Below are 72089 nucleotides of genomic sequence, written 5' to 3'. Positions count from 1 at the left end.
ATGTTGTTGAGTCTCCAAATGTGACACTGTTCTTGATGTGCTGCAACTATTAGATGTACTAGTCTTCACTTCCAATTTGAGTCTAGAGGCATATTTAGCTGTTGAGAATGCTATGCACAGAATTGGATTATTGACTCAGGTGCCAGTTTTCATGTTACTCCTCATAAGGAGTGGTTCTCTAGTTATGATTTTACACATGGTTTACTTAAGTTCGGTGATTCTCATCAACTTGAGATATGTGGCATTGGAGATGTGAAATTGTGTATGCAAAATGGTATCAAGTTCATGCTGTGAGGTGTTAGACATGTACCAATGTTAACTAAGAGCTTGGTTTCAAAACAAAAACTTGATGATGCTGGGTACATTTTAATGTTTGGCAATGGTTCTTGAATGATAAAAAAAGGTAACTTGGTCTTACTCAAAGACCAAAACTGGCTCATTGCACTCTTTGTATGTTTCTAGTGTGAAAGAGAACTCTATCTATGTAGACAAAATGCGTTCTATTAAGTTGTGGCATAGCCGCCTTGGTCATACGAGTCAGCAAGGAATGAAGTAGTTATAGTGTTTTGACTATATCCTTATGTTGAGCTATTCTAAGTTTGGTTTGTGTGAGCATTGCATATACAAGAAACAGACTAGGCTTACCACTTTGCCATTGGATAGAAAGTTAAGGAATCCTCTAGATTTGGTCAATTGTGATCTATGTGAGCCTATGCCGCATAAGTCTCTAGGGGGGCATTATATTTTTCCTGACCTTCATAGGTAACTCTATTTGAAAGGTACGAGTCTACCTCTTGAAGACGAAAGGTTTTTGCTACATTCTAGGAGCTCCTAGCTATGGTAAAAAACTAGCCAGGCAAGAATTTTAAGACACTGACAATTCGGGAGAGTACGTCTCTAGTGAGTTTAAGGACTTCTATAGAAAATGAGGCATTAGGACACAATTTACTACACCTTCACACGTGCTCAAAATGGAGTTGCTGAGTGCATGAATATAAATATTAAGAGAGTGTCACTTCCATGCTATCTATGGAAAATTTACCTCAAGAGATTTGGGAAGAAGCTATTATGACATCAGTGCATATAATCAATAGGTTACCTAGCACACCATTGTACTACAAGATTTTGTGGGAGATGTGGACATGCAAGAAGCCTAATTATGATAGATAATGTGTGTTTGGGTGTGAGACATTCTCATATGTGCCTAAAGAGATTAGAAAGAAACTAGATCCCAAGTCACATAAATGCATCTTCATTGGCTATGGTGTAGATTAGAGAGATGGGTTATTGCTTTAGAATCTCTCAAACATTGGACAAAAAATGCCTAATGTAGAGAAAATCACACAAGAAGTGGTAATAAGGATGAATTAAGTTTTTAAACAAATGTAGAATATTCAATACCCTTAGACAAGAAAGTGTGAAATTTGTGGAGGTGATCATCTTAAAACTCAATGCTACACCCAATCAAGACATGTAATACCAAATGTACTGCAACAAACAAAATGGTGTGCCATTGAAAAGAAGTGGATCAATCATGAAACCAATGAGTGCTACTACCATTAGAATTTTATGAGGGAATGATCTTACAATCCTCTACCCATCAACCAACCGCCTCCACCAACATATCTATTGAAACAAAACAATGTTGCACCAAAGGCTGAGAGAACACATCCCATTCTAAGATAACAACCACCCCTTCTTAATGAAAATACAATTACTATAAGACACACTAAACCAGCCAAACCTCAAGAGAGTCAACCACTAGTGTCTCATTTTGTATGAGGAAGTACCATATTCTCCATGAAAGAACAATGAGACCCTACACTAGCCCTCATACATACCACTACTAACATGGGATCACCATCTGACAAACAAAAGCACATTGATATTCATAGCCACCCAAATTGCAAGCTGATGGCATATCTAGCTAAGCAAAGCTAGCTAATTTGTAGCCACATCAACTCATGGGACCATGCTATGAGTGTGGAGGCAGTCACTAAGAGTGTGGAGGCAATTGCTAGGTTAGAAATTACCCACACAAAGGAGAAATGTTTGGACTTTTTTTTTCTAGATTGTGGAAAAACACACGTCATTCTGGATTTCCCCAAAATTCCTAACAAAGAAAAAAAACACCAATGAATTGCTAAACCTAAAGTATAGTAGGATCTTATCTTTAGTTTAGTGTTTGTAATCTTTTTAATAAGTGATCAAAATATTTAATCTAAAAAAACACACCTCCTCATATCAGATAACGGGGTATGAGCTTTGATACTTGTTACATTTTGGATATGCATCAGTGAAGGAGAATAAGGAGGTTTTGTGTCTTATCCAGTCTATAAACTATGTTCCTCAGTAATCAATTTTTAGTTATAATTCAAAAATACAGTCGCCTAAAGTTACCTATTTGCTGTTTGTTAATTGAATACTGAATAGTGAAGAATTGTATGGATTTAATGGAAGAAGTAGTTGTTTTATTCATTACAATCCTCTTGTTATGATCCCCCATAACACATGGTGATCGCTAATTGTTGCAAAATGTGTTTAGTAGTTCCATTTGGGAAGCAAGAAGAATTGAATTTGATGGACCCTTGCCTAGATGAATTCTTGCAAGAGTTTGCTAATTGGGTGACTGCAGAAGAAGAGCAAGAAGAATACAATACAATCTTCTTAAATACCTATTTTGATCTTCCATTTGATGATTTAAGGTTGAAGACAACTTTGGAGATACATCAATACATGGCTGGTCTTGTACCATTTGGAGTGTGCAATGCTCCACAATACTTGTCCTTTTAATGTAGAAGACAAGTGATCCAATACTTGAGGTTCCATAGGAGAAGAAAGTGTGTAAGCGTGATTCAAGGAGGGAACCACCAATGATTACTTATTGTCTTGAATACTAATTTCTAACCTTCTAAAAGTATTTTCCAACTTAAATTGGCCCCTTAAGTCTAGGGAAAATAAAAAGAGATCAAGTGAAATTGATTAAGTTCCCAGGCAAACTTCATCAAAGGTACAAGACAAAGGAGACGACCGAGAGAAATGATAAGAGTGTAAAAATAGCTCAAGTCATTAGAAACACTTTTTAGATGCTAAGTATGAAGTCTGGGAAGCCTTAGGGTAAAATTCTGACTTGACTATAAATATCTAAATTCAGAAGGTTTTTGGAGCAATTTGGCGGCACCTCCAAGCACTGCGCCAAGAATTTGCATAGGAGGTGAAAGCTATAAAGCCCAAAGCGTTGTTGGAATTAGGGTTGCAGAGAAACACACACAGCTTGGAGAAGACGAAGGAAGCTCAAGGCACACAATAGAGAGTGTATTACTTAGTGTGCTATGGAAAGATAGATAGCCCTAGAGTGATGGGCGTATATACAATGCACGGGGAAAAACCTCCTAAAGAGGGAGAAAATGCCTCGGCGGTCCTAGTGTGTTCACACACATCACTACCACATGTATATGGTAACAAATCCCCCCTGGAGTGATGCGGTGAACGAGAGCTGACACATGAGTAAAGGGAAGTGCCATGCCCTGAGGACAGGATTAGTCCACAAAGGGGAGTAATCCCAAAGCTTTGCAGAAAGCTTCAAGATTCTCACGAGACAATGCCTTTGTGAAAAGATATGCAAGGTTGTCCTGTGTTGGCACATAAGCCAAGCTGATCTCTCCTGCTGAGAGCCTCTCCCTGACATAGTGGTAATGCACCTCAATGTGCTTTGTGCGAGCATGAAAAATTGGGTTCCTCGCAACTGCCAATGCGCTCTGACTGTGAGTGTAGATAGTGTTGGCAGTGTCTTGTCCAACACCCAAATCAGCCATAAGGCGTCTGAGCCATACACACTCAACCGTAGCTATGAAGACTGCCCTGTACTCAGCCTCACAACTCGAAGTGGCCACAATAGGTTGCTTCTTGCTCAACCATGATATACATGAACTGCCAAGCATGAAACAAAAACCACTTGTGGACACTCTCGTGTCAAAATAACCAGCCCAATCTGAGTCCGAAAAAGCATGTAAGTCTGGCGGCAATGATCCCCCCTTGGGATAAAACAAGCCAAGATGTAAAGTGCCACTAAGGTAGCGGAAAATCCTCTTGATAGCCTGCCAATGCTTAGACCCTGGGCTATGCATAAATCTGCTGACCTGTGAGATTGCAAACTGAATATCCGGCCTCGTGCTGCATACATAAATGAGGCAGCCAACAGCAGTTTGGTAAAGAGTGACATCAGCAGGATCACCAGCATCATGTAGACTCAACTTCAAACCTGTTTCCATGGGAGTGGCAATAGGTTTGCAATCCTCAAGTCCAAACTTACATAGCAATGTCTCTATGTAACTTTTCTGACACAAGGCAATACCACCATCACATTGCTTAAACTGTATACCCAAGTAATGATGCAACAGCCCCAAATCTTTCATCTTGAAAGTAGCATTCAAATCAGCCTTAAATTCAGCAATATGTCTCTCATTTGGTCCAGTGATCAGCAAATCATCGACATAAAGAACCACAATGAGAAGTACATCAACCGCACGCTTTACATACAATGTGCTTTCTGTTGGACTGTTACGAAAGCCTTGTTTGACCAAATGAGTGTCAGCTTTCTCATACCAAGCACGAGGAGATTGCTTCAACCCATACAAAGCCTAGTTACATTTGCACACTTTGTCCTCTTGTCCTTTTATGACAAAACCGCGAGGCTGCGTTACATAAACTTCCTCAAATATGTCACCATTCAAGAAAGCAGTAACAATGTCTGATTGATGTACATCCCAACCATAATGAGCTGCCAATGCACATAGAAAACGCATAGTAGTCATACGACAAGTGGGAGCAAAAGTCTCTTCGTAATCTATGCCTTTTTGCTGTGCATAACCCTTTGCAACAAGTTGAGCCTTATGGCGATCGATCTCACCATCCGGCTTGCGTTTCAACTTGTAAACCCACTTTGTACCAATGGCCTTTTTGCCAGGAGGCAAATCACATAAAGTCCATGTGTCATTTTCTATAAGTGCATCATATTCTGATTGCATGGAAGCCATCCAATTTTCTGAATTCTGTGCTTCATCAAAAGACAGAGGCTCCTCAACATCATGTAAACTAGACACAGCCAAAGCATAACAATCTGATGCATAAGATGCATGGCGAGAGCCTGAACAAGTACGACTAGACAAAGGTGCATCCAATTTACTGTCACGCAAAGTGTGCACCAACCATTTTGGCATACCTCTAGCTTGCTCATTTTCAGCCCTTTCCTCATCAAGTACATCATGTACATCTGCATCAGTAATAGGTTGATCTAAACATTTTCAAAAACTCCCATAGGCTGTACATTTGCCTCATTGGAACTTACATTCGTATTTCCACCACTGAAAAGAGGCAACAAAGTGTCATAAATGTCCTCTGAGCTTACATTACTGTCTCTAGAACATGACAGCAAGGGCTGAACAGAATCTTCCACAAACACTACATCCCGAGAAACCAGAATACGTTTTGTTTGCGGATGATACAACCTGTAACCTTTGCTTTCAGCACTATAACAAAAAAAAAAACATATGACAGCCTTATCATCCAATTTTTTGCGCTGCACTTGTGGCACCAAAGCATATGCTGATCCGAGCCTATCACAAATTTTTGTTTATTATATTTTGTTGGTTTTCCTTGCTTCTAGAGGTTTACAATAAAAGAAAGAGTGAGAACCACCTCTTGGAAAAATTAAAAAAAAATGATTTGATAGGAATTTTTTCTTGACTAGTTCACCGGAGGTGAAAGGTAGAGGGAGAACCTAGTGGTAAAGAGAAGGGAAAATATGTAAATGTGAAAAGAAAATATATGATGTGGTTGTAGAGCCATGCACCCATGATTCAAGGGTCATGAGTGGCTCATATCATCATGGCTTTGGAGCCATATGATGATTCAAACAAATGGGACCCAAGTGGAAGACTTGGTAAAGGAAGGAACCAGACACATGATTTTGCTGAATTTTAAAAAAATACTTCCACTCCGATCCAAGAAAAGTTGTCTCATCAAAGTTGTAGCTGATGAGCTGGAGATTCTGGCCATATTTGTTTTATAATTTTTGCATCTACGGTCTAGGAGATATGGCCAAAATGGAGGACGCCAATTTTTTCAACTGTGGTGGAGACCACCCCCTCTACCTTTACACACACACACCCTTCCTTTTCCACATTGAGACCTTCTCTAAAAATCAGCCATTAGTCTTCTCACCCTCCTCTCCTTCCTCCTCTCTCTCAAGCTCAAAAACCCATCAAAATTCCTCTTCTAATCACCTCTCAAGTCATGCTTAATCTTGTTGTAATTCATAAGTTCTCATTCAACCCCTTTCTATTATTACTAGATATGTATTGATTTTATGTAGATTCTTTACATTTTAAAATAAGGAAGCTCTTGGACTCAAGCTATGGAGGAAGGAGTGAAGACAACACAAGTGATGATGGAGCTAATTGGTCAACAAATCACTTGGAAGGAGCTTCTTCATTGGTTGAATGTCCCTAATCAAGCTTCATTTGTACAAATTACACTTGGATCTTAACCTCACTCCTAATCACTCTCTTTCCTATATAAAGAGGCCTTCCCCTTTGTAATTTCAAGCCTCCCTCAGCCCCATTGAGTCTTTGTATCACTCACCATGAGCCCATAAGCTCATTCATTCACTCTATTCTTGCACATTCTAGAGTGCAAATTGTTTCATGCTAGTAACCTCTCCTTCTCTTACTTATGTTAATTAAGAGAAATCTTTTATATATATGTGAGAGTGCTTGATGTGATCTTGGCTAATCCTTGAGTGGTTGTTTGGTAATCTACATGCTATTTGTGTTGGGAGTGTTTGAAGTCATCCATTCCTTGTACACACACTAAGGTTAATGCTTCATTCATAGTGATCACTCTCTCTCTCTCTCTCTCTCTCTCTCTCTCTCTCTCTCTCTCTCTCTCTCTCTCTCTCTCTCTCTTTGTGTAGCGGTCCTAGCCCATGCTTCCAAGACTAGGTGGTGCCCTTATCTCATTTCCCTTGTGGCGCAATGGAGTTTGTTTTGGTGTAGAGGCCGCCATTCCAAATTTCCTTCGTCATAAATTGGTGCCCCCACGGAGGAGTTCTCAAGCAGCGCTCTGTCAATCCTATGAAGGAAGATCCATCAAATTCTCCGAGACTTCCACTATGGTCTCCCCAAGAAGCTCGAGAAAAGAAGCGTCTTTATCGACAAACGGCACGTATGCGGGTAAAGAGAGTTAACTACACACACCCTTCTTTGCTTCAAGGAAAATCTTGTAGTCATCAAGTCCCTAGGTCAAAAAATTGTGTTGAGTGCTTTGTGGCTAGTGTGAAGACACTTCCTTTGAAGCCTCGACTTCAGGTGGTGAAAGCACTCTCAAACTCGGGTATTAACAAGTTTTTGGAGGGGGAGCTACACATCAATGGGGTGCGGTATTGGCAAGAGGCTACATATGGTGATGCACTCCAACTACTACTAGCAAGAAGGCTCAAGGTGGTTGAGAGGGTAGCCATCCAACCCTATGAACTCTACAAAGCTGAAGATGGTCACACCAAAGCTAGGCTAATCACTGGTGAGCAAATTCTTCGCATCTCTCAAATGGTGGGATCCAAGAGAGCTCAACTTCAATGAAGTGCTTCATGGAAGTTTGTCTTTAATGCACCAATGAATAATCCCATTTTCTACAACTTTCAATCAGTTCAGAATGTTAGGGTGAATGTGCGCATTGATAGAAAGATTTTTTTCCAACAAAGATTGGTCTTCTATTTTGGAGCTGAGAGGTTGAGAGAGATATTGTTGTCCCCTGACCCTATAATATTTCCTATTTTGGAGTATAATGTATCTTTTGATGTTCACATCTTCATCTTGCTTTAAGCATACTCCATGAATCATAGGGATTTATATGGACCTTTCCAACCTCTTGCTAGACAAACTGTGCATATAATAGCTAGCACAAAGCTTAGGTTCCAAAACATCATAAGGAACTTACTAGGCCCTCGTCGTCTAGCTGAGATTAATGCATCTATCAATCCATTTATTCTACCCTTAATAAGATATGATTTGGGCCTAGACGTTTTCATCTTTGTGCTGTATTGAGAGGAAGGCAACCCATTCTTATGATGGCTTTCCCAAATTTTTTTGGGCGTAGTGGGGAAAATGCTGGGGATTTTTTGGATAACTTGGAGATGGCTTTCCTTGTCTCTGGGAGGGATGATGAAGCATTGAAATTGATATCTTTTCCTTTGGTGCTCAAAGAAGAAGCTAGGGTATGGTTCCAGGCTCTAGATCCAACCCAAAGAATTGATTGGGAGGGATTGAAGGCGGCTTTCCTACGAAGATTTCAACGAGCCAATTCGGCAGAAGAACTATGGCAACGGCTTCTGGACCTTCATCAAGTTGACCCTCATGGTTATGCAACCTATGAGGAAGGTTTTCTGAAACTTTGGGGGCAATGGTCAGACTCACTAAACCCTGGTGAGCGAGCTCCCAATTGCCTCCAAAAGGATCGATTTATCTCAGGTTTGTACCCCTTGCTAAGGGAGAAGGTAAAGAGCAAATTTCCAAATGCTTTTGAAGATGCCTTAAGAATTGCTAGGGAAAAGAATAGAAAGATTCTCTATCAAGCCCAAGCTGGCCAGCTAGCTTTGGGAGGCAATATCGCAACTATGGAAGCTTCTCACATACCTCCAAATGTGCCTAATGCACCAGACCTCAATAGAGGTCAACAAGAAGATATGCTCCAACAAATAAACAATCTCACAAACCAGCTAGAGGGGTTGAGAGTAAATCTTGTGCAGGGTGCAAGAAGGCCTATTGAGGGAAATGGTGGGAATCGGCCACCAATGCGACGTCAAGCAAGGGAAATATTGTGTTACAATTGTGGGGAAAATGGCCACGGCATGTATAATTGCCCTCATCCCAGAAGATATGAGTACCCTGTCAGAGGTCCTCGACAACAAGTAAGTCCTCCCCGTGCTAGAGCTCAAGCACAAGAGCAACCGCAACCTCAAATTTTGCAGCCACCTCGTGCTCAAGCTCAAGCCCCTGCTACTCAACCAAATGTGAGCATCATAAGGATGGAGGAGGTCCTCAAGGGCAGAAGCAACCAGGAAGAAATAGCTAAAGGGAAGATGAAGATAGATGAAGTGGCTACATTGCCTATCAAACGTGTGCGTGTCCAAGATGAAGTAGGTAAAGAAACAAGCAAGGATGCAAACAATGAAGCAAGTACATCTCGGGCAACTAAAGATGAAGCCAAGAAGAGAAAGACCCGTACTAGGTCTCAAATTGACATCTCTGATTTCCCTATGGGATCTCGAACACAACCTTATGACTTGACAGCTGATGTGAGTTCTCAAGGACCAAAGATTACTTGGCCACAACTACTTCATATCTCCCCAAAGCTTCGACGACAATGGTCAAAAATGGTGAGCACGAGGGCAAAGCGAAGTAAGCTAGTAAGTGTAATCAAAGCATATGGTCTCAAGGATATAGTGCCTTTGGTGGAGGCTCAAATCAAGGGACAACGGATTCCAAAAACTTACATTGACAGTGGAGCAGAGGTTTGTGTCATGACAGAAAAGCTAATGCATCAATTGGGTTTAGAGGTAATGGAATCATCAAACTTTAGGGCAAAAATGGCCAATAATGTCTCTGTCACTTGTGTGGGTGTAGTGAAAGCTTTGAGAGTTTCTGTTTTTGGAATCACTACAGAGGTTGATGCTTATGTGATGACAGTAAAGGGAGAAGGATACCCCCTTATTTTAGGACAACCTTGGCTCATGGGTATAGGAGCTAGGCAAGATTGGGCAACAGGAGACTTGGAGTTGAGGCCTCGCATGGGTGGCCATAGTCGGAAGGTGGTTTATAACTTAAAGAATGGGCGACAAGAGAACCTTGAACTAGATACGTCAGCTGATGAGTGGAGCTCAAGTGGATGCTCCTCATCCATGGACGAGGAAGAGAGTGATAGCACTCTCGAAGTCATGGGCGTCACCATAAAGGAAACTACCTCATCAGAAGACAACCCAAGGATCCAAATGGAGAATGTGTGGGATGCCAGCCTAGAGGAGATGTTATCCAAGGATATAAAGGAAGAAGAAAAGGAGGGTTATGTAAATGTTCTCAAGAAGCATGCATCATTGTTTATTTCTGATTACACTCACATTACAGGTGTCACTGCAGTGAAGCATCATATCCATCTAAAAGAAGGGAGCAAGCCAGTAGTACAAAAACTAAGAAGATTAGGAGTTGTGCAACAAAATGCACTGTTGTCTGAGGTGAAGAGACTCTTAGAAGCAGGATTCATATACCCAGTAGAAGATTCAGAATGGGTCTCCCCAGTAGTGGTGAGGCCAAAGAAGAATGGTAAATGGCGAGTGTGCATGGATTACAAGCCACTAAATGCTGCAACAAAGAGGGACCACTTCCCTCTCCCATTTCAAGATGAGATTCTAAATGAAGTAGCAGGCCATGAGAGATACATAGTGTGTGATGGCTACTCTGGCTACTTTCAAATACGCATTGCAGAGGAGGACCAGAAAAAGACTACTTTCATCACACCATGAGGATGTTTTGCATTTTGAGTCATGCCTTTTGGTCTCACCAACGCTCCAGCCACCTTTCAACGATTCATGAACATGGTCTTCCAACCTTACTTTGGTAAGTCCATAAGGGTTTTCATAGATGACTTTTGTATTTACAGCTCCAAAAGTATGCATCTCGACAAGATTGATGAAGGATTTACTCATTTAGCTAAGCTGGGTGGACAACTAAACAAGGAAAAATGTCACATTGGGGAAAGCAAGGTTACACTATTAGGGCATGTAGTGTCCATTGATGGAATCGAGGTAGATCCTGAAAAGATAGAAACATTGCTAAATCTACCTTCCCCAACTTCCATCAAACAATTAATCTCTTTCTTGCAAAAGCTAAGATATTTGAGTAGATTCATACACTTACTCTCCCAAGTGATATTTCCTCTACAACAGCTGACTCGTCAAGAGACGCTTGTTTGGAGTGAAGAAAGTGATGGGCATTTTAGAGAGATTAAAAAAATGTTAGGGTCACTCCCTGTAATCCTCCAACCTTGTTGGGAAGAAACATTCTTTGTAAACCCTAGTGTGGGAGAAGAGGCCATTGGTGCTGCCCTCCTACAAAAAGATCCAAAAACATCCTTTATGAAGCCTGTGTATTTTGCTAGCCGCCTCATGGAAAACACAGAGAAGGCCTACACCCCGATGGAACAGCTAGTGTTAGCTCTCATGTTTGCGGTAACCAAATTTCGGCCATACTTGCTGCCGAAGAGGTTTGTAATTATCACTGTGGAGGATATGTTTCCCTATGCACTACAACATATGGAAATCTCTGACAAAATAGCAAAGTGGGTGGTGCGGCTTCAAGAGTTTGATTATACAATACAGGTTGAAAGAACAACTCGAGCATGCTTAGCCGACATTTTAACAAACAAGTGCTATGAAAAAGTTTTCCATTTGAAGAGAAAGGAACTTCCACCACCTCCAGCTCCAGAGGCTTTGGTCAATGCTTATAGCCTCTACTTTGATGGAGCATACAAGAGAACCAAGGATAAGGCAGCTGCAGGCATCGTGGTCTTATCTCCATTGGGAGAGAGGATCCATGGTGAAGGGACCACTCTAGAAGATGTCCACTCCAACAATGAAGCAGAATATCACGCTCTAATTCATGGCCTTTGTTGGTGCCTCGATAATTCAATTAAGAGATTAAACGCTTTTGGTGACTCCATGCTTTTGGTAAGGCAAATGCAAGGTACATGGGCTTGCAAAAATGCCCGTCTCTCTACTAAAATGAGAGAAGCCAAAGCTCTTATGAGGAGATTTAGGGAGGCACAAGTACATCAGGTGCCAAGAGACCAGAACAAGGATGCAGACCACCTAGCATCATCAAAGTTAAATGAGTCAATAGTGGGAGCAGTGGCCATCAAACTTCCACTTCAGCAAGGCAAGGAGGACTTGGAAGATATTATGCACATTCTGGAGCAAGGAGAGGCTCCTAAACACTTGAATGCAGGGGAAAGGCGATGGTTAGCTAGGAAGGCTACCAGGTATCGCATAGTAAATGATGACTTGTATTGTCTTGGTAAGGATGGTGTGCTTAGGAGAGTTCCTTTGAAGAGTGAAATTGAAGAGATTTTAAAAGCTTGTCACGATGATATGTGCGGAGGACACTTTGCACACGACGTCACTAGTAGAAAAGTTCTACAAGCTGGGTTTACTTGGCCAAGTCTTCATCGTGATGTCAAATACTAGTGTCAAACATGTGATGAATGTCAGAAAGCAGGACCACGACGGCTCATAGCTGAACCTCAGAACCCAATAAAGGTATATGGGCCCTTTGAGAAGTGGGGAATTGATGCCATAGGGCCTCTACCACGCACTCAGTCAGGTAAAGAGTACATCATCATGGGAGTAGACTACATGACTAGATGGGTTGAGGCTATGCCGACCAATAGAATTACTGCTAAGGATGTGAGTCAGTTCATCTTTGACCACATCTGTTGCCGGTTTGGCACCCCTCTTGAAATACTATCTGATAGAGGACCAGGGTTTAGAGCGGACTTGGTAGGAGAACTCATGAAGAAGCTAAATATTCAGCATCAACACTCTACTCCTTACTACCCTCAGTGCAATGGTTTGGTGGAAAAGGTAAATGGAATCATTTGCAAAATTCTCACCAAACAGGTACATGCCAGGCGCCAAGATTGGGACAAACACCTGAATGGAGCTCTATGGGCCTATAGAACGTCCTTCAAAACCACATTAGGGTACACACCCTTTCATTTGGTTTATGGAAAGGAGGCGCTTTTGCCCATTGAAGTGAAGTTAACAAGTCTTCAAATATTGGGTAGCCAGGTAGGCTCTCAAAAGGAGAAAGTACATCAAAGGATCATGGATCTAGAGAGGCTGCAATTGGATCGTGAAGAAGCCATCAACCACTATTCTCAAGAAGCAGAGAAGCGCGGAGAAAAGTTCAACAAAAAGCTAGCATCCAAAGACATCAAAAAGGGATCTCTAGTGCTTCGATATGACAATCGCTTCGACACTCGTAAGGATGGAAAGTTTCTTTTCCGATGGGAAGGCCTGTTCTTGGTCACCAAAAAGTTCAAAAATGGCTCTTACAGACTTCAAAACATTGATGGTAAAGTGCACAAGACCAGGACAAATGGATGGCGTCTAAAGCCTTATCACATCAGGATAAGGTCGGCTCAAGATCAAAGAAAGTAGGCTAGAGGCATAAATACCTCTAGCCAGGTTTGGGGGGGCTATGATCCGAGCCTATCACAAATTTTTGTTTATTATATTTTGTTGGTTTTCCTTGCTTCTAGAGGTTTACAATAAAAGAAAGAGTGAGAACCACCTCTTGGAAAAATTTAAAAAAAATGATTTGATAGGAATTTTTTCTTGACTAGTTCACCGGAGGTGAAAGGTAGAGGGAGAACCTAGTGGTAAAGAGAAGGGAAAATATGTAAATGTGAAAAGAAAAGATATGATGTGGTTGTGGAGCCATGCACCCATGATTCAAGGGTCATGAGTGGCTCATATCATCATGGCTTTGGAGCCATATGATGATTCAAACAAATGGGACCCAAGTGGAAGACTTGGTAAAGGAAGGAACCAGACACATGATTTTACTGAATTTTAAAAAAATACTTCCACTCCGATCCAAGAAAAGTTGTCTCATCAAAGTTGTAGCTGATGAGCTGGAGATTCTGGCCATATTTTTTTTATAATTTTTGCATCTACGGTCTAGGAGATATGGCCAAAATGGAGGACGCCAATTTTTTCAACTGTGGTGGAGACCACCCCCTCTACCTTTACACACACACACCCTTCCTTTTCCACATTGAGACCTTCTCTAAAAATCAGCCATTAGTCTTCTCACCCTCCTCTCCTTCCTCCTCTCTCTCAAGCTCAAAAACCCATCAAAATTCCTCTTCTAATCACCTCTCAAGTCATGCTTAATCTTGTTGTAATTCATAAGTTCTCATTCAACCCCTTTCTATTATTACTAGATATGTATTGATTTTATGTAGATTCTTTACATTTTAAAATAAGGAAGCTCTTGGACTCAAGCTATGGAGGAAGGAGTGAAGACAACACAAGTGATGATGGAGCTAATTGGTCAACAAATCACTTGGAAGGAGCTTCTTCATTGGTTGAATGTCCCTAATCAAGCTTCATTTGTACAAATTACACTTGGATCTTAACCTCACTCCTAATCACTCTCTTTCCTATATAAAGAGGCCTTCCCCTTTGTAATTTCAAGCCTCCCTCAGCCCCATTGAGTCTTTGTATCACTCACCATGAGCCCATAAGCTCATTCATTCACTCTATTCTTGCACATTCTAGAGTGCAAATTGTTTCATGCTAGTAACCTCTCCTTCTCTTACTTATGTTAATTAAGAGAAATCTTTTATATATATGTGAGAGTGCTTGATGTGATCTTGGCTAATCCTTGAGTGGTTGTTTGGTAATCTACATGCTATTTGTGTTGGGAGTGTTTGAAGTCATCCATTCCTTGTACACACACTAAGGTTAATGCTTCATTCATAGTGATCACTCTCTCTCTCTCTCTCTCTCTCTCTCTCTCTCTCTCTCTCTCTCTCTCTCTCTCTCTCTCTCTCTCTCTCTCTCTCTTTGTGTAGCGGTCCTAGCCCACGCTTCCAAGACTAGGTGGTGCCCTTATCTCATTTCCCTTGTGGCGCAATGGAGTTTGTTTTGGTGTAGAGGCCGCCATTCCAAATTTCCTTCGTCATAAATTGGTGCCCCCACGGAGGAGTTCTCAAGCAGCGCTCTGTCAATCCTATGAAGGAAGATCCATCAAATTCTCCGAGACTTCCACTATGGTCTCCCCAAGAAGCTCGAGAAAAGAAGCGTCTTTATCGACAAACGGCACGTATGCGGGTAAAGAGAGTTAACTACACACACCCTTCTTTGCTTCAAGGAAAATCTTGTAGTCATCAAGTCCCTAGTTCAAAAAATTGTGTTGAGTGCTTTGTGGCTAGTGTGAAGACACTTCCTTTGAAGCCTCGACTTCAGGTGGTGAAAGCACTCTCAAACTCGGGTATTAACAAGTTTTTGGAGGGGGAGCTACACATCAATGGGGTGCGGTATTGGCAAGAGGCTACATATGGTGATGCACTCCAACTACTATTAGCAAGAAGGCTCAAGGTGGTTGAGAGGGTAGCCATCCAACCCTATGAACTCTACAAAGCTGAAGATGGTCACACCAAAGCTAGGCTAATCACTGGTGAGCAAATTCTTCGCATCTCTCAAATGGTGGGATCCAAGAGAGCTCAACTTCAATGAAGTGCTTCATGGAAGTTTGTCTTTAATGCACCAATGAATAATCCCATTTTCTACAACTTTCAATCAGTTCAGAATGTTAGGGTGAATGTGCGCATTGATAGAAAGATTTTTTTCCAACAAAGATTGGTCTTCTATTTTGGAGCTGAGAGGTTGAGAGAGATATTGTTGTCCCCTGACCATATAATATTTCCTATTTTGGAGTATAATGTATCTTTTGATGTTCACATCTTCATCTTGCTTTAAGCATACTCCATGAATCATAGGGATTTATATGGACCTTTCCAACCTCTTGCTAGACAAACTGTGCATATAATAGCTAGCACAAAGCTTAGGTTCCAAAACATCATAAGGAACTTACTAGGCCCTCGTCGTCTAGCTGAGATTAATGCATCCATCAATCCATTTATTCTACCCTTAATAAGATATGATTTGGGCCTAGACGTTTTCATCTTTGTGCTGTATTGAGAGGAAGGCAACCCATTCTTATGATGGCTTTCCCAAATTTTTTTGGGCGTAGTGGGGAAAATGCTGAGGATTTTTTGGATAACTTGGAGATGGCTTTCCTTGTCTCTGGGAGGGATGATGAAGCATTGAAATTGATATCTTTTCCTTTGGTGCTCAAAGAAGAAGCTAAGGTATGGTTCCAGGCTCTAGATCCAACCCAAAGATTTGATTGGGAGGGATTGAAGGCGGCTTTCCTACGAAGATTTCAACGAGACAATTCGGCAGAAGAACTATGGCAATGGCTTCTGGACTTTCATCAAGTTGACCCTCATGGTTATGCAACCTATGAGGAAGGTTTTCTGAAACTTTGGGGGCAATGGTCAGACTCACTAAAGCCTGGTGAGCGAGCTCCCAATTGCCTTTGAGAAGCAATAAAAGCCTGTTCAACTGCACGCTGTCTAGTCCTGTTTTTTCTGGACAGTGACTCTTGCAACAGCAATGTGCATAATGCATCAAACTTGACAACTTCTGGATTTCCTTGGGTCATCAGTCTCCAAGTACGAGCAAAAGTCTGGTAGGAATCTGGTAAGGCATCAAGAACTGTCTGAAATGACTTCACCTGCAGAAATAAGCTGCTCATTGATATCCTTGACACTAGCAAGGAAAGTGTCCATATCATCCTCCTCATGCATAATCTTTGACTCCAGCTCTTTACGCAGCAAAGCAATTTTAGCCTCATTGCGGCTTGCATAAAGACCTGCTAGAATATCCCAAGCCTGTTTTGCAAATTTTGCTGAACGGATGTGAGGAACAATGGTGCGCTTCACAGACAACACAATCAATGCATGAGCCTGCGCATCCTTAACATCCCAACAAGCTTGTTCTGCCATAGGCAAAACAACTCTAACAGCTGCAATCCTTGCAGCAAGACCTATAACATCCTCAACATCGCCTACATCCTCAGAACCAGGACGTACATCAATTCCCTGCACAATGTTCCAGACACCTTTTGACACAAGAACATGTTGCATCATATAAGCCCACATAGGGTAGTTGTCCCCATCCAACGTGTCCTCAGCAGCAAACATCTTGAACACATCTGTGTTGTTGTTGTCAGCCATGGTAAATGTTGCACCTGATGTGAAAACTGCCCGAAAATAGGAGAAACGGAGCGGGAACAACCTATGCTATATAGCACAAATCGTAGAATACTATAAGGCACCTGTTATGCAAAAAACGGCACTGACAAAAATTCTGCACAAAATGACGAAATAGCCTATGCAGTACTGCCTGTAGTGGAAACGGAGGCCGAAATGATCCCAAATCAAAATTCTGAGCAGACCAAGCTCTTCGAGCTTATCCAAAATTTTTGTCGACCTGCGAACGCTCGCCAAAGCTCACTAAAATCGGAGAAAGTGAGCAGGCGTGTGTTGGAGCAGCTGGTGACTAACCCCCGGAGGGCGTGACCTGATCTGATACCAATTGTTGGAATTAGGGTTGCAGAGAAACACACACAACTTGGAGAAGACGAAGGAAGCTCAAGGCACACAATAGAGAGTGTATTACTTAGTGTGCTATGGAAAGATAGATAGCCCTAGAGTGATGGGCGTATATACAATGCACGGGGGAAAAAACCTCCTAAAGAGGGAAAAAATGCCCAGCGGTCCTAGTGTGTTCACACACATCACTACCACATGTATATGGTAACAAGCGTGAGTTTTATTTTTTCCAAATATTATCCTAACTTAGCAGGTAGACTATAGCCCTAGGTCAGCTTCATAAGCCTCCAAGGTTTGTGCAAAGTTCTTGCACCCAATTAAAGGGTAAGTTTTATGGTGCTTATTAAAATAAAAGGGAAAGCTCAAGACTAAGGTTATATCAATACTTCCTTATTTAGCAAGTTGACTCTAGTCTTTGTTTACGAATCTTGACTAAGCCACATGTCGAAAGTAGCCTACAATTGCTTTTAGTGAACTTAACAAGTGTGTGTGAGAGTGTGTGGTGTTTCCACTTGCCAAGATGAGTCCCAAGAAGGGGGGGGTGATCTAGAATGCAAGGCAAGAGTGGACAAGTGATGAGCATGCTTGAGCTTCATTAGGAGGAGTTCCCACCTCATTGGTAAAGTGTAAAGCATTCTAACTTAAGATTAGTTGCACTCTTACATAGCTATATAAGAGAGGGTGCGTTGCACTTTTGAGCCTCTTGATCCTCTCACTCTCTCTCTCTCTCAAGTGCCCAATATTGGCAAAGCAATCTCTCTCTCTCTCTCTCTCTCTCTCTCTCTCTCTCTCTCTCATGGGAGCTCTAGAGACGTAATCTATGCACAAGCTCTCGAGACGAACTCTATGCTCAAGCTCTAGAGATGGACCCTATGCTTAAGCTCTTGGTTATGGATTCAAATCCAAGCTGATGAAAGTTTCCTCTTCTCCATCTCTACTTTTCTATTACTAAGCTATGCTAGGAGCTTGCCCATGAGCAAGTGTACAAAGAATATCAATTCTCTTGTTTGAAAAATACTTCTCTTCACTTTCAACTTCCTCTTTCCCCACAATTCCTTTCTCCCCAGGGTTTGTTTAGGGTTTGGGAAGGAGGGTTATACCATGGAATCTTGAAGATACCATCTTCTTGATTTAATCAAGAGCACAAAACATGTATTGTAACAAATATATCTTTTGAGAGGATTATGATACAAGTCCTTTGAAGGGGGGACCACTTCAAGAAAATCCGGTCCTCATTGAGTAGTTAATCTTAATTGGTAATTATCTTTGAAATATGTGCATGATTGAAGTGTTTATAATGTGTCTTTGTGTAAAGAATTCAACTCCCCATAACCTATGTTCTCTTTTCTATCTCTCTCTTAAAGGAAAACTCTCTCCTTTCATCTGCTAAATCTAAAAGTAAGTATCAGACTCTTTGACATTGGTATCGAAGATGATGTTTCTCTTTCTTGCGTAAGAAGAGAGGCCCTTGAGTAATCTATGAAAGGTTGGAGTTTTTTCATTGCAATAGAGTAAGTGAGACTGGGATTTATTAACTTGGTTCGTATGCCTGTTTATAGGGTGCATGCGATATCATCGAGATCTATGGTCTTAATTATGGACTCTTTTGGGACTTGCCTATGGATTAACCATTATTGAGCTATTAGCAATCCCAAAAAGGACCAATTCCAACCTCTTAGTGTTACTCCACTACTCTTTGCAATTAACAATATCTTAAACCATGAGGGTAGTCACTTGAGTTCTAATTTGGGTGTAGTTACTCGAGTGCTAATTTTCAAGAGATAAGAGGAGTGGTAGCCAAAGTTTTGGAAGTGCCAAGGAAAGTTAGCATACACATATAGGAAATTTAATCATGTCCCAATATAATCAAGAGAATGTAATTAATATTGACAACTTAGATTTGGCTCACGATATAATATTTGATGATGGTTGTAGAGCGTTGAGATGTCAAGCTCACCATGTACAACTCCTGGATGACTACCATCGACAATCAACATCATTTGCGTGCCTTGGTGGATACACATATCTTTGCGAGTAATACTAGACCTGTACTATATCGAGTTGGTCTACCTACTGATAGCCGTTTTTCGGCTCTTTGTAATTGCCATAGTGAGTTATCTCACCCTACCAAAATCACCCAAACACTGTGGCTATCCCTACCATTTCACTGTACATAGGCGTGCGTGAGTCACGGGACTTTTCCCATATCTTCTTAAAAAACCCTCAATTAGCTAGTCATTGGGCTAGTTGAGCCAAAAAAATAATAAATAATAAAAAATATAAGTATATTATGGCCCATGCGTATGTAAATATTTCTTTGTATATAGGGCCTAAATAAAGGATTTTTTCATAATTATTTTGGTATTTATTTAAATATTTCTACCTAGGTGTGTGTTATTTATGCTCTGTACATTGCCTCACCATTACCACAATTTTTCTTACCATTTTTCATATTCTTTATTCCATATAGAAATATTTTCATGTAAGCTTCTCTTATATTTGGTGTAACTCCACCCCAACAAAAATCCAAAAAAACTAGTTTTATTTATGTGTATATTTTTTTTCACTATTGTGATTTTTCCCTTCCTACATCTATTTTGTTTTTTTTAGAACACCAAAAATATTTATCTTTTTATGGTAGCCTCATAATGAAAGAGATTTCTTTTCACCCCTTTATATTTTTTCCACTTATATTATTTATATTTGACATGTACATATTTTTTAGACCCCTCAATATTTGATTTTCTTAGTTGTACTATTCACTTATATCATAATCTCAACAATATCTTCAATTATAGACCTACCAAATAAGGTCAAGGGTAGGTGGCATGCATACATACACTATGGAGGGCTCACTCTTGGAGGTATTCAAAAGAATCATCCAAAGAAGGACCCCACAAGGACCTTGTGCAGTGGAAAAAAATGGTCGGTTTTGCTGAATTTTTAAAGTTCACTTGCTCTCCGAATTTGAAAAGGTGATACAAACAAAAGTTGTAGCTCGTGGGCTGAACTTTTGCCTCAATTTTTTTCATATTTTTTTTGAGCTACGAGCTGTGAGCTATGATTTTATTAGTAGACCCTAGTTTTCCCATGCTATGCAGCCACACTCTCTCTTCCACTTTATCATTTTCCTCTTTCACACACACTTCTCCACTCATCATCCCCACCTCTCTCACCACTCCTCTCTGCACCCTACTCACCTTCTCCTCAACCTTGAAGAATAAGAGAAACCATGGTGAACTCATACCTCCCACACACAATTCCCTTCAAAAATTGACCACCTAGTCTCATTTTTCCTCCTCCAATTTACCCATATCTATCAAAAAAACCACAAAATTTAGCCTCTTCTCTTAAAAGACAACATCATGGTGGTTGATTACTCAGCTTCAATTACCTTGTCTCTAAAGGAAGGTCAAGAGTGGAGAAAAAATGTACCGTCAAAGCTAGTGGACCGTCAACAAGCGTCAAAATTGGCCCTACTCAAGACACTTGGAGCATCAACCTTGTAAGAAATCCACTTTTTCTTACCTCTTAAGAGTTTTTATTCCTTATTTGTATCCTACATGGATACTCCCATTGTAAATATCCAATTCCATTTGTAAATTAATACTAACTCTACTAACACTAACCCACTATGAAAAGTCATATCACCTCCATTTCTCTCCTCTCTCTTTCCCCGCCAACTTCTTGATAATTCCAAGCAAAAGAAATTAGATAAATTGCTGAAAATCTAACCCAACCATGGTTAGAGGAGTAACCCTAGCCTTCAAAATTGCTATAAAAGGAGGGTGTAGCTAGCACAAAAGGGGGAGCCATAAGCAAGAGCACTATGCTATAGCTTGAGAAGCCAAGCTCAACCTCTCTAGAAGGAGCTCTTGAGTGGAAGCTCATTGTCTTATGCATGTGCATGTGTTGTAATAGGAGATTAGCAAGGGAACTCTATGCCATTGTAAGAGAGAGAGTGATCATTCAATTGAGAGTAGGAAATCTATCATTTCTCCTACTAGTGTAAGCCCAACATTTGCTGAATCAAGGAGGGTGGATTTGGACTAAGCTTGGATATTTTGTCTCCCTTCCAACGTGAAGTAATGGACAACAATGATGCGTAAGTGTCTTGGTGTTTTTTGTTAAGTTATTGATAGCTTGTCTCTGGTGTTGTCATCAATCTAGCCATAAATCCCACATACTGTAAGAGGGTGACAGGGTGGAGAGGACTCCCCTGGCTTTAAGACAGTGATTGGGGTGGCTTTTCTTGTGATGTGTTGTGGTGAAATTTACGCAAGCTATGTTGAACAAATACTAATTTCACTTTGATTTGTCATGACAGATTTGTAAGAAGGTATTAATGCAACAAGCACCCCCTCCCCCTTTCTCTCTCTTTCTTAAATATATAGTTGTGTTTGCTTGATCATTGCCGATACGTTTCAAAGCAGCCCGAGCACTATCTCTCTCTCTCTCTCTCTCTCTCTCTCTCTCTCTCTCGTGTTTTAGTGTGTGAGAGTGTTCCATTGGTGTTAGGGTTAGTGTAAATTCTTTGCTTGTTTGTGGGTTGCTCTAATGATTCTCCTCTTTTGCGTCCTAGTTCGCTCTTAAACTAGGTGGTGCCCCTTGTGTAGTTGGGATTTGGTTGTGGGTTTGCTGTTTTGGTTTGTGTTGTGTTGTGCCCGAGCCCCATTGAGCAGCACGGGAGCCTTGAAGGGTGTCTAGAGGTTGCTCTTCTTGTTGCCCGCCCCGGACCGCCTCACTACCAAAGTAATGACACACTTATCTACTCACCTCAATCATTAGTGGTCTACACTAGACCATTGTAAGAGTTCCCTTTTATGTTGTATTTCTCCCTTATGTTTTGTAGACCTCTTATCTTGAGTTAGTAAAGAAGAAGAACAATAGTTATTTTCCTCCATCTTTGTGTGTGTGTGTGTATGTGTACTTGCAAGGGCTCAAGCTCTCTCCTTCTCTATCTCTTGACATGGTATCAAAGCCTGGTTGTGTTTGAGGAGCTTGAAGCAGCAAGCATGAGTAGCCTAGAAAGTGACCTCGGTATTCCTGAGAGCTATTGTCAAATGCTCTCTAATTGAGGTGCTTCTTTTTGGAGATTGTGCATTTCAAGGTTCTTAATAGTCCATTGAATTAAAAATGTGGACCTAGATTTCCATTTTGGGTGCATTTTGACCCCTGTTTTGTAGTTAGAGTGCGTTCACATGCAAAAACCCTAAGGTTTGGGATTCTGCAGATCACTATTGGTGGTGTAGAAAGCTTCAGTTTGGTTGCAGTGTGGACATATACTGTTTAGTACAATGAAACATGTGTATGTAAGTAGATTGTGGTTATATGTAGAAATTGACTATTTTTAACAGGTTGCTCAAAGTCTTGGTGAAGGGTTGAAAACATGTCGTCCAACAATGATGGGCTTAATCAAATTATTAGTGAGAAGCTAGACAAGAACAACGTCCATGCTTGGAAGTTCAGAATGACCAATTTTCTTATGGTTAATGGTTATTGGGACTACATTGATGGAGAGAATGAGACAACACCACCGCTACTAGAGGAAGGTGCAAGTGGTGCACATATAAAGACGTTTAAAGATTGGAACCAAAGAGCTCAAAAGGTCATGTACTAGATTTTTTTGAGTGAGCAAGACACTATGGTTGGGCATATACAAGATGATCATACCCCTAAGGAGGCTTGGGACACTCTAATGTCATTGGATGTGACCAACACAAAGGAAAGGAATCTACAATTGAAGACTGAGCTAAATATTGTGCAGAAGAAAAACATGTCCATCAATGACTATTTGCTAAAGATAAAGAGCATACGTGAGTCACTTGCATTGATTGGTGTTATAGTCAATGATGATGATAAAGTAGAAGTCTTTCTGTGAGGTTTGGGTCCATAATACAAACAATTTGAAATTGGATCCATCTTTGAGAGAAGATTCCCTCATTTACAAATTTGGTGTCCTTATTGATTGTGGAAGAGAAGAAAATTGAGGTAGACTCCTCTACGTAGGGTGGAAAGAATTCTAGAATTTTCAACAACAGAGGAAGAGGAAGAGGACGTTGGAGAGGGGGAATGAGGAGCACGCCCAGCGCGTCGACACAGTTGCCTCCTATAGCCGAGGGCACACACTGCACCCCAATCCACTGAAAACCCAACTTCGATCGACGCACTGTCGACCAACCAATCCAAAATCACACCGCTACAACGCGCGCACACCCGCGTGGAGCACCACACGACATAGACGCTTCACTGCAGTCACTTTGCACTCTCCCATACGCTTAAATCATCGCACTCTCTCTCTCTCTCTCTCTCTCTCTCTGCAACAATTAATCGGAGCGGCACACACTTGCTGACACGCCCGCATGTACACACACGAGAGCAGAAGAGAAGGGGGGAAAGGGGGACGAGACGACGCAAAAGAAATCCATTGCAATGGGGGCTTTCTCTTTCATAGGCACACCAAAAAACTGTACAATCCTCATCATCGCAACCGGCGTGGACCAAATCACACGAAAGGGCAAGCCCCGCTCAAGCCCGGGCACAAAGTTTCCATAGTCTTCCTGCTCCTTGTGAGCTCTCCATGGCTCCAAACGAATGAGCAGACAAAAAGCTAAAAAAGACCCCTTTCTCATTGCAAAAAACTTTTTTATGAGGGCCTCCTCTTGATTTTAACATTTTTCTCTTCTCATCGACACTTGGCATTCCGAAGTCCCCCACTTTGACTATCCGAAGACCCTCTCTATATCATATGAGCCCCTAGGGAGCAACAACGACGCCGTCGTTGCTCCTTGCGGGAAACTCTCCCCTCAAAAGGGTTCTAGGGTTCGAGGACCACTTCAATGCAGAAACGCACCCCTTCATGGCCCTGCCACATCATCAACAGGACAGGCAGCGAGCACCGCCAACCTTGGGCAAAACCGCCACGGATTACCACCGGCCGCCTCGCGCAGCGCTAGCGACACCCGCTCCATAGCCGGAGCTCCAAGCTCCCCAACTCACTTCGACACCCACTATGGGCGCCTTCTTGCGGACTTGTACCTTAGACTGCTGCTCGCGGGCCATGCATGTGGGATCACCCTACCCGCCACGTGGCACACATCCATGAATGTGCCCTTTGAACCTCAAAAACCTTCACCCTCTCACAAAAAACTCCCACCTTTTGTGCTTGTTTGATCAACTGCCATCCCCTGCACAAACTTCCAATGCCTTGGCCGTCCGACTCGGCTAAAACCCGGCAAACGTGACTCCAAGCTCCAATCTCAGCTCCGCATTCCAACATCACGGTGACCTCGAACAGAGTACCCAAAAACGGGGAAAGAGCACCCGACCATCCACATTCGCTACGAGCTGTCAACTTCGGCTGGGCATATCCCCGCATTCCGGACCCCGATTCAAGTGCCGTCGACTCTGACTAGCTCCACAAGCTGTATGCCATCCACCAGACACCTGGCAAGCTAAAAAAAACACAAGCTGGCGCATTTCCCAATGCGGCCCATCCGCCTTGAAACTGACCCCTGTCAAATCTTCGATGGCCCCTAACTTTCCATCCACAGCTCTGATTTTCGATCCGATAAGACTGGCATGCTCCACAACTCGAGCACTTCATGCATATGCACTCACATAATCTTTAGCCAACCACTTGCACCTGCCCAATCCGGCGACGATTTGCAACGCACCCCGCTTCAAACGGCCACATCTCTCTCATCTGGGCTCCGTTTGATGAGCCGTGTGGACCTGCTCGGAAAGCACACCAAGGGCCACACTCTGGCATGCAAAACCACCACTTCGGGCATATAGATCCACCATCCAATTTAGCGCCTGGGAGCATACCATCGGCCTAAAAAGCCACATCAAACATACATTTCCACATCCACCTCGCTGCAGCCACACTTCATAGCCGCACTACCACCATACCATGCACTAGCTTGCATATATATCACTGCATGGGCCATCTTCTACCGTCGACAACATTTGGCTGTACCATCATTGCCCACCCACTTGTTGAGCATTTATGCTCAACCAAAAGCATACTCACTGCACACCAAAACGGCTTAACCATAGGCGGGTTGCCCAATCCCCTGCAGTATCTGCTATTATCCTCCAGGATCAAACACCTGGCATTGGTCATTTTCATCCACAAGCAGCAGATCCCTATAGAACTGCTCCCAAACGCCAATCCAATAGTGCATATAAAACGCACCCAACATCTCCTCACTGCTCCACGCAGCTACTGGCATCCAAGCATCCATAAGAGCACCACTGTGCTCACCACTTTGCCCAACGGCCACACTAACAGACGTACCAACATCGACGGACAAACCTAACAAACCTGACCCTCCCACCCAACCATGTAAAGTGGAGGCACCCTCCACAGACTCCTGTAACTGGCAAACTGCCCATTGTATTGCTGCACTGACAAGCATAGCCTTCAAGACCCAATGGCACATCTCCCTAGACGGATTCACAGCACCCATAGCCTGCTCTTCCTCTTCACCCATGGCCAAATGCACCTGTTCATCACCCAAAGGCCTCTCTAACGACATCATACCATCGCAGTCCATGCCTGTGGCATCTTCAAACACCGTATTCTCATGCTCATTCACACAAATAGAGCCACATGGCTCAACCAATGCCTCTTGTAGACCATCCTCCTCAACCTGCTCTCCTTCCATATCCATGGCAGCTTTTTCTTTGGCCAAGCTCCGTACCTGCCTCACTATCAAAGCACACTGCACGGTCACTTTAACCAACATCACCATAAGCATGGTGCTGCACAAAACCTTTGCATGCATATCCTCAGCCCCAAGCTTGGGCACTACCACCTGCTCTTCAGCCACATTGGCCACCATCACATCTTTATATACCAAACCAGGCAGCTCTACCTGTACCATCTCAGACTCACTAGAGTCTGTATCCATGCCATAGGACGCGGACTCGTCCTCTCTACCTGTATCCCACAAACTGGAGCTCAAACTCCCATCACCATCATTGCCATAGGCTGACTCGGCACCTGTATTCACTTCCTTTAGCATCTCCAAAAAAGATTGGCTACTGCCAACTTGGCTCTGCACACTCTCATCTTCCAAATCCAAGCTCTTGGTACCTACAACCTGGCCATAACCTACACTTGGCATCTGCCATCGTCTCAGTACACAGGCTCTCTTTAACACATGGCTCGCCCTCGTTGGCAAGCTCATCCACCACAGGCACTGGCACCCTGCAAACATGCATCTCCACACAAGCGCAATTGACCATCGGGCTTACCTCCACAGGCTCCACACTTTGCATCCCTGGCACCATCCTCGACCTATCGAAAGAACACCCTGCTGCTGCCACAATCGGCGCACAATCTACCGGCTTAAGCAAGCCAAGCTCCACTTTTCTTCTCACCTTGTGGCTCTTTAACCTGGCAACCTAGACCGCTTCACCATAGCACCTAGGCTCGTCATCATCCACCTTTTCTCTAACCACAGGATGCAAACACGCAAGAAACTTTTCCATCTTGAAGTAATCCCCATTGACCACATTGGTGATAGCCACCAATTGCTTCCAACAAGCTTCGAACTCGGCCATAAAAACCTCAAAATTAGCACTTACATCTTGTTTGATCTATGCTTCCACTTCATCAATCGATAACACCTTACGAAACCACAGCAGAAGCTGCTCTCTAAAACTCTGCCAAACCTGTTTGTCTGCCGCTCGCAGACCATCAAACCATAGCTTCGCTTTTCCTCGCAGCACCAAGGGCAACGTATGCATCTTGTCATCATCACCTGTTATCTGCAATGACAACAGGAATAATTCATAATCTGCCAGCCAGTCATCCGCATCCTCGCTTCCGCTGAAGATCGGGCCACTGCTTTGCCACATCTTTACTTCAAATCACATCACCGGGGAGCTATCAGCGCGTTCCTCAGTGGGGGCACTAGAAGATGGAGAGGGGGAATGGGGAGCACACCCAGCGTGCCAACACAGTTGCCTCCTATAGCCCAGGGCACACACTGCACCCCAATCCACTGAAAACCCAACTTCGATCAACGCACTGTCGACCAACCGATCCAAAATCACACCGCTACAACGCGCGCACACCCGCTCGGAGCACCACACGACATAGACGCTTCACTGCAGCCACTTTGCACTCTCCCATACACTTAAATCATCGCACTCTCTCTCTCTCTCTCTCTCTCTCTCTCTCTCTCTCTCTCTCTCTCTCTCTCTCTCTCTCTCTCTTTGCAACAATTCATCGGAGGGGCACACACTTGCCGACACGCCCGCACGCACACACACGAGAGCAGAAGAGAAGGGGGGAAAGGGGGGCGAAACGACGCAAAAGAAATCCATTGCAATGGGGGCTTTCTCTTTCATAGGCACACCAAAAAACTGTACAATCCTCATCGCCGCAACCAGTGTGGACCAAAAGACACGAAAGGGCGAGCCCCGCTCAAGCCCGGGCACAAAGTTTCCATAGTCTTCCTGCTCCTCGTGAGCTCTCCATGGCTCCAAAAGAACGAGCAAACAAAAAGCTAAAAAAGACCCATTTCTCATTGCAAAAAACGTTTTTATGAGGGCCTCCTCTTGATTTTAGCATTTTTCTCTTCTCATCGACACTTGGCATTCCGAAGTCCCCCACTTTGACTATCCGAAGACCCTCTCTATCTCATATGAGCCCCTAGGGAGCAACGACGGTGCCGTCGTTGCTCCTCGTGGGAAACTCTCCCCTCAAAAGGGTTCTGGGGTCCGAGGACCACTTCAATGCAGAAACGCACCCCTTCACCCTGCAACGTCATCAACAGGACAGGCAGCGAGCGCCGCCAACCTTGGCCAAAACCACCACGGATTACCACCGGCCGCCTCGCGCAGCGCCAGCGACACCCGCTTCATAGCCGGAGCTCCAAGCTCCCCAACACACTTCGACACCCACTATGGGCGCCCTCTTGCGGACTTGTACCTTGGACCGCTGCTCGCGGGCCATGCATGTGGGATCACCCTACCCGCCACGTGGCACACATCCATGAATGTGCCCTTTGAACCTCAAAAACCTTCACCCTCTCACAAAAAACTCCCACCTTTTGTGCTTGTTTTATCAATTGCCATCCCCTGCACAAACTTCCAATGCCTTGGCCGTCCGACTCGGCTAAAACCCGGCAAACCTAACTCCAAGCTTACATCTCAGCTCCGCATTCCAACATCACGGTGACCTCGAACAGAGCACCCAAAAATAGGGAAAAAGCACCCGACCATCCACATTCGCTACGAGCTGTCAACTTCGGCTGGGCATATCCCTGCATTCCGGACCTCGATTCAAGTGCCGTCGACTCCGACTAGCTCCACATGCTGTATTCCATCCACCAAACACTTGGCAAGCTCAAAAAAATACAAGTTAGCGCATTTCCAATTGTGGCCCATCCGCCTCGAAATTGATCCCTGTCAAATCTTCGATGGCCCCTAACTTTCCATCCACAGCTCCGATTCTCGATCCGATAAGACCGGTGAGGCGGTCCGGGGTGGGCAACAAGAAGAGCAACCTCTAGACACCCTTCAAGGCTCCCGTGCTGCTCAATGGGGCTGGGGCACAACACAACACAAACCAAAACAACAAACCCACAGCCAAATCCCAACTACACAAGGGGCACCACCTAGTTTAAGAGCGAACTAGGACGCAAAAGAGGAGAATCGTTAGAAAAACCCACAAACAAGCAAGGAATTTACACTAACCCTAACACCAATGGAACACTCTCACACACTAAAACACGAGAGAGAGAGAGAGAGAGAGAGAGAGAGAGAGAGAGAGAGAGAGAGAGAGAGAGAGAGAGAGAGAGAGAGAGAGAGAGAGAGAGCGAGAGCGAGATGGTGTACAACTTAGCTTCAACTTTATATTTTGCACAAAAAAGGAACTTAGAGCTTGCGGAATCAAGTGACAAGATTTGGTTATAGCATCACTAGCACATTGTCTTAGGGTTATGGGAGCCCTCTCACCATCCACCCTCTTACAATGGTAGCCAAACAATAGCCAATGAATCACAAGCAACAAAACAACAACCTTCAATGAAACAAGTCACCTTATGAAGCTGAATGAGTTTGCCAAGCCAAATTGGAGGAGAAGCGTGAGCCTTTGGACATGAATTGCACCCAAAACTACCAATTCATTGATGTTGGGGTAGATACAACAATGGTAGGAAGAATATCTTCTACTCGCACTCACTCAAACTAGCTCAAACTTTTCTATGCACCAAAGTGATGGTGTATAGAAAGCTTACTCTCTCCTTACAACCAAGATAGAACTGGTGTGTTCTATGCTCAATCTAGTGTGCAATGGTATAGTGATATCTTTTACAAGGAGGAATGGGTTCTATTTATAGGTTTTAGAAGCCTTGATTAGGATTAAGCCTAATCAATTTTATTAGGAAAGATCAAGGATTATGAATTTTTATGAATTTCAAATGAGAATGGGGTCTCTCTTTTCTCTTGAGTCACATGGATGTGGGCTCAAGTAAGAGAATTATTGATGTGGTGAAAGGAGAGAAACTTCCATGGGAGTGAGTGAAGTTGGTTTACTTGTGCGGTTGCCTACTCCATATGTTGATAGTGTGGGTGCATTTTTACAAGAGAAGTTAGTTGTTAGTGGTAATAATCACTAGAATTGTTAGTGATACATTTACAATGGGTAGGATGAGTTTATTTGATGAAGGAAGAGGGGTGAATTAAAAGAGAATCATTGAGATGGTGAAGCTTTGAAGAAGCTTGAACTCACCCTTGTGTAGATTGTGGAAAAAATGACCGCTGGTCTTCTTCTTCTTCTTCGCTTCTTTACGTCGCCGCCACGGTTGACCACCACGATGAAAAGAGGATTTGTTGATGAAAAATCCTCAATTTGCAGAAGTTATCATGGTTAAGATGCTGAATTTTAGATATTTTTAGGAGAGGTAAATGAAATTGTAACATCGAAGCAATAGAGAGAGACATGGAGAGGGTGTATGTATGTAGAGGTTCATAAAATAACTATAGAGATGAGAGAGAAGGGTAATGGTGAAGAGGGTGGGAGAATCCATGGAAATTGTAGGTTTGAGTGAGGGAAGGAGAGGGAGGGATGTGTAAGAGTGAGTAGGTGTGTGGAAGGGTGAGAGAAGACTAAAAGCTACTTGTGAGAAAAGTGGGCAGACTGGGGTCCACTCAAAAAATCATAGCTCACCGTTGGGAGCTCCAAAAATCATGAAAAAATTTGAGGTGATTATTCAGAGCGTGGGCTACATTTTCTTTTTTGACCACCGCTCCAAATTCAGAGTGGAGATAGGTGCAAAAATTCTCACCAAAAAGCCTGTTTTTTATGCCTGCAAAAGTCTTTTAGTGGCCCCCTCCTTTGTTGAATTTGTACAATGCATCCAAGAGTGAGCCCCTCCTTTGTCATATTATAATACAAAGCATCCAAGGTACCCTTGACCCATGCATGGAGGAGGATTATTGGTGAATAAAGAAATATATACATGGTGGGACTAGTGTATGGACTATTCATGGACTTTACTTTAGCTCAATGAGCACATGGTGTTAGAATAATGAGTAAAAATAATAATAGAAATATGGAGGAGTTAAGGATATGGAAAGATATTGGAATCATATGATATGGTCCCTCCTTGAATTATTTTGGGTGAAAGAGGAAAAGGTATGTAAGTAAATAATATAATAAAAGTAACCAATGAGTAGAAATCAATTTTTTGTTTTCACGAGGGTGAGGGTGAAAATGTGGGAGTAATTTGTATAAAGGAAAAATATGAGGTTAGAGTATGTACAATATTGGAAAAAAATATAATTATGGTGTAAGAGAATGAAAGAAGGTGTACATAGGTTTAATAAAACACACACCTAAGTAGAATATTTAAATAAAATACCAAAATAATTATAAAAAATCCCTATATTTAGGCCATATATACAATGAAATATTTACACACAAAGAGCCATAATATACTTTTATTTTTTTTATTTTTTTTATTTTTTTGGCGCAACTAGCCCAGTGACTAGCTAGCTAAGGGTTTTTAAGAAGATATGGGAAAAGCCCCGTAACTCACACACGCCTATGTATAGTGAAATGGTAGGGATAGCCATAGCGTTTGGGTGAATTTGGTAGGGTGGAGTAACTTACTATGGCAATTATGGAGAGCCAAAAAACGGCTATCATTAGCCCTCCCCCAGGATGATGGTATATTCATGTACCATCATAGAGCATCTTTTCCAAAGAGAGTGCTTCAGAGTCTTTGACAAGATCTTCATTGTTTGGCCCCTTGGAATTTTGGTTTGTGTTACACTCATGCTTCAGGGAACAATACTTACATGAGATAGTTGCCTTTTGCTCTGGTAGATCCTTTGGTAGAAGGCGACTCAAGTAAGGCTTCAAGCGATAGCCGTTTACCTTCCTGGAGTGCTCTTTACCATTCAAGTCCATAAGCTGATAGTAACTAGAATTGAAAGCCTTCTTGACTATGTATGGCCCTTGCCATCTAGTTTCAAACTTGGCATCAAAAAGATTGTCAAGTCGATTGTCATACCTTAGCACAAGCTCTCCTTCCTTGATGCCTTTGTCCTTCAGTTTCTTGTCGAGTTTTTCTTTCGCTTGTGTGGCTTTCCTCTTGTAGCACTCATATGCTGCTTCTCTTTTCCACTCAAGCTCCACTAACGTAAGAAGTCGATCCATCCATACCTCTTGATCATCTTGTGCTCCTTTGCCATGAAGTCGCATTGTTGGAATGTTGAGCTCGATAGGCTGCAAAGCCTCTTGACCATAGACCAAGTGAAATGGTGTGAACTCCGTGGCTTCCCTATATGTGGTTCGATATTCCCACAAGGCACCATCCAAGAAGTCATCCCATAATTTTGTCTTGTTTTGTACCATCTTTCTAATGATTCCTGCAATGACACCATTAGCCTTCTCCACCAAACCATTTGACTGTGGGTAGTATGGTGTGCTATGACGATGTAGAATGTGAAGCTCTTCACAAACTTCTGTGAGCAAGCCCTTCCTAAACCCTGGACCATTATCAGAAACAATCTCCAAAGGTGTGCCAAATCTGCAACAAATGTGATTGTACACAAACTTGCTAACTGTCCTCTCATTCACTCTTGCCACACTTTGAGCTTCCACCCACCTAGTCATATAGTCTACAGCCACTAGAATGTAGAGTTTACCATTTTTTGTCCTAGGCAAAGGACCCATAGCATCAATGCCCCACTTTTCAAAGGGTCCATTTGCAAGAACTATTTGCCTCGGGCCATGCACCAACCTTCTATTTCCATTTATCTGACAATTGTGATAGCTTTTACACCAATGTTGAACGTCCACATGCAAGCTTGGCCAAACATACCCTGCAAGCAAAATCTTCTTCACAGTTGATTCTTGGGCAAAATGACCACCACATGCCTCTTCATGCAAACCTTTTAGAATGGCTGGAATTTCCTCCATAGTTGGTACTCTTCTGCACACTTGATCCTTCCCTTTTTGATAGAGGGAGCCTTCTAGGACGAGATAGAAACTTGCCTTCTTCATGAGTCTCCTCTTCTGAGCCTTCGTGAAGTCTTGTGGAAACTCACCCTCCAAAATGTAGCCAATAATGGGAGCCAATGACTCCAATCCCTGGTATCTCGGTTGCTTGACAGCTGCTGCCACCATGGTGACCTGCACTTCTCTCTCAACACATGTAACTGCTTGTTATGCAAGTAAATCGGCATCTTCATTTTGTTTCCTCGGAATATGATATAGTTGCACTTCTTCAAACTGATTAAACATCTTACGAATGGCATGAACTTTTGTCCTTAAGCTTTCATTCTTGCATGCCCAAATGCCTAAAATCTGTTTAACAATGAGAAGCGCATCTCCCTTTAGCATGAGACGTTTTATCCCTTGGCCAATGCACATCTTCAAACCATGAAGTAGTGTGTCGTATTCTGCTTCATTGTTGCTAGTTGAACCTGGTAGATTGACCTTCTCTTTCATGACCACCTCTCCACTTGGGTTGAGCAACACTAGCCCTCCCCTGCTTTCCCTTTGGCTCGTCGAAAAGCTCCATCAAAGAACAAGGTAAAAGCATTGGGAATACTTTTTGGTGGTGGAAATGGTAGGGTCTTTACTTGAGGCACCTTAATTTCCTTCTCATGTACCCTATAAGTGAGAATCCCTGCCAATTGTGCACGCACACTATCTTCTACCTTGAAAGAGTATTGGAACTCTTGCAACTCCATAATCCACTTTGAGATCCTAGTACTAAGATTCATTTGAGATGACACCCAAGGGAACAAATTTTCTGCAGTGAGAATTACAAAAGGTTTTGGTAGCAGGTAGGATCTAAACTTTCTCACCGCAAACATGAGAGAAAGCATCATGAGTTCTGCTTCTGTGTAGTCTCTCTCCAAAGCGTTCATGACCCTACTAGCAAAGTAGATGGGTCGCATCCTTGTACTGTGGGGATCTTGTTGTAGCAACACAGCACCAATTGTTTCCCTTCCAACACTAGAGCTAACAAAGAATGTGTACTCCCAACAAGGAGGCATGAGTGTTGGTAGCTCTGACAAAATGACTTTAATGTTACAAAAATACTCTTCCAGCTCATCAGACCATGCAAATTCTACTTGTTGTGTCAACTTTTGCAAAGGATGAATCAACTCCGAGGCTAAGTGAATGAAGCGTGACATATACTTCACCTTCTGAATGAAAGAGATGACCTCCTTAAGACTCTTCGGTGATGGGAGCTCAATAAGAGCCTTTGCCTTTGAAGGATCCACCTCAATGCCTTTATAGGAAACCTTGTGACCGAGCAAGATCACTTCATCCTCACCTATGTGGCACTTGTTGGGGTTGAGTTGACCTCCCATGTCATAGAGCTTCTTTAAACCTTCTTCTACCCTTTGTAGATGCAATGATTTTGAGCTATAAATACAAAAATCATCAATGAACACCCTAATTGACTTTCCAAAGAATGCTTGAAACACCATGTTCATGAAACGTTGGAATGTTGCAGGAGCATTTGTCAGACCAAATGGCATGACTCTAAAAGCATAACAACCCCAAGGAGTGATAAAGGTTGTTTTCAATTGATCTTCCAATGCGATACCTATTTGAAAGTAGCCTGAGTAGCCATCACACACAGTGTACTTCTTATGACCAGCTACCTCATTTAGTATCTCATCCTGAAATGGGAGGGGAAAGTGATCTCTTTTTGTTGCCTCATTGAGTGGACGGTAATCCACACACACCCTCCACTTTCCGTTTTTCTTAGGAGTGACAACAACGGGAGAGACCCACTCTGAATTCTCCACTGGATAAATGAAACCTGCTGCTAGAAGCTTTCTTACCTCCTTGAGTAAAGCCTGCTCCTTGATGACTCCTAGCCTTCGTAGCTTCTGAGCCTTAGGTGTGGCCTCTGGCTTCAACTCAATTTTGTGTTGAACAGCATCTACTCCACGCACATCGGTGTAGTCTTTAGAAAAAAGCCTAGGAAATTTCCTTAGCACACATTTGAACTCCTCTCTTTCATCCTTTGTAAGTGTTGTAGATAGCATACCTTCTAGCATTCTTTCATCTTCCACTTTTTGGTTCTCTTGGGAACCTACCTCCTCCAAACCTTGACAAGAGGTCTCTTGGTTGGTTGGCTTAAACCTTACCCCCATGACTTCGATGGAAGACTCCTCTTTAGTAATGCTGCTGCTACTTTCTTCTTCTGAAGTGTTATCGGTCCAACCTTCTTCCGTCTCACTTTGAGATGATTCTTCATGGAGCTCCTCTTGGCGTTGCTCCTTCATGTCAAAGACAACCTTCTTATGATTGTCGTTCCTGCAAATTAGCTTTCCACTCTCCCAATCCTGCAAAGCTCGCATTTTCATTAGCCATGGTCTCCCTAGGATAAATGGGTAACCATTTCCTTTGGTAGACATGACATAGAAATCCACTGCCTTCTTAATGCCAAAGGCCTCCACAAAAACATTTTTACAAATGCCTACGCACCTAGCCTTGCTATTGTTTGCCATCTTGACCTTAATTTCAGGTGTCTCATGGATGTGCATGCCTAGTTTTTGCATGAGTCCCTCTGCCATGATGCAAATTTGTGCACCCCCATCCACTAGACCTTTCCTAACCAATCTCCCTTTTATGTAACAATCTAGCACAGGTGTAATGTCCTCATTCATTTCAGCTTGTGCAATTTTTACAACAGGCACACTCTCTTTTACCTTTCTCCTAGTGCTAACTGCCCTTGTTAAATCCCTCCTAACTTGTGGACATAATGCAAGAAATTGAGGCCATGAGATATCAGGACCCTTACCTCTCATGTCTTCCAACAGGTTGTATGGAGCCATTCCATGTCCAAGAGGAAAGTCTTGGAGGTTGATACGACGTCGAGTCCTCTTAGCTTCCTTGGTCTCCTTTGCCTTCTTTTCTCGTCCATGGTCACTTTGTGATGTAACTCCTTCTTTCTCCTTACCTTTCCCTCGGCCACGCTTAATGCCATTTGCTTCCATGTCAACCTCTCTTGAATTTGTCACCTCTACCACATGCACGTTTGGGTCTGGAAAAGGTGGAACTCCTTTCACTCCTTGTGGAGGTGGTCTTGCTCCATTTGGCCTTTGTATAAGCCGTGGTTGCTGACTAGTTCCTTCACCTGCATTCATCACTGGGTAATTCAAGTTAGGTCTCCCTGGCTCCCCACGGGGCCAAGGACAATTATACATCCCATGTCCAGACTCACCGCAATTCCAACATTGCAAGACTCTCCTAGGTCGTGGGTCTCACTCTTCAAAATTCTTTGCTTGTCCCTTTGGACCTACGGCTTGTGCAAGGTGAATTGACATGCTCCTTAAAGATTCATTTAACTTCTCAATTACTTCCGCCGTTACCTCAGGAAGCTCCTTAGATGTTGATGCTTGTGACTTACCTTTGGGTCTAAGACCTTCTATTGGAACCTCCCCCCTTAAGCACTTGAGTTTCCTATATTTCTCAGCAGCCCTAGTTTCAGCTACATCAAAGGTAGCAGGTGCACGCGCCTCAACTTTTACCTTAAGGTCAGGAAAGAGTCCGACTATGAACCTCTCCTTCATTAGAAATTCTGCACCATCATCAGGGTTAGCAACATTTCGTATCCATAGAGCCCAAAGACGTAGGAACTCTTGCTTGTACAAGTAGTAGTTATCTAAGTCTTTTTGCTTATGAGAAACAATGTCTTGCCATAATTTTTGAGTGTTTTGGGGATCAAAGAAGTATTTCTTGAAACGATTCAAAACTTCCGTGTAATTCCCTTTAACTTCCTCAGGCAAAGAGTCAAACCAAGTGCTAGCATCTTTCCTAAGGACCACCTCAAACATTTCTACACGTTCTTGATCAGTTACTATCCTCTTGATACGGCAAGACATCTTGAAGCTCGCTAGAAATAATTCTGCATCCTCTCCAGGATCTCCAAAGAAAAGAGGATATCCAGACATTTGGCGTTGGCTCTCCATTGAATTGATTTCAAAGTGACGCGTTTTTGTTTTTTCTTTCTTTAAAAGATTTACACAATAATATTTTCTAAATTGCAATCTATTCTACAACAAAATAAAAATATTCACATCAAATGACCTATGATAATCAATAAGAGGTAGAATGACAGGGTTTGGTGACGCGAGAATTTCTCCTACTCTTTGGGCACCAAACATGAATACCATACGTTGTTTAAAATGGATTTTTCTACTAATTGCAATGTTTACTCTAATGTGTGGAGTGAAATGAAAGGGAAAAACCTGTATTCCTGGGCCATTATCCATGGTCTATGCATGACCTAATTCTTAAAACAAAACAAAAATATAGACGTCCAAACTAAGGTCGTACCTAATGAGAGGCAAAATAAAAGGATTTACTGATGCGTTTATCTCTACCAACCTCAGAGGACCTAAAATTCTACGAATTACTCGTTGAAATTGCAACTTAGTACTAACAATTATGTGTACCTTTCGCCTTGCAATGGGAATGAAGGGATCATACAAATTCTCGTGATTCATGAAAGCTACTTGATTATGCTAAAGGTTGAGCCTTCACAAAACATACACAAGCCTGTCCTCCGTGGGGGCACCAAAATTGAGGCGGTCCGGGGCGGGCAACAAGAAGAGCAACCTCTAGACACCCTTTAAGGCTCCTGTGCTGCTCAATGGGGCTGGGGCACAACACAACACAAATCAAAACAACAAACCCACATCCAAATCCCAACTACACAAGGGGCACCACCTAGTTTAAGAGCGAACTAGGACGCAAAAGAGGAGAATCATTAGAAAAACCCACAAACAAGCAAGGAATTTACACTAACCCTAACACCAATGGAACACTCTCACACACTAAAACACGAGAGAGAGAGAGAGAGAGAGAGAGAGAGAGAGAGAGAGAGAGAGAGAGAGAGAGAGAGAGAGAGAGAGAGAGATGGTGTACAACTTAGCTTCAACTTTATATTTTGCACAAAAAAGGAACTTAGAGCTTGCGGAATCAAGTGACAAGATTTGGTTATAGCATCACTAGCACATTGTCTTAGGGTTATGGGAGCCCTCTCACCATCCACCCTCTTACAATGGTAGCCAAACAATAGCCAATGAATCACAAGCAACAAAACTGAATGAGTTTGCCAAGCCAAATTGGAGGAGAAGCGTGAGCCTTTGGACATGAATTGCACCCAAAACTACCAATTCATTGATGTTGGGGTAGATACAACAATGGTAGGAAGAATATCTTCTACTCGCACTCACTCAAACTAGCTCAAGCTTTTCTATGCACCAAAGTGATGGTGTATAGAAAGCTTACTCTCTCCTTACAACCACGATAGAACTGGTGTGTTCTATGCTCAATCTAATGTGCAATGGTATAGTGATATCTTTTACAAGGAGGAATGGGTTCTATTTATAGGTTTTAGAAGCCTTGATTAAGATTAAGCCTAATCAATTTTATTAGGAAAGATCAAGGATTATGAATTTTTATGAATTTCAAATGAGAATGGGGTCTCTCTTTTCTCTTGAGTCACATGGATGTGGGATCAAGTAAGAGAATTATTGATGTGGTGAAAGGAGAGAAACTTCCATGGGAGTGAGTGAAGTTGGTTTACTTGTGCGGTTGCCTACTCCATATGTTGATAGTGTGGGTGCATTTTTACAAGAGAAGTTAGTTGTTAGTGGTAATAATCACTAGAATTGTTAGTAATACATTTACAATGGGTAGGATGAGTTTATTTGATGAAGGAAGAGGGGTGAATTAAAAGAGAATCATTGAGATGGTGAAGCTTTGAAGAAGCTTGAACTCACCCTTGTGTAGATTGTGGAAAAAATGATCGCTGGTCTTCTTCTTCTTCTTCGCTTCTTTACGCCGTCGCCACGGTTGACCACCACGATGAAAAGAGGATTTGTTGATGAAAAATCCTCAATTTGCAGAAGTTATCATGGTTAAGATGCTGAATTTTAGATATTTTTAGGAGAGGTAAATGAAATTGTAACATCGAAGCAATAGAGAGAGACATGGAGAGGGTGTATGTATGTAGAGGTTCATAAAAGAACTATAGGGATGAGAGAGAAGGGTAATGGTGAAGAGGGTGGGAGAAGCCATGGAAATTGCAGGTTTGAGTGAGGGAAGGAGAGGGAGGGATGTGTAAGAGTGAGTAGGTGTGTGGAAGGGTGAGAGAAGACTAAAAGCTACTTGTGAGAAAAGTGGGTAGACTGGGGCCCAGTGACTAGCTAGCTAAGGGTTTTTAAGAAGATATGGGAAAAGCCCCCTAACTCACACACGCCTATGTACAGTGAAATGGTAGGGATAGCCATAGCGTTTGGGTGAATTTGGTAGGGTGGAGTAACTTACTATGGCAATTATGGAGAGTCGAAAGATGGCTATCACCGGCATGCTCCACAACTCAAGCACTTCATGCATATGCACTCACATAATCTTTAGCCAACCACTTGCACCTGCCCAATCCGGCGAGGATCTGCAATGGACCCTGCTTCAAACGGCCACATCTCTCTCATCCGGGCTCCGTTTGATGAGCCGTGTGGACCTGCTCGGAAAGCACACCAAGGGCCACACTCTGGCATGCAAAACCACCACTTCGGGCATATAGAGGCACCATCCAAATTAGCGCCTGGCAGCATACCATCGGCCTAAAAATCCACATCAAACATACATTTCCACATCCACCTCGCTGCAGCCACACTTCATAGCCACACTACCACCATACCATGCACCAGCCTGCATATATATCACTGCATGGGCCATCTTCTACCGTCGACAGCATTTGGATGTACCAACGTGTTATGGGTCATGGAAGAGGCAACCACTAAGAAAAATAGCAGAATAACAATTAGAATCAAAACGGAGGTGGTTGAGGAAACTTTCAAGGTAGGGAGAGTCCAAGAGGTTGTGGAAATGCACACCAAAATAATATAGGTCAACAAAAAAATGTGTAGTATGTTGGGGTTGTGGAAGACATGGTCACTTTGAACGCTGTCGTGTAGCTCAGCTTCCAGGATGGAAAAAAGAGCCAAGAAATGCAAGCTAAGCTTCTTTGAAGCCTACACATTTAGTAAGCAGTGATTAGGGCTTGTTAACAGGCCAAGTTTAATAATTAATGTATGCCAGATGCGGCTTAAAAGGGCCAACAAATGTCTTAATGATGCCAAAAATGAGTATGATTGAAGTGAGCACATATGAAAGTTTGTGATCTAGAACTACAGTGCTTGAAGTGCTCTACTAGCTTATCTTTACGGCTGGTTGAGTGGAGCTACGTTGAAGAAGTTATTGCAGTTTGAAGTTTGAGTTAATGTAGATCCGTATCAGATTGGGAAACTGTAGTTGAGGAGACAAAAATGAAGTGAATGCACGGGCTTGAAGTGCTCACTTTGTGCAACGCGTCGATCTTTTTAGATCAGTGATCGGATTTACGGTTGCCAAGTTATTGGCCATTAAAGATTCACCGGGGGCCGGTTCCGTACCAATCCGATCGGCTCGGTTGGTGTCTCAGCTGGGATTTTTTGTCGTTCGTCCAGGTTTTGGAATGCATGAGCAGTAATTGATTTGAGGAGTCTTGTGTTTGGAGTGTCGTCTCTTCTTGGAAGGCAATGATTGCGGGGAAATGCTAACATGGCTGTGGCTTGTTGGAGAAAAATGTCATGCTTGGCATTGCCTTGGCCGGCATGTGTACAAAAAATGATGCCTTCTACTTGCAAAGCATTGCATGGCCGAAATGTATGCCCAAATGTGATGCCCTTACAAAGGCTGCCCGCCCAAGTAAAGGCTATGGCTGGCATGTATGCCCAAATGTGATGCCCTTAGTAAGTGCCCGCCCACATAAGCCTTAGTAAGTGGCCGCCCATTAGGAAAAATAAGGAGGGAAGTGTGGACAAAAGCAAAATAAAAACAAGGCATGACGTGCAAGTAGGGGTGCAGGCAGCGAGGAGGTGAAGAAGGAACTCGCCCCGGGCGTCGTGATGCTCCGAAGACAACGCGTAAGGAACGAATTTTTCCTAGCTTGCAGGGGCGCTCCCATTCGGTGCCATTTGCGGCGCTTTTGGAGGAGATTGAATTCCAGTACTGCCACATCATAGAGGTAGTTTCTACGCCTCCCTAGCAACAACGGCGCCGTCAATGCTAAGGGAGGAAGAGGATATAAATAGGGTTATTTTATTGCATGAAGGGTGATTCCATTGCATGCGAGGAGGGGATGGTGAGAGGAACAAGCAAAGGAGGTGCTTCGATCTTGGAGAAGAACAGGGCTCTCTCTCTCTCTCTCTCTCTCTCTCTCTCTCTCTCTCTCTCTCTCTCTCTCTCTCTCTCTCGCTTTCACAAGGGGCAATCTCGCTCTCTCTCCCTCGTACTCAGTTAGCAAAACAAGGGGCAATCTCGCTCTCTCTCCCTCGTGCTCAATCGATCAAAGGAAGACAATAGCTCCAAGCTCTCTTGCTCTCAAGCTTGAACAAGGGCAGGACAAAGACTATTTCCCTCTCTCTCAAGATTAGAGAAACAAAGCAAATCCTCATAAAAGAGGAGAGAGAACGCAAGAAGAAGAAGGTTATGAAGAGGAAGATCTCTGCTAGTCCTCAGCTAGCAACACAAGAGGTAAAGTAAAGCAAAGGGATCTCTCTCTCATACATAAGCAAGCAAGAGGGTCTCTCTCATCCATGAGGAAGTAGGCTTCTCTCTTGGATCAAAAGCAAGGCCTTGATTGAAGAGGGAGCTTTGCATGAACAAAGGATACTCGAAAAGAGGTAATCAAAGGCATACAGAGCTTGAAGGCAATAAAAATCAAGTCAATTAAAGGAGAAGTAGAAGCTTGTGAGTGGAAAATAAGGCAGTGCAAAGCGCACAAAGTAGGAAGTTGCTGAACAGCTGGTAATAATTAAAGCATGATGATCAACACAGTGAATTTAAATGATGTTTGCAAAATCTTTTTTTTTTTTTGACACACCATAGGGCCCACAAGGGGAGGTGCTTATCCGTTCCAAATATTAGCCATGTTACATGGTCGGGCAAGGGCCGTGTACCATCGGGCAAGAGCCATGCGTAGGCATCACCATGGCCACCTAATTGATGCACCACATGCTGGGAACGACGGAGAGAACTCGTAGCAACCAGCTAGGAACCTCCTCCTCGGGTGACCCACCCCAGGAGGAGGATGCACTCGAGTGTCCAAGGGCAAGAGCCCTAGCAACGTGAACACCAGGTGAGCACAAGGTGTCTCTCTAGAGAGAATTTCCATCACCATCATCAGCTAAAGATTGATTAATTGTCGTGTTAAGCCCCGATGTCGTTAATGGCCCGGTTAATCGTGTAAAATGGGAGCTTAAAATCCTAGTTAGCATATAATGCAAGTGACGGTGCTGTTAACAGTCCGCCTTGGCTAAGGCTTAAGTTGTACTCAAAGCATTAATCAATTAATTGATGATTACGACAATTGCCAGAGCTGTCAGTGTCTCTTGTTCTCTCTCTTTCACACCTCTCACAGCCAGAGGCCTGTCGCATGCCGGCTCATGTTTCGAACACATATCCCCCGACATCTTTGGTGAACCTGATGCGAAATGAGCTGGGGTGGGAGGTAAAGATAAAGATGCCAGAACAATTAAAGTGGTTTATTCACGATTTCAGTGCCAATGAATTTGATAAAAATCTAGCAATTGCAGATTTTTCAAAAATGATGGAATTAGTTCAGGGATGTCTGTAGGAAGCGAAAGCCATGGAGATAAAAAAGCAGATTGATGATGCTGTAGAGCTAGCACTTGATGCTGTATGGGAGCAATACATAATTTTCAGGGATATAATCCAGAAAGTTTTATTGCATGTTATGAAGCTGAGATGAAGAGCCAAAATGTTCCAGAAAATCGGATAATTGCAGTTTTTGAGGAGGTTGTAAACTCGAATTTTAAAAAGCAGGTTCAAGAACTGGCAAAAGCATATCCTATACAGTGGGACTATTTTGCAGAGGAATTTATTTATGAAAGCTCAAGGATTCTAGATAAAGAAATAAAAGAGATTATTGAACGAAGCCAGGTTGTCTTCAGCAAAGGTGAAGGGGATCAGATGCAGTTCCTTAATTATGATGAATTTTGGGAGCATATTTTTGTAAAAAGTAAATCCAAAGAAAATTTTGAGCTAGAAGTAGCAGATTCAGCTTCAGAGGAGCATATTTTGAGCAACGAAGAAAAGATAAATGATGAATTCAATGCTAAAACAGACCTATATGATTTTTTTTCAAAGATTGCTTGCATGGATGCTACCTCCAATAATGGTTTCAGTGAAGACATAGACTGTACAACAAGTGGTTCACAACCTGCTGACCCTGACATGGGTTATTCTGAAGAATTTCATAAAGCAGATGAGCCTCTACATGATATTTCTAAAAATATTAGCACTATAGCAGAGCAGGACAACATGTTTATTGTAGATGAGTGCATAAACAAAGCTATTATATACATAGTAGCTGATGAAGTGACCAAGATTGTAGACCCAACACAGGATGAGCCTGAGGATGTCAATGAACCTATGATAGTTACTAACCATATGTTTGCAGATGCTATATCATGGAAGAAGATGCCATAATCGATGATTTCTTGTCTAGATCTAATGGAGATGATCATGACAATGTAGAAGAGATTTCTGATGTGTGTACCTCTTTAGAGGGGGTTCCAGATGATCCTTTATAGTGCTATGATGGATTACTAAGTAACATGGATGCAGATGAGGAAGCAAAGGATGATATTGATGAGTAGGAAGATTGCTTAGATCATGCTGATTGTGAACAGGTTATCGACAGAGATTTCACATCTATGCTTGTACATGGGCTACATGAGGAGATAACTCCTACAATTTTGATTAATGTTGAGACTTCCAAGGGTGATTTTCTTGAGGATGCTATGGCTGAAGATCTACAAGATAAATCTATTTTTCATGTGATAAAGATGAACCCCCATTAGTACAGCGAGCCCCAAGGTTTTTTGTGATGGCTATGAAGCTAGAGGGGGTGATGATGCTAAATCATCCTCGATACTGCATAAAGTGCACAAGGTTTTTCATTTCCTGGGAGATTGTGCCAAATGTGGCTGGATTTGGATGCTATTCCTACTGATTCTTATTTCAATGATGTCTTGGCTGCCAGTAAAAGGGAGCCATATTTCTTTAATGCTTTCTGGTAACGATCTTAAGTTCCCAAAAGTTTATGAAATGTGGGTGCTGCACTATGCTTCAGGTGAAGCTCTAGTATATTGTGGAGCCCATCAATGCTATGTGATCTCAATGGTGTTTGATCCAGGAGATTCTAAGGATGTTCATAAGCAGATTCAATATGGATGGATACTATTAAGTATTCATAGTAATTGCATGCTATTTGAACCAGGGATAGCTTGATGTTGATTGATACAGGAAATCTATTAAGGATGGATACTATTAAGTATGCATAGTAATTGCATGCTATTTGAACCAGGGATAGCTTGATGTTGATTGATACAGGAAATGTATGCTCATGTGGATATTATGATGCTCCACTGTGTGGAAAATTCCTATTGTACTATTTGATCATGGGGCTACTAAAGTGCAAAGTTGCAGATTTGAAGAGTACTAGTTATTTGTTGTAGCAGGTTGCATGGTACAAGGCTTTGGTTTCCATATTATGCTAAGTCAGAAGAGTTTTTGGTTATGTGTTCAATAAGATTACATGGCTGGCTTCCAGTTGACTTCTTTGGACAATTGATGAAGTATCTTCACATCTTTTGAGTTGGTTCTGCTACCAGAACTTGAAGTAAAGGACTTGACGGCCATTCCGTGTGCAAACACAATAAGGAATACTTGAGCTTGACAGGGTTCCCTAAAGTGAGCTTAATGGTCAAGCCGTGTGCATCATCAACTGGAGCACTTGAGTCTGGTGGGGTTCATTAAACAAGTTTCCATAACTGAATGCTTTGGAGATACGACAAATACGGTTCAAAGATTTTTTGATGGGCAGCTACCTAATGATTAAGCTAGAACATTGATGATAGGATATAAGCCTTATATTCTTTTTCATATGTTTACCAGCTACATGAGTCTGATGATGGCAAAGAGCTTAAGGTACCTATAGCAGATGCAGATTGAAGTGCAGTTGGCAATGCGTGGATGTCGTGCAATTCCGCTTCCAAGATGGAAAAAAGAGCCAAGAAATGCAAGCTAATCTTCTTTGAAGCCTACACATTTAGTGAGCCGTTACCAGGGCTTGTTAACAGGACAAGTTTAATGATTATTGTATGCCAGATGCGGCTTAAAAAGGCCAATAGATACCTTAATGATGCCAAAAATAAGTATGCTTGAAGTGAGCACATATGGGAGATTATGATCTAGAACTATAGTGCTTGAGATGCTATACCGTCTTGTCTTTAAGGCTCATCAATTGGAGCTATGATGCAAAAGTTATGAAACTTTGAAGTTTAAGTCGATTGCATATCCATACCCGATTGGGCAAGTGTAGCCACTCTAGTCGGCTTGGTCGGAGTGCCATCTGGGAGTTTTTGGCTCTCAACCGGGTTTTGGAATGCAATGATTGCGGGGAAATGCCAACATGGCTATGGCTTGCTGGAGAAAAATGAGCTGCTAGGCAATGCTTGGCCGATGTGTATACTAAATGTGGTGCCGTTATGAAAGCACAAAAAGCTCTTGATGAGCTCTTTGTTTGAAAGGTTGTCTCTTGATACGGGCAACATAACCCATGATGAGATTGTTTGATAGGTGCTACTAGGGAAAGATGAGGTGCTTGGAAATGCCTTGGTCGATATGTACCTAAACGTGCCGCCCATGAGCTTAACGAGAAAAGTAGCCCGCCCATAAAATCCAATGTCCACCCAAAATCATTGAAATGGACACTCAATAGGGTAAACAGTGTGAAGGCGTATAAAAAAAAAGGGGAGCCATGGCATAAGCGGTGGGAGATGGCGCAGGTAGTGACAGAGAAGCTCGCACTGGGCTGGATGTAGCTCGGCCGAGCTCGGACATGAAATGAAGTGGAAGAGAAGGCCAAGGCGGTGCTTTTTAGCGCTAATTGCAGAGCATTCCGCACACTTCGGATCCAGCCTTGCCACATCATAGAGGCAAGTTTTTTGGCCTCCCTAGCAATGATGGTGCCGTCGTTGCTAAGGGAGGGAGGGGGCTATAAATAGGATTTTATTGCATGAAAGAGGAGTGTTTTTTTTTTTAGAACGTGTGGCGAGCAAAGGAAGGAGAATCTTGGTTTTTGCATGCAAGGCGTTTCTTCTTGTGCTCGAGAGAGCAAAGCATTCGGGAGGAATTCAAGAGCTCCAAGCAATCTCTGTCTTGTGCTCAATCGATCAAATCAAGGCGAGAGCTCCAAGCAATCTCTCTCTGTGCTCAATCGATCAAATCAAGGCAAGAGATCCAAGCAATCTCTCTCTCGTGCTCAATCGATCAAATCAAGGCGAGAGCTCCAAGCAATCTCTCTCTCTCTCTCTCTCTCTCTCTCTCTCTCTCTCTCTCTCTCTCGTGCTCAATTAATCAAATCAAGACGAGAGCTCCAAGCAATCTCTCTCTTGTGCCTAAGAACCAGGGCAAAGCAAAAAGGAAGTCTTTCACTCTCGTGGTTGAGAAGATCAAGGCGAGAGCTCCAAGCAATCTCTCTCTCTCTCTCTCTCTCTCTCTCTCTCTCTCTCTCTCTCTCGTGCTCAATTGATCAAATCAAGGCGAGAGCTCCAAGCAATCTCTCTCTTGTGCCTAAGAACCAGGGCAAAGCAAAAAGGAAGTCTCTCACTCTACTGGTTGAGAAGCAAAACCAAGAATCTCACTCTCAGCATAAGCAAAGGAATCGACCTAAAGAAGCAAGAGAAAGCACAAGGCAGGCTAAGCAAGGGTTCAGGGAATCGGAGCAAGTCAAGTAGAGGTGAAGATAAAGCTTGTGAGCGGCAATTAAGCCAGTGCAAAGCATAAGGAGCAAGAAGTTGCAAGATAAGTGATAATAACTAATACTTAATGATTAAGGCACTGAGTAGAGTCGAAACTTGCAGAATCCACGAGGTAGTTGAAGCAATTAAAGTGGCAAAAGAGATAATTACCATCACCGTCATCGGCTAGAGATTGATTTAACATTCTGTTAAGCCCGATGTCGTTAACGGCCCATTTAATCTCATAAACGGGAGCTTAAACTCCTAGTTAGCAGATGATCCAAGTGACGATGCTGTTAACAGTCTGCCTTCGCTAAGGATTAAGTTGTACTCCAAGTGTTAATCAATTAATTGATGATTATGGTATTTGCTAGATCTTTTGGTGTCTGCTATTCTTTTTCTTTCACACCTCCCACAGCCAGAGGCTCGGCGCCTACCCGGCTCACGTTTCGAACACATATAGCCTCTCAACGCAATTGTTCAGACAGGAGGTATTCAAACAATTATGCAACCACTAGCAAAAATGTAGATGAGTCTAAGAGGATATTTGTGGTGAGAGATACCCCTCCCCAGGGGTCTATGCACAGAATATACAATTTACACCTTTATACAATTTTCAATATACATCAGAGTTGCAGAAGCATTTGTACAGGGGAGGAGTTCTCAGCGCCCGCCGACCAAGCATGGAGTTTAGGCCATGAGCCGGCCTGCATCTAGAGGTACCTAACGACTAGTGCTACCCCTGAATGTGTGTTATGAATGAAAGCGTACTCAAGAAAAAATACAACATTGTGGAGGGTGAATATATGTGTACACCAAGTTGCGGGAAGAGAGACAGAGAGAATATAGTGGAGGGTGAAATAGAGTGCACAGAGACATGAGAAATTGACAAAAGAGAATCTTTGAATTCCCATCTAAATGGAACATGCAACCATGTATTAATGCAATGGCAAAATCTGGGTATACCATAACATCAAAAAAAATTTATGACAAAAGAACTAGCAGAGCACCGGACCCTGTGTAGGGATCGAGCAGTCCACCCATCCACTTCTGCTCTACTACGGATAGTGAGAATTTCACTTCGCTGAGAGCAAGCCAGAACACCTCCATCCTACTTGAGCCAGACATAGGTGATGCCTCTTCACCTCCCTCCATGAACCCGAGCTCTGAAAGGATCCCAAATACCAGCAGGTGGTAGGGTATCAACACCAACCATACGAGTTTAGGCACCACACCTCTTCGATACCCAACATCGAGTGTTTAGGCCAAGCCAAGGCAAGATCCCCAATGCGTTAGCCGTGTAGGTCTTCAACCCCCGACGCACTAACCATGTAGATGAGCCTAACAAAAAGAAGAAGACCTAGGCAATACCCCCGATCCAGCAAAGCCCCAGGTCAGCGACACTTTAGTCTAAGGCTAACCGATGTAGGTGATCCTAGTCTTGTAACGACGTTGCCATGAGAAACATAATACATGAGTCCAATCACAATAGCACTTTCCAGATGCACAAACAATTCCTTTTACAAACATTTAGACTGTACAGGGTCTCTACCCTTACACGTCTACCATAAACCATCTTGATCACTTCATGATCCAATCCGAAATCCATAAACCATAAGCCATAATCCAATCACATCACACGGGTGAGCTCTCCACCCTACTTTGGTGAGGCACAACCAATCCTGCATAACCACTTTAGAACATAACATGGTTGCAAAAATTTCGGCAGCATAACTCAATCCAAAAAAAAAACCATAAGCCACACTGGCTTCCACCATAAAATATCCATGAGGGAATCTCATCCCTTAACCAAAAATCATAATCACATTGAACCAACTCCCACACTTGGAGTTTGACATATCCCCTGCAATTAATTGGAGTCTACACACATGTGACCCTTAAGATGTGATTATTTCATGCATAAAAAGAGTCCAACCAGCGACTAATCATGATATAAAGATCCAATTTTTACAATATCCAACCATGCAAGTTGATGCATCACATCCGCACTTCACAACTCTAGCACCTAGAGTTAGTTTTAACCTAGAAAGGTGGAAAGCAATCATAACCATGCATATGAGGCATCCACATCAATCCATGAGTTCCCATACATCATATAATAACATTCCAACACCATAATCACGATGCAAAACAACTCTGACCTTTAGGTCAACCATAAACCATAACTTCACACATATGCAGAAACAATTTTTCTGACATTTTTGGGAGCATGAAAAACATGAAAATGAAAGTGTTTGACCTCAAACCAATGCATCAAGTTCATCTCTATAATGTAGACTATCACTCCATCACGTCACTATGATACTCACACCACAAACGGTAACCTCCAAGAAAGTCACTTTATTCATATCTGCCTATGCGGTTCAGAATGTTTAACCATATACTTTTTGTAAGTTTAGGGCCATATAATCATTGAAATCAACTCACCAAAACAAACCTTAGAACATATCAAAATGGCTCGGTTAACTCACAACGCCATATGGTATCCCCCTTTGATAGCACTCCTACACGTGTAGGTAAAACTGATACTAGAGTGATTAATAACTCGCATTCCCGAAATGATAACCGAGACCTAAATTCATTTATCATCAAGTTTTGTCAAGCTTTTAAATTGTTTAAGTGGGTTTGCTCATCCGGTGAATCTATATAGTAGTTCTCCAAGGAGCTTGGAGTAAATTTTTTTTGTTAAGTGTAGTGGGCAACAATCTGTTTTTTGACCATATCTCTTGACTCGCGTGTGTTTTTCACATGACACATAAGAGAGAAAATGTTCTAAATGATGTGTTTTATCTATGGTATAAAGGGTTCGGGTTGATTCTTAGCAGTTTGTGATTTATGACCAAAATAGTATTCCTATCGCTTTTATGACGTGAAACGAAGAAACGTTTCTTTATGCACGTGCGTGACTATAGCGCATAATGTGCATAAATCAATGTGTAAAACATGATGAAAAAATCATGAGGCAATCTCGTATGTACTTGGTTAATCCATACATACACTCGTATACCCAAAAACAATCACCGAGAGGGTGACTATGTAGAAAACACGACATAGAGAGAAAGAGATGATGACTATGAAGTTTATGGTTTCTCACCGTGCTTTGGGATTGATTTGGGGTTGTTGAAAGGCTTCTTGCTTTGCTGCAAGAGAGCAGTGATGAGAGCTACGTAGAGGTATCCGCCACGAAAACTTCCGGAGAGCGCGTACACCGTGAAACAAGAGAGAAGATAATAAGCAATTAGAGAGAGAGTATCCTTCTTCTTCTTCTTCACGAGAGAGAAGAGTTTATGGAGATGGTGATGAAGAGCTTGCACCACTCTGTATAATAGATAGTAATTTTGACGTCAAAGTGAGAGAGCTTCCACGTCTGAGAGTGTATCTATCCTCCTCAAAGTGAAAGAAGAGAGGTCTTTATATAGGCTTTCAAGGCCAAAAGCACTAGCTAAGAATAGAGTGAGGCAAGGAGAGACAAGTTCGCGCACATTCGTAGTTTTTTTTTTTTTGAGGATACGGATTTTGACGCGCGATTTAGAGACTCTAGAAAGAAGCTTGGCTTCCAAGAAAAGAGTGCTAAACTAAGCTCCTCCTCTATTTCTAAAAAGACTCTTTCTTTACTAAAAACAAGCCTTTGTTTTTTTGGTGGTCAACTCTCCCCCTTACCATTCAATTTTTATATTAAATTTGACCATCCGAACAGTATCTAACCAACTAATGAAAACCGTAGCTAGACTACGCTATATCGTAACATACGACATAATTATAACTTTCCAATACTGTCAACCAAAATTTGACGAAAATAAATATTGAAAGTAATTTTTCTTATTTTTAAAAGAGACCCAAAAATTGGGGATCTTACATGTGGTGTAGCACATGCTGAATACTATGTTTGCAAATGTGGAAAAAGCTAGTGATAATATTTGGTATGTGGATTTTGATGCATCAAATCACATGACCAATCATGATGAGTGTTTCAAGGAAATGAAGACTTCACAAAGTCTTAGTTACGTAGAAACTTGGGATGATACTTCACATCCCATTATGCATACAAGAAATGTGCCATTGTATATGAAAGATGGTAAAGTGAAGTACATGGCTGATGTACTCCATGTACCCAACATCACAAAGAATTTGGTGTTGGACAAATGATTGAGCAGGGTTTGCAAATCAGGTTTAACTTTGATGATCTCTTTGTCAAAGAGCATACAAAAAATGGAAGGCTGGTTGCGCAAGGAAAGAAAGTGGACATAATGTTTACTTTGGATTTAATGTGCCCGAGGTGAATGCTATCATGTTTGCATGAGGTGCAAGTGTCATTCTAGATCTTGAGATTTTGCACAAATGTATTGGTCATGTAAATTTGTAGAGGTTGAAGATGATGCAAACTAAAGAGAGGGCTACACGCCTATCAACACTTAAAGTTACTAAAATGCAAAAATTTGTGAAGATTGTTAGTTTGGAAAGCAGGCAAAACCATCCATTCCTCATGATAAGCATGTAAGTAGGAATGCATTGGATTTAGTGCATATAAATATATCGGGTCCGACAAAGACTGCATCTATGGATGGATGTAGATACTATGTGAGTTTCATTGGTGACCATACGAGGAAGATATGTGTCTATTCATGAAGTAGAAAAGTCAGGTGTTTATGCACTTTTAGAATTTTAAAGTTATGGTAAAAAAATAGACTCAGAAACATGTGAAGTGCCTGAGGCCAGATGAAGGAGGAGATTACTTCTCCAATGAATTCAATGGTTTTCTATAAAAGCATGGAATTCAAAGGCAATTTTCATGCATTTATACTCTGCAACAAAATGTTGTTGCTGAGTAGAAGAAGAGACACTTTGCAAAATTTGCTAGAGTGTTGATGAATGAGAAGAACATGCCTCATTGTTATTGGGCTGAGTCTATTGCTACAGGTGTTTACATTATGCTGTAGTACATGGTATGATACGTGAAGAGAAGTTCAATGGGTGAAAAAATGGATGTATCATAGTTTATAATGTTTGGATGTATTGCTTATTTGCATGTGCCGGATGAGCTAATAAGTAAGCTTGATCCTAAAGCAAAAGAATGTGCATTCATTGGCTATTCCCTTGAGTAGAAAGAGTAAAAGTGTATTGACCCATGGGTCAATAATGCATCATAACTCACTTTTCATATGAAAGTATTATTTTTTGAGAGAGATGAAATGATGTGGAAGTAGGGGTGCACTAGCAATTCCAGATTGTAAATACAAAGCCATTTGACCCATTGAACTCTATTTTGGTTTAACCTATGGTAGCCTTAGTATATAAGGTCCCTAGGTCATTTTGTAAGGAGAACTTTAATCTTAATCAAGGTTTTGTGCTGTAGTTGATTGTGTGTGAGAGAGAAAGAGAGAGAGCATGAGCTTCATCCTGATGCTACTCATTGCTCACTCATTGCATTGGAGATCCGCCTGCACCATTGTGATAAGCTTGAAAAGAGCTACACAGCAATGCCAAGCATTCAATGCAAAATAGAGCACACATGCTAACACATCTACAGCTATTTGTGGTTGTAAGTGTATCAAACAATGTCTATTTTTTGCATGCAAGTAGTCGTTAGAATCATGGGTGACATAAGCAATCATAGATACTCATAGATTTTAGTTTTGGGAAAGTGGCAAGTTACATGAAAGAGTGAATCCTAGTAACTCTTCAAATGTATCAAGAAAAGGGAAGGAAAAAGTCGATGATGTCCCTAAGTTGTCAAATATGAGTGCTAGTCATGATAATGGCAATAGTAGTGAATTTGAAAGAGTTTGGATGAGGCGTTTGGAATACCCTCTGTGAAGACTCTAGGTGCAAGAAGGATGCAAGCAGAGAACAAGGCACATGGAAGTGATCCTGGACCATGCAGGCCTAAAAGAGTGAGAAATATTGTGCAAAAATTGACTTATGATAGCTATGTAGCTCATCATTGTGCATTTATGGAAAAGACTACCGAGGAGGTAGAACCCACATGTTTTGAGGATGCTATCAAAGATGAAAAATGGTGGAAAGATATGGATGAAGAGATGGCTACACTTGATGCAAATGGAACAAAGAAATTGGTGCCATCACCAAAAGGTAAAAAGGCAATTAGCTGTAAGTGGGTTTACAAAATAAAGCATAATGCTAATGGCAGTGTGAGAATGTACAAGGCTAGGCTTGTGTCCAAGGTTATGTCAAAACTTATGGGATTGATGTTGATGAGACATTCACACTCATAGACAAGGTGGCTACTGTTTATCTGTTTATTGCAGTGGCTGCCGCTTTAAAATGGGTGTTGAAGTAAATGGATGTAAAGAATCATTTTTGAATGAAGGAAGTTGTGTATATGGAGCAGCCACAAGGTTATGTAAATATGAGGCTACATGACCTTGTATGAAGGTTAAAGAAAGCATTGTATGTGATGAAGCAAGCACCTAGAGCTTGGTATAAAAGGATTGTGGCATTCCTCATTTCATTGGGTTTTGACATGCCTGATGCACATCATTCTTTTTAGGTACAAAAAAATGAGGCAAGAATTGTGGTGATATGCATTTATATGGATGATTTGATTGTTGGAGGTGAAAATGTGGCTGAAGTAGACGACGTATAGGCTCTATGCAAGAGTTTGAGATGAAAGACTTGGGAGAATTGCAGTATTTCATGGGCATTGAAATTATTCACACAAAAAAGGGTGTATGGTTGTCATAAAGATAATATGTTTTGAAAATGTTGAAAAAGTATGGTATGACTAATTGTAAGCCAATTGCAATGCCCTTCAATCAGAATTTGAAGCTAGAAAATGATGCAGGTCAAGTGCTTGAGAGTGTCACCATGTACAAGAAGATTGTGGGTAGCTTGATCTATTTGACTATCTTACATCCAGAATTGAGCTACATAGCTGGATTGGTGAGTCAATTTATGTAGTCACCCAAGAAACCACACTTGGATATAGCGAGGCATACTTTGCGCTATGTGAGTGCTACTTGATTATGCACTCTTTTATATGAGAGTTGCATCTCTGTGGTTACATAGATGTGGATGGGGCTGATAGTATATACAATCGTAGGTCTACCAGTGGATTTATGTTCTCACTTTGGAGTGATGCTATAACATGGAGTAGCAAGAAGAAACCTACAATTTCTCTTTTGAGTACAAAGGTAGAGTACAAGGGTGCTACAGTGGTGGCATGTGAGGTAGCATGGCTGGGATTGCAACTTCAAGACTTTGGAATATAGATATAGATGCTGCTTGTCATCTATTGTGACAACCTAGGTAGCATAAAATTGGCACAAAATCCAATGTTTCATGCTAGGACAAAGCACATTGAGGTGCACTACCACTTCATTAGAGAAAGGGTATTTGCAGGTGACATTGACCTTGAGTATGTGGCAACGGATGAGCAGGTTACAAATATCTTCATGAAGGCCCTTGGGATGAAGAAGCTATGAAAATTTTGAGGGATGCTTGTCATACAAAACATGGTGTTAAGCTTGAGGAGAGTGTTGATATGTAAAGCTCAACATGCACAACTTTTAGATGACTACCACCAACATTCATCATCATTAACGCACCTTGGTGGATACACATATCTTCACCAGTGATACTACATCTATACTACACCAAGTTGATCTATGTATTAGAGTGATGGCACACTTGTCTACTCACCTCACTCACTAGCGGTTTACACTAAACCGTTGTTCTAGTTCCCTTTTATGTTGTATTTTTCCCTGATGTTTTGTAGACCTCTTATTTGAGTTAGTGAAGAAGAAGAAGAATAGTCTTTGGCCTCCATCTTTGTGTATGTGTGTGTGTGTGCGCGCTTGCAAGGGCTCAAGGTCTCTCTTTCTCTATCTCTTGACACATAGTTATCAACTCGTTGCTTCCTGTAATTTGTCAACAAGGTGGAAACCCTATTTTGCAAACGGCGACTCAAAGACAAATTCAAGCCCTTCAAGCTCAAGTTTCCTCAAATGCCCAAGAAGAGAGTTCCTACAAGGAGTGGAACCTCCAAAAGAGAAATATCTTTGGGTAATGAGGAGGAGATGCCAGAGGGACCTCCAAGGAAAACTATATAAGAAGAAGAAGTGCGTCCTGAACTTTCAAGGGAGAGGTATGAAAGTGACACTCCATCTATCTTTGAAAGCGATACCAAGAAGACGTTGGGAACGATGGTCACTTACTCCTCCCAAAAAGAAGAGGAAGTCTTCAGGCACTCCCTCCCATGATAGTTTGAAGAAGGGAGAAAGAAGTCCAAGCAAGAGGAAGCGAAGAGAGCGGTCACCTTTTTTGCCTTCTTTCTCCTCTTTCTCTTCATTATCATCACCATCTTCTGACAGAGAAGGGGTAAACGGAGAAGCTATGCAAAATGGAAGAGGTCACAAAAGTTGAATAAATTCAAAGATGAAGGTAGAACATCAGCTTTCTGACCTAGGATGGAGCCTTCACAGAAACTGATAAAGTATTATGGCCATTATCCAATAATTTGACGTGGCTTTTGGAGATGAAGGCTTCTTGGAATCTTTAAAGATCCAAAATGTTTCTATGCATTTCCAAAAGCCAGCCCATCAATGGGGGACAAACCTACATAGTCAAGGTGAAGCTCCAAAGACTTGGAAATCTTTGAGGATTGCTATTATAAAGCAACTCCTTCCAAGTGATGCGAAAGACAAAGTTCTTATATAGAATGATGAAGCTTGAAGATGGATCCATATGAGTATGTCCAAAAGTATGTGGATAAGTTTTGGGAGCTACATCTCAAAGCCACAACCTACTAAAAGATATAATTGGCGAAACAAAAGCAAAAATTTTGTGCTGGCCTATCTCAGGAGATGAGTGAGTATGTCAACTCATAGAGACCTAAAACTATTATGGAGGTCATACATCATACTAGAATTTCTTTGAGGATTCATTTCCAACAAGGGACCAAGAAGGGTTCAAAGCCAACAAAAGCCAAGGAATCAACCAAGCCAAAGGGGAATAACCGTGTGATGCATAATTATTCCAAGGCTAACAACAACAACAACAAAGGAAAGGCAAAAGAAAAGAGCTACAAAGGTTAAAATAAACTTTTTCCTAAAGAGGTTGAAAGTTATTGTAAAGATAACAAGTATTTCAAGTATGGAGAGCAAGGTCACGTTTCCTGGGCATGTCCTAAGAGAAGTGAACGTAATGACCCTTCTAGAGACACCTGGGTGGAAGCTATAAAAGAGGAAGTCCATTACAAAGGAGCACCACTCTCTTATGCTTGGAGAAAATTAAGAGAGCATGACACTTCCATATTGTTTGACCTTGGCTCTACCCACAATTTTATTTCTATTGAGCTAGCTACCAAGCTAGGAATTCATGAATTTGAGATGGGAGATGTGGTACAAGCAGATGGAGCTTTCAAAGGGAAGGAGGTCTCAATCACTCCATTGGTTGGAAGCTAAGGATCCATGTGCAAAGTTATGTTGGGGTTTCCTAACCTCACTCTTATCTTATTGCAGACATAGCGAGAACCATGAACATAATTGTCAATCCATGGGATGAAGTTGACTCGACTAGTGCATGGAGGCTACAAGAGGGTGTCAATATCTTGGAAAACAACAAAAAACTTGCATCTAAATCAAGCTACACTCAAATGACCTAAGTCATCAAAATCTAGTCGTCGCTAATCGGCAAGCAAACCATGATTGTTACAACATCAAACGACATCTGAATGCTATGGAACTTCTAGGAGAAGTATATAAGACCTAAGCACACATGCTTATGGTCTCAAATCTCACTTTCAATGAGTGGCAAAAAATACGATTATGAACAGTAGTGAGATTTTTACCTAGTTGTTCTTGACCCTGAATGCATCTAAATGCTTAGCAATGATGCCCCAATACCCTGCCTATACTTATTTTGTGATTTCCTAGCTTAAATTCCTACTTATGATGAAATTAGGCCGTGGGTCATCGACATCAAATGCTACAATTTATCATGATATGTTTATGTCAATGCATAGAGCTCTTACCTGTGGTTGCAATGCAAAAAAAGACACTACAATGTGACAACCAACAAAGTAGATAGAAGCAAGAGAAGGAGATCAGAAGAGAACGTTGTAAGCTCACGCTGTGTATTTCTTATCCAAAAAACTTAGTAATAAATTTACAAAATTGGCTTTTATACCTTAGCCAAGGTTTCTTAGGTAAAAAACTAATCATCTGAAGCTCTAACCAAGGATTAACTGTTACAATCTGGAAGCTTATAGCTCCGGCTCATAGATCACAATATCCACTCATTCAAAAGGAGTTTCAATATTCTCGAGTTATCAAAAGAATAAGTGTTTTTACAATGAAGCTCCTGAAAAATGTTACATGAGCTAGCGTGCTGCTAACAATCCCCCCCTCCTCGACTGTGTCATCGCTTGACACAGTTTCATGGACTGAAGTAGTCTTCAGATTGACGGCTGGCGAGGCTATCTTTAAGTTCTTGAAGAGATTTTTGATATCGGATGCGCCATTCTTTCTCAAGGACTTGCAAAAACTGAATAGTAACTGCATTCTTTAGTTCTATGGCTGAATATCTGATGAACCTTGCAGTTAAATTGCTAATCACTAGTCCAAAAATCTTTGTACGCCATGTGAAGAACCCAGTGTAAAAAGCTTCTTTGACTGTCAACATATTTCTTGATGGTAAGAACATGCATCTGGCATAGAAGATGTAAAGAACTTCTTCTGAAGGTTTCCCACTTAAATCATAGCATAAGCCCTAATTACCTTCTAAAACAGACATCCATGGGACTCCTTCTTGTTCAAGCTCATGAAAAACTTGGATACATGTGAATATAATTTTGCAAATATAAAAAATCATTGCAAACAAGAGATCAGGGAGGCTCTTGAAGAAGTTCATGCCACCCGTTAGGGTTTTCACCATGTATTCTTTACTTACTTGTCCTTGCTCTGGTGCGGCAGTTTTAGGTAGTTAAGCCAAGTTCGCCTTTTCTTTTTTAGTGCTTCATGTGCTTGCCATGTCCTTACCTTTGGTACATGATAGAATGTTGGGTCCTTTTGAATGGATATCGGTGCCCTTGTAAACAATATGAGATACCTTGAGTTTTTGTTGAGCCAATTATTCCTCCATGTGGGGTGGAGAGCATCTAATCTCTATTCTTGCTTATTCTTGTAGAGTCTTTCTTTTACTTGTAGCAGCTCCACCTTTATCAAAGGATATGGCAGCAACTGTTGATGCCACTGAGAATTGATTTGATTCGTAGTGAGCTAAGTTACATTGACAGAGTGAAGGACCCTCAACTCTCAATCCATAGCCGCTTTCCATTCAACATCCACTTCTTGAACAATCTGCTCTTTAAGTGCATCTTCTTTAGCTTTTGAGAGCTGAACCATTGGAACTTGTTCCTCGTCTGTGATTGGTACCTAGAATTGAAAACTTTCTATCTGCCCTTCAGTTGGTTGTGTTTCTATGTATGCAAAGGAGATTGATGGTATCTCTAAAGTCGGCTGTTCAAATGTACTCCTCCCGAGTTTCCACATTCCCTTCTCTTAGCAATTGAATGGCTTTTTTCAATTCTTCTATCTATTTAAGAAATTGCTCTTCCCTCTACATGCACATTAGGGAAAGGTCCCTTCTTTGTTCTTGTTCTAGCTTCAACTCAAGCTCCAATTCTTTGTTTTTTCTTTCTAAAGTTTTGTAAACTTCATCAGTCCCCTTGAGTGAAGCTACTACTAGATTTTCCCTTATTTGATTTAGAAATGCCGCTTGGTCATTGATTCTCTGCTTTGAGTATTGCAAAGAAGTGATTTATACATTCAACTGTACCTAGAACTTTTGTACTGATTGAGTAGTGCTCATAAGTTCATTTGTCACTTCAGTGAGCTGCTACTCCTTGCTTTTAGAGACATCCAATAACCTCGTGAGAGGAGTTCCCCTAACTCCTCCATCGCCTTTTATTTCTTTTCCTTGAAATTTTGGTGTTTTTTTGCTTCGTTCTTGAGCTCTTTGATTTCGCATTGAAGATTTTCAATGATATTGATTCTGGCTTCAAGCTTGCCTTGGAGCGCATCAACAACTTGCTCAAGTTCTTGGGCTTTAGCACTATGGCTAAGGGCTGCTGTCCGCATTTTCTCAGCCATCAACTACATCTACATTGAATATTTGTTGACTTGAGCTCAAGTTCTTAGCACTATGGCTAAGGGCTGCTATCCATGTTTTCTCAGCCATCAACTACATCTACTTTGCATATTTGTTGACTTGAGTGATAAATTTATCAATCATTTCCCACTCTTTGGATTCTACTTGAGTCTCTTTGGAAGGTCCAACCTCATCTTTGGTTGTTTTTGGTAGCTGCTCTTGATTGGCTTCCTTCTCTTTCTTTAACCTATCTACTTTTATTTCCTTGATTTCATCTGATTGGTTAGTTGATGTAGGGCTTGGACTAGGAAGAGGCTAATCCCCTTGTTCGGTATTGGGTGAGGATATTCTTGGAGACATCACCTCCCTTTCATGCTGTGGTTCAATTGTCTTTTCAGCTTTTGCTTGCTGTGGTTGTTGAGCAATTGATTCTTCTCTGGCTTTTTACTGAGCTTCCGCCAATGCCTCTTGTATTTTCAGGGATTCAGCTTGTGCATACATCCTTTCTAGCATGTATTTTGGATCTTATTCTCAAGGGTTTTGGTCCTAGGACCCTTGAATTTGCTTGGATTCCATAGATCTAAAGTCTATCCTGCAACTTGTCGACTTTGTTTTCATAAGATTTTTTTTCTCTTTCAAACCTTGTCTTCTTCTGTGGAGGTTCTTCTTGATGGGTGGCCACTGCCTTTCTTTTAATTTCTTCCCTTCTTGCCCTTTTGTCTTCATTATTATCAAAACTTTCTTCACTGCTATGGGCTTCAAGTGAGCTTTTAACTGACTCTTCATCAGACTTATAATTCCCTTTCTTCTTTGATCTTGTGGCTCATGGAGAGGGTTGAGCTTTCTCTGTGATTATCCATGTGTTCTGATCTGGGCATGGCAACAAATTATCGGCCATCCCAATGGCATGGTATGCAATTTGGGTTAAGACTTTTGGAGCTCCTAAGTATGCGACTTTTCCTTTCTTCTTTGTGCTCTTGTGTGTTGTAAGCGCATACTGAGCATGATCTATTGGTTGTCTACTTTGATGACTTCTATACTTGCATGAAGGTGGTTGCAAAAACACGATTTGGGATAGTGTACCTTGGTGGTTTCTTGGCGAGGAAGTGGAAGTGCTGGTGGTATAGGTGGACGAGATTCTCTACTTGCTTTCGCATAAGAAGGTGGCAAAAAATGTACTCTTTGTGAATGTTCCAGTCGTTTTCCTATCTCTGGCTCTCATTGTTATACCTTCTATTGGAAGCTTTAGTGCTTCAGCCACTATATCTTTGTTGATGACTACCTTGACTTTTTGTCCTTGGTGATTTGTGATCTGGGCAGATCCATCTTCTTTAATTTTTGTAAGCCCTTTGGAAATATACTCCACATGGTTCTTGGTTATAAAATGCTTAAGGTCCTAATCTCCTGTTGGCTTCTTTCATAGCTGGCTCAGCTGCTACGTCATAGAATTCTTTCTGTAGCATTTGCAACTCCATCTGACTTCCATCTTCACTTTTGAATTTTCTAGTGAAGAATGTGGTGTTATGCTCCTCAAGCTGTCCTTTCAATAAGTAGGTTACTTTGGCCATTTTCACATAGCTGGGCTCCAATTGATATGATGGTAGCTCATGTAGCCTTTCTTTTTGTGTCTTTCTCTTCTTTGCTTTCTCATCAACTTGCATTGCACCTATGAGAAAAAAGACCATTTCAAAGTTAGAAAATTTCACAAATTCCACTCTGACATACTCTTTGTCTGAATTGTTGGAAAATGAAGTCCATTTTGCTTCAAACCAATTTTGGAGCATGTATAGATGCATAAAAGCATGTATAGATCAAGATCATTCACTCTAGGCAAAAAATTACAAGAAAAGTAAATAATCATGATTATTTACAGCAAGGGATTTCTTTTATTTTTGTACTTTTAACTTCATAAGCTTGAAGAGCATGTGATTTAGGTACTCTAAGTGAAGTGTGAGTTCATTTGAGTGTATAGGGTGGATATGGTGCCAGATTTAGTCTTCAGACTGTGAAATATAGATATAAAGGAATTTTGGGTTTTTGAGATCCAAATGTGATTAAACTTTACTGGTGGACTTGTCACATCATCTACTTTGGTTGCATGAGGTCAAAGAGGAGATTTGGCTCATTTGGACAAAAATATAAATAATCGCGATTATTTACATTTTTATCAATTTGAACATTTTTTCTTTCAAATTGATTCTAGACATGCTATAGAACCTCTGTGTGAGATATGGGAGGTTTTGGATCAAAAAATGTAACAAATAACTCAAAATTTGGACCGAAGAGCTTTTAGTGCATTTTTTTTACAAAATCTGAGAATTACTGGACATTTTGGGCTCATATTTGACATGTGACATAAGATAGATGTGTACAAGTGATAGGTGAAGCACGATGATGATTTTCAAGTCAATTTTGCAAAAAAGTAAATAATCGTGTGATTATTCAAATAGCAATTGAATTTTATGCTTGAAATGAAATTTTGATGACCTACACAACCTCATTACATCTAAAACATGTCCTAAAATGAGTTTGGTAAGATTCTGTCATGTCGGCATCACTTTGTGCTCTTGTCGACTCTGAAATCCCCGTTCTTTGTTACCACTCAATGTGTAGAGATGTTTGGTCACTGTTGAAGCCACGGACTTGTCCGTTACATAGTCCTAATGCTGCTCATCCAATTTGGGCTCATTTGGAGTATCCATATGTCAAAATTGACGCTTTGTAGTCAGCGAGTTGTTTCTTGCTATTAGAGAGCTTTCCTTGACTGTTTTCTTGAGACCATCTAGGCACATTGTTTATAGACCTTGTCTTTATGGTGCCTGCAAAGTCAGAATTCCATTCTGGCATGTGGCAAAGACCTAGATTATTTACTTAGGAACCTCCTTGACCCCTGCCAAATGGTCATCTAATGATATGGAAGTGTTCTACTATCTAAGGGCATGCTACAGTTCAAATCTTGTCCAATTCGGTTGAGCTGACATGCCGCTATGGTCATTTTTTGTGTTTTAGAAGTCTGTACATAGCTAGGATTCTAGGGTTTTTTCAGGGATTTATACTTGCTACCCGACTGCATAGAAATGTTCTTTGATGAGTTTAGAACATACCCCTCATGTCTCGTATGAATCGACGCTGAAAATGGGTGACTGTGGAATCGGACTTCCCAAACTACTTTTCCCCAGATTCCCCTATTAGTCCTAATAGACCGTGAAATCTAAGTTAGACTCAAAAAATTTCCCCAATCGGACTTCGTTAGCTCATTCTGCAAGAATTTGCAAAAACAGGCTCTGACAGCCTAATTTAGGCCTCCCGCTTTCGTTTGTTGTTTTGATCAATTTTTTGTGTGCCTGTGTCTCTTCCTCCTGATGATCAACGTATTTTTAGTTTCTCCATCTAAGCTCATTTGCTATTTATTATTAATTTTTGACATGTTTATTAAAAAAATCAAAGAAAATAAGAAAATGCGATGAAAAAGAAAATTAAAAAATCAAAAGTTAATAAAATCCAATGAAAAACACTATTTTATTACTTTTTAGTGGATTTCTCCATTTTTAAGCTCCAATATCAAGAAAAATTAATGAAAATGAGCAAAAGGCTATTTTTTGATGTACTTTCTGATAGTATATACAATATCTACACTCATTCGGGAGATTTTATCAGCTGACATTCCCCTATTGATGAATTTTAAGGGAATTATTAGGTAATTTTGCAAAAACCACACATTAACATCCAACTTTCTCCCTCTTAAAATTGCCCTTAATTAATGAAGTTTCCTTCCACCTCTCCTAAATGGAGTACTCCGGGACGACTGTGTGCATGGGTTGAAAAATCGTGTCTATGCATAGCCGTGGTTGGCTCTTCCATGCTTTGAAGGTCAATGCAATTGAAATCAGTATGCGGTGCAAGAGTTGGGTCTTGAGTAGTTAACTCAAGGGTTTCCGTGGTTGAGGTGTTTGTTGATGTTTTCTAAATAGCAGATTTTGTAATTTATGTGCTCTTTGCCTGATTGTATTGTCTGGATGCTTTGGCACATTGATTTCCTGAAACGTCGGTAACAATGATGACGGTCACTGAGATTTAACTCTCCATTGGTATTTCGGTTTTTGGTTGATGAACTATTGTGGTGGAGTTTTTTGAGATTTAACTTTCCACTGATTCATCGACTTTACAGTTTGTGGAGAAGATAAATGCTCCTTTGGTTTCCAAACCCATCTAGTGCTAGTTTCTCTTTTGAAAGATGTTTTCTTCTGAGCTGTTAGATGTGAAACTTTCTTCAGTATGGTATATTAGTTTTTGGGAACCCAAATTTGAGATGGATTGTCCTTGAGCTGTGCTTTTGGTACCCAAATCTGCCTAATTCCTTACATGGTCCTTGTAGCATTTACTTGACTAGAGGCTAGGCTAGATGGATTATTCGTTGGTTTCTTTTGTGGACGACCTCTTTTCAATTCCTCTTTGCTTGATGAAATTGGAACTAAGAGTTGTCCTCCTTTAAGTGATAGCTTGAGTTGATTGGTGTCCCAATCTGGTACTACCTTGTATGGCCGCATCCATGAGATTCCAAGAATTATTGTTTCATTCATATGTTCATATGGTATGTATATAAATTGATGAGGGCATGAAAATCCATTTACTATCACATTCAAGTTAACCACTCCCAATGGCGGTGTTGGGTTTTTGTTGCATCCTTTGACAATAGATATTCCTAATGCTAAAGACTGATTCGTAGCTTTCTTGTAAGTGGAATAACTGATTGCATTCATTTGAGCGCCGATATCTACTAATGCATTTGTGCTATGATTGTTCAATTGTACTGTGATGCGAAGTTCAATTCCATCCAACCATTAATCATCCGTTGATATCGCATCATTTTGTGATTCCCATAGTTGTTTATTTGGCTCCAATGTGCTAATGGGAATAGGTGTTTGTTGATTTTTGAAAGCAGCTTTATTCTTGAGTACTTAAAGTTGGATTTTCTCTTGAGCTTCATCCACAACCTGCTATCGTTTAATATTTCTTTGGTTTGCTGCATGCATTTTTTCCAGCAAATCATTGGTTAGTGAAAAATGATACTTCTTTAAGAGGCATCCACTAATCCAGTTAGCCTGGGTTCACCATCTATAGTGGATAATTTAACTGCTCCACTTGGAGATACATCTTCAATGACAAACAGTCCATTTCCCTTTTTCTTGAATTTGGGAATGTGTTGCTTATAAACTAAAATCAGGCCCCCTTTTTTGAAGATTTTTGTGACTAGATGTGAATCAAAAAATTGTTTTTGCTTTCGTTTTTGTGCATAGATGTTAGCTACAGCTGTTAGCCTTTGTTCATCAAGCTTTTCTAAATCTTCAAGCCTCTTTGACAATTCATGTCCAGTCCACTCAAGATCTTTAGCTACCCTTAGTGTGGGCAATAGAAATTCCATCAGTAGTATGGTGTCAAGACCATAAACATGGTAAAAGGGTGTAGCATTTAAAGCTGTCTTGAATGAAACTCTATAAGTCCATAGAGCAACATGTAGATTCATTTCCTAATCAGTTCGTCCTGAACTAACCACTTTAGTCAATACGGAGCTAAGAATTTTATTCATGTGCTCAGCTTGTTCATTTTCTTGTGGATGATATAGAGAAGATTTGTTATGGATGACCATAAATTCATTCAATATATACTCAATTACCTTATTGAGGAAATGGGTTCCCCTATCACTGACAATTTCTATTGGAAGTCCATACCTTGTGAATACATTCTCATACAAGAATGCGACTGTGGTTCTAGCATCATTCTTTGTGGATGCCTTAGCCTCTGCCCACTTGGTCAAATAGTCCATAGCTACAATGATATATTTAGCTTGAGCTCTATAAGCAGGTGGTTGTATTGGTCCGACAAAATCTATGTCCCATTTTGCAAAAGCTCTAGCTCCCATCATTCGTCTTAAAGGCATGCTGTCTACCCTTGTTGGCATTTTTTCTCGTTGGCATGCATCACATCTTCAAAAATATTCTTTGGCATGTGCAAAAAGTGTTGGCCACCATATGCCTACCATTAAAATTTCTCTAGCAGTGGTTTCACTAGAAAAGTGACCTCCAACTAATCTAGCATAAGCTTGTTCTAGAGTGGGTATATATTCATCTTCATTTGCAGAGAGATGAAAATGTTGATTCTTTCCTCTCCGATATAATTGGTTTCCAATAAGAGCATAGCCTCTAGCTTCAATTTCAATAGCTCTTTGGCGGCATTTACTCATGTCCTTCGAAAATGTTATGCTTGATAAGTAAGTAACTATATAGTTACTCCACTTAGCAACAAGTGATATTTAAAACAATGTTACATGAGGTACGGGTGTTTGCTTTTGGCATTGAAGATTGAAGAAAATATTTCACAAATGAGTGAACATCACTCCTCATGGTTAGCCAAAATACTCCAAGTCTCAGGATCCCTTGCATAGTTTGGTCTTCCGCAAAGTGAAGTCCTACTATGGTAATGTGTGCTTGATTTAGGTATTGGGTTTTCTCCTCAGGATTAATACACAAAAGCAATATTCTATCTTGATTTTTTTTGTATAGCCTGCCAGCTAGTAATTGATACATGTCCGATTGTCCAATTAATCTTGGTGTAATAGGAAGTGATATTTGTGAATCCACTTGAGCCATAGTCATCAATGAGACCATATGTTTTTACCAATGGGATATCATTTCCACAAAGAACATATATGCAACTTGTACATCATCGTCTATCCCTTTTGGTTGTCTCCTTAAATAATCCTTGATAATCTACTCTTTGGTATGTGGTGCCCTTTTTTACAACTACAATGAAATCAAATTCCAAAAGAATGATGAACCACCTCACTATTCTCCCTACGGTTGCATGGCTTGTTGACCAAATACAATAAAGCTTGGTGGTCCACAAATTGGAACACAAATTTGTTGGTAAATAGGTAATGTCTATACTTTTTTACGGCATAGATCATCCCTAATCCTTTTCTTTTGGTGGTTGTATAGTTTTTCTCTGCCACATTCAGCTGTCTACTAGCATAGAAAATGGAAAAATTATTTTTTCGTCTCCTGGTTGAAATAAATATACACCCAATGGAAAAATTGGAAGCATCAACATGTACATGGAATATCTTATTCCAATTTGGTGCTTTCAATATTGGTGCTATAGTGAGAGCTTGTTTAACCTTCATGAAGGATTCTTCACACTAATTAGTCCATACAAAAAGTGTAATCAGGCCATACATGGACTTTGCAATTATAGCATACATATAAATGAATTGTCTATAATATCCACAATGTCCCATGAAAGCCTGAACCCTTTTGACTGTTGTCAATCTAGGAGATTCATCAGTAACATGAATTTATCTGTATCGATTTCTATGCCATTTTTAGACACTATATGTCCAAGAAATTTTCCTTGTTTTCCCATAAATGTGCACTTTTCAGGATTGAAGCAAATCCTATAAAGTCTACATTTTTCAAAGACCTTTTTGAGATGTTCAAAATGATCATCCCGGATCGATGAATGTACACATGAATCATCCATATATACTTCCAAGAAATTCCTAAGATATTCTTTGAAAGCATGGCTCATCAATCTTTGAAAGGTGGCAGGAGCATTAGTTAGCCCAAAAGGCATAACCCTATAGGAAAAAATACCCCATTCAGTTGCTGCAAAGGTAGTTTTATGCTGATCTTTTGGAACAACCAAGTTGATTGTACCCCAAAAAGCCGTCTAAAAAGGTGTAAGCTTCTTTTCCTGCTACTCGTTCTAAAATGTGCTCGATGATGTGAAAAGGGTAGTTATTTCTAATGGTGTCTGCATTCACTTTTTTGAGATTGACACATACTGTTAATTTTCTATTTTTCTTGGGTACCACCACAATTGGAGACACCCAATCTGTGTGTTCAATTTCATAAATGAATTCGGCTTCCTTGAGCTTCTGTATCTCTTCTTTGATCTTTTTGGCAAATGTTTCATTATAAGTATATGGCCGTTGTCTACTTGGTTTTGCATCATCTCTCATAGGTATGGTATGTTGATAAATTTCTAGATCAACACCTTTAAGATCTTTATAAGACCAAGCAAAGATATCTCGGTATTCTTTCAGTAAGCTTATGAAAAGATCTGCAATGTAGGCAGGTCATGGTTCTTCTTCTGGTTTGGCTAAATCTATTTTCTTTGCATTTTCAAGTCCTTCATATATGACTCACCTTGCTTTCTTAGTTCCATTACACTATGATCTTTCGGTCTTGGAGAGTATATTTCTTGTAATGGGATGGAACACTCATTACATATTTATTCTCTTTCTAATAAGTTTCCATTTCAGTGGTATACACCTCATTTATATTTTTCTTTAATTCTGGATATTTTTTCTTTTGTTCAACCCGTGTCATGGGTGATTAATCATCCCGGTGTTTAGGTTTTCATTGAGTTTTCTTTTTCATTTTCCTTGGTGTTTTTGATGCTCCTTCCTTGTTTTTTAAGGGATATCTATCCATGATTTTGTCTTTGACACAATCATGTGCATCTATCTGCATAAAAAACTGTGTTCTGCTAGAAACTGATGGCGTAGGTCTAGACTTCAAGTTTTTTGTTTCTCTTTTCCTTCTATACCTTTTTTGTCTTCTTGATTTTTGGTTTGGAAAGTCAAAAAACTTTTCCTCTCCTCCTTTTAGGAGTAGTTGGGCTCTCACATGTTCTTTTTCTGATCCAGAATCATTGGATGTATCTGAATGTTCTTCAAACTCATCAATAGCATGATAATAGAGGTCCAAAAAGACTTGTTGAGCTTTCAGTAGGTCCTTGGGTTCCTGAAATTCATCTTCAATTTGAATGGTGGAGACCATTTGTATGGGAATTATGTCATAACCATTCTCATTGCAAAATTGAGTAGGCATAGACGTATTCACACACACATCCATGGTTGCCAAAATTTGAGTCCATTCAAATGGCTCAAACAAATGCTTCGGAAAGGGTTCACATATATATGCTTCATTTGTGCAATCCCTTTCCAAGATACATTCTTCTCCTTTAAACTCCCGTTTTCTAAGGCTCCACACATCCAAATAGGTGCGTCTTTATTTAACCAAGATGGAAGCTTTGATTTAGCTGAAGAGACTGAGTCAAATTCTAGAATGGGTGTTTTCATTACATCTCTATAAGTGTGATCTTTCAAATTAACCCTTGTGATTGATCCCACTTGCTTTAAGTATAGGTAATTGTTTCCCCAATCTTGAATGAGCTGTACTTTCCGTTGTCAGGGGATATGGGTTCGAAACGTGAGCAAAGTCAGCACCGGGCTACTGGAGGTGGGAAAATTGAGAGCCAAGAATTGCCGCACTGCACAATATGGTAGTTATAATTTACTTGATAATGCTAACGATGCACAGAAACCACTTGAAAATTGATAACACTGATGAAATTGATGCATAATTATTGAGGCAGTGTCGTTAACGATACCTGTCACTTAATTCAGATGATGGTTTAGGAATTTAAACTCCCCTTACAACTTTCCTCGGGTCGTTAACGGCTCTGTGATTCATCAAAACAGATTAATTATCCCTAAGTTAACGTTGATGATCAAGATTTCTTCTATGTAGGCTTCTAGATTCAGCCCACTTAACTTTGTCCGATCTTCTTGAGCCCTGGCTTACCAAGATCCCTTCAATTTACTTCTTCAACTCTTTCCCTTCTTACATTCGAAAGCGAGATCGAAGAGAGAATTTCCTGCTTAATTTTGAGAACAAGAGAAAGAGTCTCCCCTTTGCCCCCTCTTCTACAACTCCTTACTTATGGCTGAGACCAAGAGAGAGCATGCCTTCTTGCTCCTCTCCTTGCTCCTCTCCTTGCTTGTCTGAGAGAGAGAGAGAGAGAGAGAGAGAGAGAGAGAGAGAGAGAGAGAGAGAGAGAGAGAGAGAGAGAGAGAGAGAGAGAGAGAGAGAGAGAGAGAGAGAGAGAGATTCCCTTCCTTGCTCAAGCATGAGAGAGCGAGAGATTTCCCTTCCTTGCTCAAGCACGAGAGAGCTTGCAATGTTAGGCTTGTGAAGCGCTTTTTGAGCTAAACCAATTTAGCACGGCCTGCTCTGTCCTTCTCCTCCTCAATAATCCCCCCACTTTTTCCTATACTTCCCTCTATTAATAGCCTCCCCTTCTCCCTTAGCAACGACGACATCATCGTTGCTAGGGAGCATAGAAAACATCCCTTGATGACATGGCAATGGGTAAGGCGAGCAACACAAAACCGGTCGGCGGGACACAGATCAAAAGGGGGTGGAATGGGGTGCTAACGATTTCACGCTTCTTGGGCAACATCATCAGCACTTGATGCGGGCTCCTCACTCCCCCTCCACGCTGCCTGCATGCTGGTTGATGACATGGCTCATTTTTTCTTCCCCTTCTTTCACACTAAAAACCCTTCCTTTTAATTGGATGGTCGGTTACTTGCTTAGGGTAGTCGTTTGGCCTTGGGAAGCCTTTGGGGATGGGCGGTCATGGCCATTATTTTTCTTATGGACGGACCTCCTTTGGGCTCGTAGAGGCACCACATTTAGCATATATATCGGCCAAGGCATCGCCTCGCACAGCATTTGGCACGTACATTGACGACTGCATTGCCTTGCATGACATCCTTCTCTAGCATCCCCTATCGAGCAATCTCATCATGACGTTTCCTTCATCTTTTGGATAGCTTCAACTTTAGTTGGACTCGGCCTTCTACCTTCTGGACTGCACATATGCCCCACAAGTAAAACCTCTTTAACACCAAAAGTTGATTTTTGCCCTGAAAGTGTTAAGTTAACTTCTTCAAGTGTGGACAAAATAGCTTCATAATATATTGAGCAACAACTTGCCAGCACCCCCTCTTATCTTTTACCTCATCTTCTGAGCCTTGAAACATCCTTTAATTGGTAGATCATCAGGAAAAGGCATAGTAACATGAGGGATAAAGTCCCTTAATATCTTATTCATGCCGTTCATCATATGAGCTATAGAATTAGTAGCACCCGGTGGCAGAGTGCACATCCTTACAAACCCGAGAGGGGTATGCATTGTAGTAAGATCCATGCTCTTTAAATCTAATTGAAATTGATCATATCTAGAGTAAAGATCCCCCATAGAGTAAATTGATCTACCTGCAAAGGCCTCATCAAATTCATCCACGATTGGACCAGTATCCACATTGTAGATTGTTACATTATTAACTGGATGCATGTCCTGTATGAACCTTAAAGTACCATTTTTCTTTGGAATAGTGAACCATCGATTGGAGTATGGCACACATGATGGTTCCAAAATTCCCATTTGTATTTGCTTATTAAAAAAATCGATAATCTTTGGCAAGTGAGCTTTAGGAACTGGAATGGGACGTAAGCTCCATGGCATGTGAGGAACAATGAGTATAACCATAGGTGAACAACACTTGGATCTACACACCCAATCTCACTTGGCTCAAAAGAAAAAGCTTTACCGAGTTTTTTGAGCATACCTTAAAAACACTTGATTTTCTCTTCCTTGAGAAAACCATCTTCTCCAATCTTCAACTATTGCAATGTCTCCTTAGTGAATTTATGCCCAATGTTCTTTGGATTCCTGCACATAGGATGTCAAGAAGATTCTTTGCTCACCCCATCACTTCCTTCTGGTAGAGGTGTAACCACTGGTCTCACTTTCTTTGCAACAGTCTTGTACTTCGTCTCTACCTGTGCTTCAAGTGCTTTACCCAAGTCATCCTCAATATGCATAAGTGCCTTGTATATGTCCAACTCTTCATAGATGTCCATTGAGTGCACTTTAACAAATTTAGTTCCACTTTGTAACGTGTATTTCCTGACATCCTCAAGTTTTGACATAGTGTCAACATAAGAAATCTTTTTGAAGATTCCTGAAATCACATCATTTGGTTCAAGCACATCACATCTTTGCAATTCACTTTGAATACTTGAAACATATTGTTTCTCCCACTTAGATAGTCATTAAATTTTCTATAAAATACTGAACCCTCAGATGTCAATCCCAAAAATCTTGAAGAGAAGGTTTCTCTTTGCGAGAGCTTCTCCTCACTTGTGCCACCATAGCCCCGCTTAATAGTGGCAACCCAAGAAAATCCTGAGAAAACCTGTGTTCTTTGGACTCTTTGTGTATCTTTGGCATTGGACGATCATGTTGTCAAGCATTTTTTGGATGAAGATGAAGTCACTAATCCATGCTAAAAAGCTTGCTCACTAGCCTCGAGTACATAGATGTACATAATGCTTTGAGTTTTCAGAGTGCTCTTATAAACTTTATGTATAAAGGCTTGGTTTTGCTTAGTCATTTACAAGAGTTTTGTGTTGGTCCAACTTCTAAAAGGTGGTTTTCAATGAGTACTTTCAATCGTGCTTGAAAGCCGATGAATCGGACTCATACATCATAAGTTACATGCATTGGAAGTGGGCGGTTCCTTACTTAGAAAGTGGGTGTGGATGCATGCGAGGAAATGCAAGTGGGCTGATTTGATGGATTTAATTAGAAAAGGTGTGGCCAACGATTTTTGGAAATATCCAAAGTGATAAGCTCTGAGCCGGGCTTTACAGCGTCGCATTCGGTGCTTGGAGTCACCCGCCCTGCCTCCGCCAAGGTTGCTCGGTGTGGGGAGAAAAACAAGAAATTTATAGGCTTAAGTGAGGAGGTGGGAGGATGGTTCCAAGTGGAAATGGAGTAATCCCACATGGGGGGGAGCAAGTGGAAATTGGAGGGTATAAGGGGGGGAGTGGGTACACCATAAGGTTGTATCAAAGGGGAAAATGGAGCTTCTTTGCCTTGCTAATGGGGGCTCGTGGGTGTTGGGGGAGAGAGAGGGCGCCCATTTTCAGTTCATACCTGCTGCCCAAGCACCTGGCCAAGCTTTTGGTCCTCTGAACACTCCCTTTCCCCACTTTTCTTGGTCAAAAAGTGACCGACATGCCATTTTCTACCCAAATTAAGCCCAAAATGGACCAATTAAAAGGTGACCAAGAAGAGAACCATGTTGGCTAAGAGGGGAGAGAAAATCCCTTGGGATAAGAGCTAAAAAATCCCCCTTTTTAATAGCTACAATTCCTTGCACACATTTTTTGCTTACAGAGACTAACTTTTTTGGAGCTTTTGAGAGATACCCCAACTTCGAAAGCTTGTAACTCTCTCGTCTGTTGTCGGAATCAAGCATATGGATACTCTACGGAGTCTACATGACACAAGATTCATCTTTATGGTCTTGGTTTTCATCAGTTTTAATCATGGTTTGGGCTAGGACTGTTTCCCACCCGACCTTACAG

The 72089-nt window shown here is 41.4% G+C and overlaps 1 pseudogene; it reads left to right on the top strand.

Annotated features, from left to right (window-relative positions):
• The first annotated feature begins 22684 nt into the window (after positions 1-22684).
• On the top strand, positions 22685-50975 carry LOC147457289 (uncharacterized; annotated as a pseudogene).
• Positions 50976-72089: the final 21114 nt, after the last annotated feature.

This window comes from Adiantum capillus-veneris, chromosome 5 (genome assembly GCF_014529385.1).
Source record: "Adiantum capillus-veneris isolate H3 chromosome 5, ASM1452938v2, whole genome shotgun sequence".
Classification (NCBI taxonomy): domain Eukaryota; kingdom Viridiplantae; phylum Streptophyta; class Polypodiopsida; order Polypodiales; family Pteridaceae; genus Adiantum; species Adiantum capillus-veneris.
Note: the sequence above shows the minus strand (reverse complement) of the source record. Positions and strands in the feature narration are given on the sequence as shown.